The sequence below is a fragment of the Eutrigla gurnardus genome (assembly GCF_963514095.1).
Source record: "Eutrigla gurnardus genome assembly, chromosome: 11".
NCBI lineage: Eukaryota > Metazoa > Chordata > Actinopteri > Perciformes > Triglidae > Eutrigla > Eutrigla gurnardus.
In genome coordinates, this window is record NC_139925.1 from 22,155,383 (window position 1) to 22,227,471 (window position 72,089).

General features: G+C 41.6%; 3 protein-coding genes across 8 annotated transcripts in view; 1 reads left to right on the forward strand and 2 right to left on the reverse strand.

Annotated features, from left to right (window-relative positions):
* Positions 1–1,432: 1,432 nt before the first annotated feature.
* LOC311020649 (mitogen-activated protein kinase kinase kinase kinase 3-like) lies at positions 1,433–51,087 on the reverse strand (the record flags this gene model as incomplete). Of its 6 annotated transcripts, none has more annotated exons than XM_084020826.1 (34): positions 50,864–51,087; positions 37,097–37,154; positions 36,049–36,139; positions 35,865–35,929; positions 35,681–35,736; positions 34,393–34,440; positions 33,566–33,608; positions 33,354–33,426; positions 32,573–32,704; positions 32,152–32,214; positions 31,914–31,995; positions 31,455–31,571; positions 28,787–28,865; positions 28,624–28,682; positions 26,044–26,106; positions 22,854–22,906; positions 21,868–21,906; positions 20,223–20,297; positions 16,906–16,957; positions 16,018–16,219; positions 12,959–13,071; positions 12,344–12,385; positions 12,117–12,201; positions 11,918–11,997; positions 11,282–11,342; positions 10,989–11,165; positions 10,625–10,728; positions 9,123–9,294; positions 8,600–8,668; positions 8,392–8,484; positions 8,242–8,312; positions 7,463–7,518; positions 7,311–7,364; positions 1,433–6,296 (listed from the first exon to the last, which is right to left on the reverse strand). In XM_084020826.1, the coding sequence occupies exons 1-34, from the start codon at positions 50,960–50,962 to the stop codon at positions 6,209–6,211; spliced, it is 2,814 nt and encodes a 937-aa protein (XP_083876952.1). In that variant the 5' UTR covers positions 50,963–51,087. The 6 variants fall into 6 exon arrangements, with proteins under 6 accessions (XP_083876952.1, XP_083876950.1, XP_083876953.1 ...); XM_084020824.1 differs by having other exon boundaries at positions 15,841–16,219; XM_084020827.1 differs by lacking the exon at positions 7,311–7,364.
* A 915-nt stretch (positions 51,088–52,002) lies between these two features.
* Positions 52,003–60,290, reverse strand: thumpd2 (THUMP domain containing 2). The gene is made up of 11 exons (XM_084021031.1): positions 60,081–60,290; positions 58,807–58,945; positions 58,084–58,596; positions 57,813–57,943; positions 57,595–57,672; positions 57,387–57,439; positions 56,769–56,856; positions 54,826–54,897; positions 54,317–54,431; positions 53,100–53,220; positions 52,003–52,539 (listed from the first exon to the last, which is right to left on the reverse strand). Exons 1-11 carry the CDS (start codon positions 60,192–60,194, stop codon positions 52,236–52,238), a joined length of 1,728 nt encoding a protein of 575 aa, XP_083877157.1. The 5' UTR covers positions 60,195–60,290; the 3' UTR covers positions 52,003–52,235.
* Positions 60,291–68,617: 8,327 nt separating this feature from the next.
* The window catches only part of LOC311020819 (uncharacterized protein), a 4,213-nt gene continuing 741 nt past the window's right edge, over positions 68,618–72,089 (forward strand). Inside the window, exons 1-7 of the mRNA XM_084021034.1 lie at positions 68,618–68,660; positions 68,880–69,123; positions 69,570–69,767; positions 70,284–70,450; positions 70,569–70,718; positions 71,384–71,556; positions 72,072–72,089. The exon at positions 72,072–72,089 is cut by the window's right edge and continues 741 nt beyond it. Coding sequence (XP_083877160.1) covers positions 68,938–69,123; positions 69,570–69,767; positions 70,284–70,450; positions 70,569–70,718; positions 71,384–71,556; positions 72,072–72,089 — 892 coding nt within the window. The 5' untranslated portion in view covers positions 68,618–68,660; positions 68,880–68,937. The remainder of the gene's footprint in view (positions 68,661–68,879; positions 69,124–69,569; positions 69,768–70,283; positions 70,451–70,568; positions 70,719–71,383; positions 71,557–72,071) is intronic.

Consider the following 72,089-nt stretch of genomic DNA (forward strand, 5'->3'; position numbering starts at 1 on the left):
GGCTACATACGGCCATCTCTCTCTCTCTCTCTCTCTCGCTACTCCATCGGACGTCAGTGGCTCCGCCCCTGAACGCTGCGAGGAATAGCTCCACCTCTCTCTCTCTCTCGCTACCCCATCGGACATCAGTGGCTCCGCCCCTGAACGCTGCGGGGAATAGCTCCATCTGGTGGCCGCACATAGCCATCTCTCCCTCTCTCGACACGCACGCACGCACACGCACATGCACACGCACGCACACACATACGCACACACACACTCCACGTGTGTCCCTCCCTTTGTTTAAGCTTAGCTTTGTGTGTTAGGTAGTGAGGTAATAAGGCTTTGTTAATTGCAGTGTTATTGATTGTGATCATTATTACTGATTTTAATAAATCTTATTATATTATAACTAGTGGTCTCTTGTGCTTGTTGTGTATATGTCACTGGATAACAGCAGGTTGTGAAGGCTAGTGCTTGAATTTCACGCCTTTTAATTGTTCGATTGGTTTTGTACTCCTATGCCAATGATCACGATGATTGGCATGAATGAGTATAAAACCTTTATATTGAGACTGAATACAGTTTTAGGTTATCTTTTCCCTGATCCCAGGGTGGTGCCCCGTTTATTCATGATTATATCATGATAATATATTAAATATAATTATTAATACCGATAATCATATTGATATTGATAGTTAACTGTTGATAACCAAATCTGCTCCTGCTACAACCCCAACACCTGCAACATGCAAGCAATCCAGCTTGTGGTTAACGCATCAAATCAGCTTTAATTACCGTTTTGTTTTTATATTTTCATTGACCAGAGAGTCAATCCTCCAGGACAGTGGCTTCCAACCATTTAAGGGGCACAAAAGGCTCATTCTAAGCCAACAAAAGCACAACAATCCGTTGTTTCAGTTGATTATACAACAAAGGAACCATTTATGATCATATATCAATTTTTGCCAATAGACCCCATGATATGCAACAACCTTTAATGTTAAGGGTCATATGATGAAAAGTTGGGCATGTCTGGTTCAGGGGAAATATATTACAAATATGCAAATTATTATAATACATGTTCAAATATGTTCCAGTTATCAAAATCCATTCATGTGGCAGGTTTAAAATGTAAAATATGAAGCCTCAACCACACAGGAAGTGGCTATTAAAGAGCTTGCTTGCCTCTAGATGGTGCAGGTTGCCTTGAAATGCATCTCTGCAACTGGATGTGTATCAATTTTTGTCTTCTTTCCTTGGAAAAAAGAATAAAAAGCATCGGTTTTGTTTCTTTTCTGAGACAAAAGCACATTTCTGTTCAAGTGAGCCAGGCAGTGAGTGTGGCAGTGACCCAGCATGCACTGGACAATCATGAGTTCACTACACTTGTGATTTCTCTGCTGTCGTGTCAAAAGGTCTTTACTAAAACAAATAACCACAAGGCAGCAAATGCTTGAGTTCCTTCTTTTTAATGTGTTAACCTGTCATCTCATAAATCTGTTACACTTCTGAAACAAAATATAGGCAATTATACAGTATGTAAAACAAACCCATTTTATTTTACACTATATACATTTCATAACGTGTGCATTGCATTATGAAAACAAAAAAAGACAACGGTGATGTAATAGCGACAGAACAGAGGAGACTGTTGTGTATAGCGGGAGGCGACCGGGACCAAACGGATTCTGCAAATAACTCACGCGTCTTTACTTACTAAACACGCGGAAACTACGGAAAGGCGGGAAGAACAGGCAAATTATCTTAATTTACGAATATTTTCTGTGACATTCAGAAAATCCACATATCTGGTGTCAACATCGTCTTAAAGCACAGTTGAATTATTTTCACACAGGATTTGAGCCGGGAGTATCTGAGGGCATGAACACATTGGAAGGCCGCGTTGACGCCTGCTGCAGGTTATTATAGATAAAGCTTGTCAGCAGAAATGACGAGTCACCGAAGCATCATTCAGTCCTACAAAAACATATTCTGTAAAAAGGAGTTTTTCCCCAAAAATTAAAAGTTATGAAACCCAGAGAGAGAGAGAGAGAGAGAGAGAGAAAAAAAACAATGTAAGAGATTTTAGGAATTGCTTATATCGTCTGTTAACAAAATCAATGCACAAGTTTAGAGGTGCAGCTATGATACAGGATGTTTTGAGCATGAGATGCATTTCAAAATAAAATAAAAAAAGGGGGTATTTATGTTTGAGCATTGATTGACACTAACTTACACCGTTGACGGCTGTTTTTAAGAATCAAGACTTTTTTTTCTTCATCTAGGACATACCACGAGGTAGACTATCTAAAATTGGCCATAAAAATGTTCAGCGATATATCTTGGCATTACATTTAAAAATGTCAAATACATGTCGTTTGACATCAGCCGATCCCTAAAGGAATGTGTGACACATTAGTTCCCCCATAAAACCGATAAGAAAGAAAGGAATCAATCAGATGAATTGAGCCTCAATATGAAGTGATTCATTTCGGCTTCATGGCTGTCAAAGTAGTGAGTATACTTGGTAGTGCTGCCACCTTTTTGACACTGAATACACAAATTGATCAGAAAATATTTTCGTTAAATAACCTGGTTGAACCTGTAACTGACGTGTGTATTGATGAATTGGCTAGAAGCACATAAATTAGCGTAATCGTGGCTAAGTCACTCATCTGGGGTTCACTATCAAGGCTCCGAATTTCAGTTTCCTTCCTGGTTTCATCCCCTGAAAGTGAATCCAACCCAGCGGTGAGTTTATCTTTTATATGGCTGAAATGGAGCGAGTCCTCTACAGCGCAGCACATTTCCCACTCCAAACATACTACATGGCAATTTAGTGTGCTGTCTTTAATGTCTCACACCATTCATATCTCTGACATTTGCTTTCCAGGTGCAAAGCGACACTTCTGTGGGCATTTTATACAAGACAAGTGTGAACAGGCGATAAAAAAGTACACAAATCATTTAGGCATCTTCACAGTGGACTCGAGCTCGAGGCATCAGGAGCTGGAATCCAGTGAGAGGATGCGTCTGAAAGCCATAAAAACAGTGAAATAGTGTGTTGGTGTGGTTCCGGACACTGAAGGAGGGACGCCATGTTGGTGACAAATAGAAAGGTTGACATTATGACACTTTACAGAAAGATGTTACATTCTTTTGTGAAATCGTCCCCCAACACGGCGACACGTCTACACAGAGCTGAAATCCTCTCATCCAACAAATCTTCCATTTGCTCCATAATCAGCCTTTATGTTGTAAAACGCTGGAATTGTTGCTGATCCTATCATGTCAATAAGATGTTAAATCTTCAGTTAAGAGTTCTCAGTCAAATTCAGAGATATTACTAAGATTGTAATCAATTATTGCTTCTCTATCACCATAAAGGTGATATTTCATTTCAGTTTGTATCGCCAGTCGTTCATGGAGCCGGATGGCTGAGTTCTGGCCTTTTATGGTGAAAATGAAGACGTGACATGAATGAGATGCTGAGTGGAGGATCGAACCCTCAGCTCTGATAGCGTTCTGGTTCAGTGACGGTGTCTCAGTTAAATTCAGCTAAACTAGTGCCGGCGTCCTCTGGAGCGCCCTCTAGTGTCACAGCTTGTAAAGACTGATAGTGTACTGGTACTGCCACATGACTCTCCTACACACCACACAGATACGCACATCTACATGCATGTAGTGATCTCTTATACAGATGTCGGCCTTTAAAAAAGTCACAGCAATGAAGCTTAAAAACGTCTCCACATAGGACTAAAGGGAATAAAACCTTTCGACGTGCATAAGTTACATTTTTGTCCCGACATCGGGGCTTACTATGAGAAAATCCATTTTTTGGAAGCTGGTAGAAGAGAAGCTAGCTAAGAATCTTCTTTTAGTCTGTACAGTAAATGTGTTTGTCATGTTTTACCTTGTTATATCTTTTTAAAGCACTATTTATTTGTGTTTTATCCTACCATACCATGTGTTTTCTCTCACTAGTTATTCAAATTGTTCCAGATAAATCATAGTGAAATATAGAAACAAATATTTCAACTATTTCATGTAATTGTTTAAACAGAACAGCCACAGAAGTTCAATTTAATGCTGGAAATGATAGCTGATGGCTGATATGTAGGGAAGCCCTAAAGGGAAAAGAAAAATCTATTTTTTTTTAATCTAAATAATTTTCTCTCCTGCGTTTATGACTGAACAACTGGACGGATCAAATCGTTTGTTAGGATTATAGCTTTGAGTTCTGTAAATGGGTTTTTATTTTAATCAGGAAAACCTTTTGTTTAGCTGTCCTTGTTTGGTGTTGTGAGAATTATTATTATAAGTGTTTTCAAATATACTTGTGCTTCTTTGTGTTTACATCTTGGAATTAAATGTTTTCACTTCAACATGATTTCCTTTGGAAATTTTAGTCTCTGTTAATCGATAAATAAAAAAAATAGATAAATAAAAAATAATCGGAGGCTGAAGTGCACCACTATTCCTTGTACTAAATACGACTTATACCATTTATGTTTTCTTCCAGGTGAGAAGAGTAAAATCCTGGAAAAGTTTTGTATCCACCTGTTTCAAAGATGTAAAGAAAAAAAGGGAAATTTATTTATTATTTATTATGGTGGCAAAACCTTTTTCCCTGTTCTTCATTAACACAGGAGAGAAAACTTTTAGATCAAAATAAAAAAAATAGATCACCATCCTCTCACTCTCCTCTTCAGGGCTTCCGTAAATATAAACACTAGGTCTGCTGCATAAATATAAATGGTTTTTCCTTCTGTGTAAATCCATATTTCTATTGTGTATCAATACACAATAAACACGGAAACACAACTGTCACTTGTTAAAGACCAGATCTGTACATGACGCACTTGTATGTGCATATTCTATGGCCACACACACACACACACACACGCACGCACACACACACACACACACACACACACACACACACACGCACACACACAAGGTCATATATTATCATGACATCACATTTGTTTATCAAATAACTTTTTCTCTGTGCAAATTTTTAACACCAGTGGTTCAATAAAAAATAAACAAAATAGCAAAATAAAAAAGCTTTCTCATTAAAACAGCCTTAAAAAAAAGAAAAAAAGAAAGGAAGGATGTCAAAAACAGGAGAAACAAATTTAAATGAACAGAATTTGTAACACCCGTTGCTATGGTGACGCATGCAAAATGAAACTGACCAAATAGTGCTGCTTCCTGTGTTTGCTCAGTTCTATCCTGAGCTCCGGTATCAGCGTAATAACGGATTGCTGAAGCTGTCCACCTGAGGAGACCAGGGGTCTTTGCTTCCTGACCCTCGTCACATGATCAGGGAACCAGGAAGTGAATCTATGCCCCGTCTCTCCTCCATGTCTCTCTGTCTCGCCGTTTGTCTCCATAGTTGTACAGAGCAACTATACACACGCCTATCTACATGACCAGTCTTTTTAGTGTTCGTCTCTGTCAAAAAAATACTACATTTATATTTACAACAATTAAATAGAGGTCAATTAAGCACTTGTGTGGTGTGGTGACGGGTAGCGGAATTTGATGCTAGCAGAGGTGGCGAAGCTTTTTAGTCTGTTTTTCTCGTTTTTTTTATCCTTTTAAAAAAAAAAACCCCCGAATAAAACAGGAAAGCCATCCTGGTTGTTAAAGTTACATCATGCCACAATAAATAAAGGTGTAGTTTAAAAAAAAGAAAAAGGAAAGAGGAACAGGGAGACGATGTGCAAGATGGCTCTTCTGTGAAGCTTTAGCAAGTAGCAGTAGTAGTAGTAGTAGTAGTAGTAGTAGTATGTGTAGAACTAGTAGTAGAAGTAGTGTTGACGTCAGACTTCTGTGTTGGATGCGGTTCTCCCAGTGTGCAGTATGCAGGAAAAGTTGGGATGGTTATCAAGGAGGATTCTGGGTTGAGGTCGACTAAGGTGCAGATTCCCCCCACTATCTAGACCCCAACTGGCCTCAGACCAGTGTTTTTTAACCCTCGCCCAGTCACAAACAGGTCCCCGCCCTACTACTACTACACGCTTCACTAACACATGTAACACGACTGGGATCCACTTCTGCACCCATGAACGGCCTCGTCCCGGGTGGATGAGCGGTAAGGTTGGGCTCGAGTGTGTCTCCCGGCTGCTCACTCCCTTGTTTGCATTAGTGGTAGGCTGTTTAGATAGTGTGTTTACGTGTGTGTGTGTGTGTGTGCGTGCGTGTGTGTGTGTGCGCCTCAGTAGCTGTTCTCATGGCCTGCCAGGATGTAGAGGTTGCTGTGGGCTGTAGGGTTGTCTGTAGGCCGGCTCTCCAGCACCACCACCCTGCAAGACAAACACACACACAACATCCTGTTTAGTTTCCTGGGAAGACAATCAGGCCATTTCACCTTTAAATCCCAGAAAAAAGAACCGCCCAGCTTCCTTATGGCAAAAAATAGTGAGTAAAATAAAGTATGAAGGCATAGTAAAGACCCAGGATTTATTGTAGCCCTACAGAGAGCCAGCAACCCACACAGGAGATGGTCCAAGCCTGTAAAAGCTGTTATTTGGAAAAAGGCAGCAGAGGGAGATGACTGCCTCCGTCACTAAACCCTTCACAAAGTACCGTCTGTTTACCCTGAGGAAAACTGTGAGAGAGCTGGTAAGACTGTTTTAATGGGGACCCAAAGGCTCACACCGTAGGACTAGAGTAAGAGCAGAATGGACATTCAACTGTTTCGTGTGGTAATTTGCCCCGGACAAAACGGCCATCATTGTTGGCGACGACACGTCAGTGGGGCTGTGAAGTGTTTTTACAGCAGACGCAGCTCTGGGGACGCTGAATGTCCTGCTAGTTAGCTAGTCAGCTAATGTCCTGCTAGTTAGCTAGTCAGCTAGCCTGTCCTTCTGCAGAGCGGCGGCGGTCCGCGTCTTGCTGTAAGTTGGGTTACTTTATACCAAAGTGTAACGAAGGCAACGGTTCACATAAAAATGGCCGCCGATATCCAGCTTGATTTGAGTGGGAATGTCTCTTCTGCTCCTACTCTATTTCTATGGTTCACACATTCTCACATCATAAACCAAAGGGACTCAGCTGTTCAGACAATAAAAACACCAAAATGCATCCAGTCCATAAAAATGTAGTCACAAAACAATACGATTGTGTGCAGGTTTTACCAATTCAGTGCATTTGATTTAAACAGAGCGGACAAAGATGATTTTGGTGTCTATGAATCAACAGGTAAAATCCCCCCACACCTCCCCACAGACACACTCCTCCTCTCACACATTTAAAGCTCCTGATTCATGACGTCTGATGTGAAGGAGACCTCGAGAGTCCCGACAGAGAGACTGTACCTGGGCAGAGCGAGGCCTCTGTCCGCAGCCTCTGGATCTCTGCAGTCGGCACGTCTTCAGTGGTAAGACATCAGAGAGCACGTTAACAGAGACCTAAGTCTGTGTGTGTGTGTTAATGTGTATGAAGTGAGGAGTTGTGTGTGTGTGCTCACCTGTCTGATCCCAGTAGTCTGAAGATGCGTGTGCTGTCAGAGATCTCCTGGGTGATCTGATGAACACGCGAGAAAGAGAGAGGAAGGACAATTTCAATGTATGATATACATTCTATGAATTATGATCAAAACTGCTAATTTAGGCTTTAATCCACGTCATGTTGCAGGTCTGAAATCTATCCATGTTCATTTAAAACCACGCAACAAGAATCCACCTCGATTTAAGGAATTTAGCTGCCACAACAATGCTGATCAAATCCTATTATAGTCTGAGATTAAAAGACCTCCTGCCTCAAGGCCTGGAAATGAACTTCATCAGTACAAAGGTTCTCTCCACTGTGGAGGACTTTTACAGGACAGTTTCAGCAATGGGATGACAGGGATCTTACCACTAGATGAAAAAGGCTTCTCGTGGCAATAGAAAGGGGCCTGTTTTTAGTGGGTTTCCCGATTAAAAAAAAACCTGCATACGCGGGCTGATTTTGGGGGGAAACGGCAACGTCATAGACATGCATGTCTTTGATCTATGAAATCTTCTCTTACAGGCTGAGAAATTACATCTACTTTTATGGCATGTCCTCCAACAACCATTCAAGTTATATCATTAATAATAATAAATATGATTGATAGTTTATTCTCTGCTAAAGTAAAAAAGGAAGACTGTTGAAATCATTTTCCAGGACATTTGACTTTTTCTCTCACTTCCCGTGTGTTTTCAATGGCAGTTCCCAGGGTTTTCCAGGACTATGTGAACCACAGAGACTCGGTATCAATCTCACCTCATTGGTCTTGAAACTGCGTCCCTGCATGCCATGCCTCCAGAAGGCCAGTACACTGTCTTGGAGACAAACTGCAAAGAAACAAAAATAATAATAAGGACTATCTCTATGATAGAGGTTGATAGAGTGATGAGGTTTTCCTTCCTGTACCTGTGGCTTCGATCTGGAAGTTGAAGGTGAGCTCGGCTGACAACTTCCTGCTGGATTTCAACCTGCCCTGGAGGTTCACTATCTTTATACATCCTGTAGAGAGAGAGAGAGGCGGAGTGAAGGCCGTGCGACACACACCCTGCGTTCTGACAGGAAGCAGATGAAAGTGCACAGTGTGAATGCACACATGTATGAAAACGCGACTCACTGTCGAGGCAGACCAGGATGGTGTCTCTCTCTAGCTGAGTGACGTGGATCACACACGTCTGTGGGGTGTCTGCAGACAGAAAGAGGGAGGAGCTTAGACTGAGTTTGGAGAAACACATAGTGGAACCAGCACTGGAGCAAAGCGTGGTGGTATCTTAGACACCCAAAACAAAACCTATCAGTTTCAGTGTGTGCTATATTTAGAATATGTTCACCACTTGACCTTGGTGCCAGACGGTCCTTTCTCTCTGGGAACTGTAGCTGTTATCTATGGTCTCCTCAAAGACACCAGACTCCACTGATAAAAACTGTAATTTTACCTCTAAAGGCCTGTGTTCTGTGAGGCAAAATTACCTTTTTTGTCAATGGAGTCTGGTGGATTTTAAGAGAGCATAGATAAGACTTTCAGTCCCCCTTATGTATTGTTTTTGGGAGTCTAAATACGTACCTCATAAAACCACACTTCAAACCATCTGCACTATCCCTTTAAGATACTGTAAGAGAACTGGCCACACTGTTCTCACCTGCTTCTGTGAACCAGGAGGAGGTAGAGTTGGGGTTGACGGTGCCGAACCGGACCACCTGGCTGAGTTCGGTGCCTTTACTGACCGCCACACAGATCAGAGGGTAGGTCTGCTCCGGGACCACCAGCATCTCAAAGACCTCCAACGGACACGGCAACGGGAAGTCAATGTTCTGTCGGGTAGACCACGAGACGGTCGGTAAGAAAGGGACGTTTCTGTTATCAGAGGACCACCGACATCTCATAAAGAAAGGAAGTCAGTAGGTTCTGCTGGAGAAGTAGACGACTGTAACTTAGGAATGTTTTAGTAGTGCTGCTGTACTATATTTAAAGGCATTTTACTTATTTAAATTTCAAACGTTTTAACCCGACAGACCTGGTACTGGGTCCTACCCTTTGATATAGTTACACAAAATCACGGTGCACCTTTCTAATGCACCTGAACGCACCTCACATTGAAACACAATGGGGGAAACCATCGTAATCAAACTTCACATTATGCAGTCACACTGACATCTATGTTCTTGTCACAGTACTTCACCAGGGACTGTGTTATTTTAGATTAAGTAACTTACATGTCTGAAGCAATTCTAATGTATTTTAGTGTAATTTGATCAAATGTATGGTTACAGTTGAAGACAAAGCGTAGTAGAAGACATTATGTTGTATCGTTGTTTATGGAATCTGGATTTAATGATGATATTACCTCTGAAATTAAGATTGTATACTTGGCAAGGATAAAAAATGTTTTCCTTCATTGCTTCTCCATTTTCTCTTAAGGCGGGCTCACACCGGACCGAAAATCGGCGTCTTTGAGAGAGTCGGCGTCCGTGACATGCGTCTACTTGGTGTTGTTCGCTCGAATCGGCCCACGTCGGTGTTCATTTCAGCCGACTCAAATGTATAATCCGCCATTCGAGTCGGTCATTCTTTTACCATTCTGATTGGTGGAGGCTAGCAGCTTGACTAGCGAATCAGTGAAGCCCGGAAGTGACGATGGTAAACATACCAGATAACCAGTGGAATCGAAGAAGGTGTTGACACACTCTCTCGGCTACTTCCGGTTTTCGTGGTTTTTGGCCCACAATACAGATTAGCGCCGCCTGTTGTTTTGGAGACATTACATCTCGCTCAAGCGCGGAACGTATGGCGTCGGCTGTAATTCCGTAGGTGTGAACCGCCCATGTCGTTGTTCAAGTCGGCCATATTAAGTAGCCCGACTTCATTTACCGACGCGAGTCGGGCAGTTCTTCCGGTGTGGACTCGCCTTTAAATGGTAATATCGATCCGTTTGCTTCTTACTTTTCAGATGAGAACAGATATGTGCATATAAGCCTCATGGTTGAGGAGATATTCCTGATTCGTTTTGGGTAGATTATTTAAGGCATTTTTACTGTGAGATAAGCTGGTACATTTTATAGCCTCCATGAGGTTTCCAATAAAATGAGCTACAGCAGGAGGTGAGGAAACGCAAATGAGGGGTTTTGAAGAGCAAACACTGACCTTGATGAGCATGAACTTCTGCATGGACTCCACCCATTCCAGCAGCATGACACTAGACTGAAAGGCTCCACACAGGTACTTGTGGCCTGTGTACGGGTTACGAACTGCATGGAAACAACAGTGGTTACTTGCAACAGTAGTCATCTTTGTATCTTAAACTCACAATAGCGTGTGAAATGTTTCGATTTTATAAAAAAAGAAGAAGAAGAAAAAACGAAGGTACATTTTGTGGTTTTATAGTGTTGCTACGCAAAGCTGAGTTCATTTATTTTCCTTTAACAGCAATCAGTTGATAAAGTAGCAACAAACAAGCAGTACTACAGTCGTCACAAAGAATAGAAAATCCTCCTCCACTAAAACTCACCTACGCAGCACTTTTGGCAACCTTTGGTGTCTGGAATCTTATTGGACACCGCAAACTTCCTGGGAATCATCTTATCAGGCAGCTTGTGTGTGGGAATGGCTACTGGTAACTTCTGTAACTGCCTGGCCTGCTCGAACAGACCGCTCAGTGTATGAGAGTACAGCTGGGAGGCTTTTCCTGGAAAGGAAGGAAAGAAGGAACAATGTTGACTTCAGACACAAGATGATGTACGAACCAGTTCTAAGAATAAAACTGTTTCTGGAACTTCCACATCACACAGTGGTGCAGCTCACCAGATATGGAAAGAAGACAGTTGTTCATGACGTATAGCCAGGTACACCTCCGGGGGAAGAGCTGCAGACAGGATTCAAGATGCAGCAAATGAGCATTAGAGCCACTAATAAGCAACAAAATGAGAGGATGTATTTCTTATTTTGTACTTCAAGTATAAAGTCGAGATTAAAGTGGAAATGTTGAGAATTGAAATGTTGACAATCACCTTATTTATTTTTAGTTTATTATCAACATTTGGATATCATTGTCAACATTTCAAATTTATTGTCAACATTTGATATTAAGACTTTATTCTTGATATTCAGATTTAGATATTCAGATTTAGATATTCAGATTTTTTTTAATGCCCAGCACTAAAACTGATTCAACTTTATTCTGAAAAAAAAAAATCATCCTCCTCTCGTTTTTTTCTCCTTATGCCTAGCCCTAATAATCTTTCATACCATACCAACACAACTATCTATCACTTGTTTGTAATTTGAAAAATAAGATATTGGACTACCACTGGAAAGCCTTGTTATTTAGGAATTCCTCACATATAACAGTAAAATCAAACCAGAATGTAAAGAAGGTGAAGACTCTATTTTTATAAAGCATATTAATATTATTTTAAAATGCACAATGTCCAGTTTCACCTGTTCCATCGAGGTCTCGTGCAGCTCATTAAGGTTTAATGTGTAGATTCCTTCTTCAGCTCCGAATATCAAATACTGATCTGAAACGCACACAAAAACCCACGTTAGAGTTTCTGTAAAGAGCAAAGCAACAGCTCACATCAGACATCAAGTCCCTCAAGAGGTGGAATGTAGCTCTATCTGGTTTCCTATTGGCTACCTCGGGTGTCGGGGTTGATCCAGGAAGTGGCACAGTGGATCTTCAAGGGACAGCCGTTGAACACCTTAGAGAAACAAGCACCCATCTGCCAACGGGAGGAGGAGACAAAGAAATGCCACGCAAATTATTATTAGGAGTTATATAAAGTATATATATCTACTTTATATATATATCCCTGTACAACACCACTGTTGACTAAAGGAGAGCAGGAAGACGCCGCTACTTACATGGACTTTGGGTGTAGGTGGAAGGCCATTACTGATTGGCTTCTGGGACACAGAAAAACACAAACACAGTCAGTCAGCACTGGATTATGAAGAATCCTGACAACACACTGCTTTTGCTTATTTGCTTCACCAACAAATTCCCTGCCAACTCCGGGGAAAATTCACGGATTACGAATTGTGCATCTCTTGCTCCATCTGGTCCATCTCAAGGTCTGACTCACTTAATATGTTGTGCTAATGATATCACAGTGCAATCACGCCTATAATGTTTTGCAACCGAGTGCTAATTGTTCATTCATTTAAATAATTAGTTATTCATGTTTTTCTGCTTCGTGGGTGCTTTGAGAATTCTTCGGAGGTGAATAAATCCTACGATTTCTTTGCACGGGGACCCTGAACAACCAGTAGATGCTACTTGCAAAGAAAAGGGTGGAATCCCTCACTGGCTTCCCACCAACAAAACAGCCAATTGCATTTGCCTGAATTTCAGCATTATGTCAATTATTGACCGATTGGGTAACCTTTCATTTAAACACCAATTTAGAATCGGACCCACAGGAACCCACAGGAACCCACTCAAAGACCTCTGGGGGTCCCCGAGCCAAGTCTGCTTACCGGAACGTCCTTCTTGTCTTTCCGTATGGGGACGCTAGGGGGCATGGTAGACTGTAGTCTGTCTGCCGGACTCTCCCTCTCCCCACCATGTGGAGCTGTGTTCAGCCCATTTCCTACAAGAACAGAAACACAACTCGATGTGTGAGTAAACGTGGTAGAGAGAGAGAGAGAGAGAGAGAGAGAGAGAGAGAGAGAGAGAGAGAGAGAGAGAGAGAGAGAGAGAGAGAGAGAGAGAGAGAATGTGAAAACAGGTTCAGCTGCAGAACACAGCGAGCCAGGGCTGGGTATCGTTCCGGACTGAATTATGTCGTTGCTCCCTGCATCGAATAACTGGAGCGGCGGTGCCAACTTTACGTGCTTTAGGGTAGCTGCACTGCTGCTTTACAAGCAGAGAAAACAAAACATTCATTCACCGTTTCCTCTATATTCATGGACTGCTGCTCAAATGTCACACAATCATTAACATGCTCTGCTTTCATGCCTCATGGAGTGCAGTGGAGATCCTCCACACACACAGAGCAGAGAAGAGGATAGACAGGCGAAGTGAAGGTAACGTCTTGGCAGTGAATAACTCGCCGATGTGCCGACAGATTCTGTGTTTTTAATCGGACTTTGGAGAATATTTAGTTAAAACAGCTTTCAGGATGTGATGTCATGTGATGTCATTTCAGATGGAGCGAGCACCGCGTCAGACTCACTTTAAAAAGCTTGTAGCTTGCTAGATTGCTTGTCACCAACCAGCTTTAAAGTTATATTTTCTATTTAAATCAGCGCTGTACGGTGGATCTTATTTATGCCGATGTGAAGAATGGTTAAAAAGGAATGATACTAAAAAGTTGTTAAATTTGAGAACAAAATTTGGTGGGGTTGTAGAATGAGTGTTTACTCATTCTCTATAGTGATGATGATAATAATAATAATAGTAATATTATACTATTATTATGAATTATATAATTATAATATAATAATAGTGACAGATTATTTACACACTTTCAAGAAAACTGAATGTGACTTGATAAACTTTTTTACTTATAGTACTTATAAATGAGTATTGAATTCAAACGATACCCAGCACTACTGGTCCACTGACACTTTATACATGGAGTTGGTTTGAATGAGTACGATGTAATCTGCAGGGCTGAAGACACAGAGGAGTTACAATAAAACAGTAAGAGACACTAGTGAGCAGAGAGGGAGGGAGGGAGGGAGCAGGCTAGCAGGAAGAACACAGAGGATCAAATAGAGTCTTGAGCGAAGGGAGGTGTTAATGCACCACGTACAACCTGCTTCATCAATTAGGTCTGCTGGGTTAACCTGCTCTTACACTCTGGCAAGTAACCAACCAATCAGCCTGCCCTGCTCGTTAAAAGAGTTGGCTGATAAAACGGGAAAATTGTGACTTTTAGCTCAAGGATAAGAACGTTTCCTGTCACGACTGGGAGGACAACCGTCACATACATCTGCAGACACAAAGGACCACTGTATGTTCTTCATCTAGGTTTCCTGTTTTTGTGACTTACATCATCCATATTTTCCAAGCCATCTTTCTTTTTTTCCCCAATTCAATTCCAAACACCACAGTTAACATCCAAATACAGAAATGTCAACCAAGAAATCCACAAAAGGAGATCAACCAACAGCCAACTTGTTACAAAAGGACCCACCTTCTCTCAGTCAGTCTAGTGAGCAAACAGGGGAACCAAACTCACTAACTTCTGCTCATCAATTAACCCCGAGATTACAAGGGAATTTAAAAAAATGTTGATTTTACATAACTGTGACAGGGGATGAAATTACAAACATATTTGTCCATGATTCGAGCAGTGGAAATGACCCGATGTAAACTATACAGAGATGATGGGAATATACAAATCCTACAACCACACTGGGTAACGTTACGTGTATTACTTCAGAAGTATTCTTATCAAGCAAATTGGTTTGTTCCTGCTTCAGTTTTTCTGTTCAGTTTCCAACATGTTCCTTGATGTAGGTGGTATACTCCGCCCACAAAATGACCATTTGTATATCTGCTACTTCCCTTGTGTTGCCATGGATTCCTGGTTAGAACTCATGAATGTTTGTGGGAGACGAGTAGAGTCTGAAGTGTTTTCAATCGTAAAGTTTTAGAGGAGATGCAGGCGTTTGTGAAGTAGTGCTCATACGACTGAATAAATTAAACTTGGGTTGTCCTGCACCAGGGGTGTGACAGATGTTTTGACATTGTAGTTCTGCAGTTGTAAAGCGTGGCCAATATTAACTTCAATTCATCAAGATTTTTCTTTTTTGGATTCTTCTTCGGATATTCTTACGCTCACTTCTTCCCACACACTTGCATATTTGCTGAAGCCGAAACATTTTTCAAACACTTCCGACTCAACAAGGCTTTCAAGATTTTGATCACCATGGAGTCATGAAAAAAAAGTTTCTCCCAGAATTCCAGGTGATGCATGGTGAGTAGCTGAAATACAAATTTTCGTTTTGTGGGTGAAGTATTCCCTTTAACTTGATCACTGTTCAAGGAAATTGTTACATTTTAGTATTTACATTCAAACGTGTTAATCAAAGTGAATGAAAGAATTAGAAGAATCAAACAGACACTGTTTTCTCCTCTTCCTTCTTCCTCCTAGGACGCGAGGGGGGAGTGGCAGCAGACTACTAGCCTTTGATTGATTGATTGGATTAAAGAACCAATCAGCCATCACAAAAAAATGACAAACACTTAAACTGAGCACAATCTGATGGACGGGAAGAAACTACAAACAAAGAGTTATTAATGGACTGATGGCACAGAGAAATCAGGAGAACGACTAATGTGGGAGCACACAACCAGTCGAAGGGGACGACAGGGTCTCACTACCAGTCTACCAAGAGGCTGCTCTTACTCTCTTCCTTCTCCTCCTCCTTTTCCTGCTCCTCTTTCACCTCCTTCAGCACTTCCCACGCCTCCTCCAGCTCCTCCTCTGTGTGAGGCGTGTGGAGCCACTCCCAGAAATGCCTAAAGCTCCCATCATCCTCTGGGGCAGAGTTTTCGCCGTCCGTGTGCTTCGGGCTCTCGTTACCTAGGCTACTGCGGCGGTGGGGCGGCAGCTTTGGGGGCGGGGGCCGCGGGGGGACGTTGGAGGGCTTGGCCGGGCTCGCCGTCTCCGGGGCCGGGCAGCGTTTGATGGTCCCTCCCCCTCCGCCGTCATCCTCGCTGTGTGATTGGCTGTCGTCATGTTTGTGTTGCTGCTGGGGTTGTTGGGACGAGCAGATGGACTTGGGCTGAAGAGAAATACAGAATTATAACTCAAAACCAGGCACCTCACATTGACTACGTTTCCATGCACCACATAGTTAGTTTTTGCTCTTATTCCTAAAAAGACAATAAGCTGTTTACATGATGAAAGGGAATATTCCACTAATAATCCTGTTTGTATTCAGCCTTTCCTATTCTGATTAACATAACCAAAGTTAACTTTTCCCCTTTTCTCACTAGCATCACCTGGTCCATTTGAGGAGCTCGCAGCCACATCTTCATCACCGTTTGACGGATCAATGCTCTCACATGTTTATCACGTCAAATCATGGGAAAGCAGAACAGCAGGAACTGTGACAATTAACGACTTTGCATCAATATGTTCTCTTTTCCTTTGGCCACGTATCTCTACTCCAGTTTTGCAAACTGTTGGCTAATTGGTTTGTGTACAAACACAGAGCTGGACGTAAACAGGAAAGAGGCCATGACACAAAGTGATATAAATACTACAATCTGAATGTGCTGTATACATGTCCAAAGAATACTCCTAAAACCTGAATAATATCGTCTTAATCTTCACAATTAGGCCCAATTCAAAATATCCAAACGGATTATGTTGTTATATTGGGAATAATAGTGGAATATAAGTAAACATACTGATTGTCAATGACATCAGAAGACAATCCAAGACATTCATATTTACTGTTCTTACCTTGGGAGGAAGAGGAGGTGGGACCTTTGGCCTCATGATCGTGCTCGATTTACTGAAGAACGAGAAGAGATCATTTGAGGCTCCGCTTGGAGAAACACGTTCAATAGACTAAAAACAGCCATGTAAGTTAGACTGGAAACAACACACACAATGTTCAACGTGTCATCACTGAGGCTATGGTTTAACCTGACCTTGTTTCACCTCCATCATAAAGCACAGCTTGCATTACATTGTAGTCTCCATACTTGTACCGTGTGTTGGGTTAGAAATCGTGACTTGGATACGATACCCTGCCTAAAAAACTATCTACCGATACTGAAACGACACCAATGGAAAAATCTAAAGCGTCGGAAAAGTAACAGAATAATCAATAACGGAACGGGACTTCAAAATTTGTTTTCTTATTTAATCAAAAAATATACACGGTAGACAATCTTACGTCCCTATACTTGAGTTCATGTGATTTCGTTGACAGTCCATTTCACGTACTGACACCTGCTCCTTGGATTATGATTATGATATATTCAGAAAAGATGTTGAGTCTAATTTTATCTGTAGATTTAGTTGGTAATTTAAGATGCGCTGTTATTTTCCTTGTTTTTTGAATGGAGTTCTGCTGATGGAGACACCAGCTCAGAGCCGACGAGTGGTTCGTGTCCTGCTTTAATATTCTTTTAACTTCATTCGTTGACTCCACCCTTGTAGTAAACTACGCTAGTTAAATCCTGGAACTGGACTTTATGTTTTGACTGCTGCAAAGTTAAAACCCTGCTGTCACACATCCACATAACACTGTCATACTTAAAGTACCGCTAATAAAAGAAAGTATTTTTTACGGCAGGGTATCGCATCCAGATGTTAAACAAAAGCCTGAAATGACAGGTCGAACCATAGCCGGACACTGAGACTTATAATGCTAAACACTGCATGCATGGAAAGTGAGACTGGCACACTAGACAGATGGATCATGTGTAAAGTCTCTGAGAACAGCAGTGCTGATAATACGAATAACCTTTACCCTAACCTTAAACCAGTGCTGCTTAAAGACATAACTTTCCAATACAGTCTCTAAATTATGCTTATAATTGACCCATCTTTGTTCAGCAGAATAACAATCAGCACTTTGTTCACAGAGACCTCATACATGTTTCCTTATAGACACATATTGAGCTACTTGTTAATGAGAGACAGATAAAGAACCAATCACAGCACACAACTCAAAACAGACAAATCACAGTGAGCACAAATACAGGAACACCAATAAAAACAAGTCACAGTGATTGAGTTGTCAACAGCTAAATAGTTTAAGCCCTTCATGTAGACGTTGTCAGTAAAAACTCATCAGTTACTGACACAGTTTACATATTGAGGGCTGGGACCGATCGACAGTTTGTAAAGGCGAGAATGAAGACGTGTAGGGAAATGTGACATGGTGGTGGGTGGCAGAGAAGAGAGGGTACGCAAGAAAAGGAAGGGGAGACGGTAAAAGAGCATCTAAAGAAATGGAAAAAAACGTTTATCTGTCACAATGAGCTACAGAATTAAGTGAGTACAGTTGTGTTTTGCCTCCGATGCAGAGAGAATGTCTATGCAGCGATCTGACACCAGGTTATATCATTTATCAACCACTGACGCACATTCTAATCAGAGATGAGAAGAAACAAGATGGCTCACTCGTTAGCAACTTCCATCATCAGTGCTGGAACAAAGGTATGTAGTAAGTTGTGAGAAATCTTACTTCTCTTCATCTCTGTTGAGATCTGCATGCGCCCAGTACTAATCCGACCGGTAAGCAGCTGTTATATATCTCAAGTTCAGGTATGGGATCCGTACTGGGGAGGAAAACTGGTATCTGAACATCAGGCTCAATGTTTAAGCCTATATACGGAGGTGATGCTTTTGTAATTCCTCGTTGACAAAGTCGCCTCAAATGGTTTGTTTTCTGATCTGATGTTTTTGGCCAGGAAGGGTTGCTCTGACACTTTACACTACCAATAATTGCAGTCCATTTAGGAATTCAGGTTTTTTCTATTTCTGGAGTGACTCCTCTGTGTGTGTGCCGAGGCCTTTCTGACTGCAGCAGAAAACGATGAGAAAGAACGCTCTGCCGCAGACGTTTGGCTTTTAAACAATGAGGGATGAGGCTGGACGCCAAAGATGCACACACACACAGACACACAGACACACACACACACACACACACACACACACACACACACACAGACACGAGGCAGACAGATGGCGATGCAAGTGGGGAAGAAAACAAGACGACAGCATATAAGACATCAAGGTCACAGGGTCAGTTATCTAATACCGTGACTACATCCAGACCTCATATCAAACAACAGCTAAGAAATAGGGCCGCACAATATATTGTTTCAGCATTGCAATTGCAGGACATGGGACAATGGAAAACTCCTATGATTCTCATTTTTCATGATTCCTCAAGTAATTCTGATAAATGATCTACAGCCTAAGTCGGCAGCCACAGTTTCATGATGAACTGTGTGGGATCATTCCCCCATAGCGGTGCGCCATGACCGGCTCTTGGCTAGAAAAAAGAAATACTTTACAGAACCCCTTGCCTTGACCTCGCAGCTTCCTTAGTACTTCGTTAGGAGAGTCAACCAGGGGAAACGGTCCTGAGTGGGAGGGGCCTAAACCCACCCGACCCGTCTTGAAACACGGATTCTCGTGAACCTGCTTTAGGAGTTACTTTTTTGTTTTCGTTTCTATACAACCGGTGAGTTTCACTGGAGCACCACATAGTTTATACATCTATCTCCTAACTTTGCTCTCAAAGTGCATCAAGTTGATGCATTTAACTTTAAAATGTATAACATTTAGGGTGAAAATTCCTGTATTTCTTCACACTGCATTATTTATTGCAATGTTAAGTTTTTTTTCCAATATTGTGCAGCCCTACATAGAATCCAGCAAAACGTAAAATGCCAGGACGTGGCAGATTTTTATGTGTAGCTGGGTTCACAGCTAGAATGTATGATGTGGAGTTTGGCCTGACCAATGGTGAAACTTAATCACTGGGTTTGGGGGTTAGGGTTACTGTTAGTAGCTAATAAACTTCACACAAGACAGAACTGAGCGGCACAGAAAACACACACAAACAGGTGGCATATGTGGCGTGATGGTGGCGTGTGCTGCATAGAAATGCATTGATGAAACTGTGGCAAAGACAGGAAGCCTTCTGCCTCGTCTTCCTCATCCCGTCCTCTTCGAACAGGTGGAGGAACGGATGAGGAAGATGGGGAGACGAGGACGGAGAGGCTTCCCGTTCTAAGGCTGGGGAGAGAACTTACTGAGTGTGAGTTTCATCATCTGCACCATCATCATCCTCATCCTCATCATCATCCCCTAAGTGTGCCACATGGCCCCTGGGAGAGGAGGTGAAGATAGGAGGGAGGGTGGGTAGGAAAGGAGAAGAGAACAGAGACATGGGGTTGAGGCAGGGAGGGCATAGGAGAGATTAAGGGAGCAAGCAAAGGAGGTAAGAGATGACAACAGGAGGAAGAGGAAGAGGAGGAAGAAGGGACAGGGGAGGGAGATCTGAGTGAAGCTTTATCCACAAACTACCTCTGACCTTTGAACCCTGTGTAGATCTGAAAGGACTGAACAGATCCAAACTAAGAAGAAGAATCCTGAATCTAGTCTGATGGTTCCTATGAACCGGAACGGGCAGGAAGCAGCCACGACATGCCACCGAGTCTCAACTTGTACAGTCCTCACAGATGTGCACAACCTCTGATCAGTCCATTCATAGCTACCCAACTGCAGGTTTGATCACAAACTACATCAATCAGGTTTCAGTGAGACACTGTTTTCATTTGCTGTTGAACATGACACTGACAAGATAACACACAGGCTGACTGCAGTTGCTTCTACTTTGATCAGCATCGAGCTCTTTTTAATGAAACTCAACACTTCCTGCAGATGTTTCACAGTAAACGTCATGTGAAACATCTGCAGACACTAGATGTTACATTAGCGTCCTCACATCTGTCTCTGTGTTACATTAATGTGGGGCAATTAATCGTAATCATAATTTGGGTTTCTTTGCGTCTGCCAGCCTTTTATTCGTCCGTGACAGCTACTTCTTGAGACAAAGCCATTATTTGAATTGCCTTTAATTTGGGAACATACAGCAATAAATATCTGCCTGTCTATGTTGGAATACAGTGTTTTTTTCCAAATGGACAACTTTTCAAGATTGTTAAATTAATGAAAAGTGAAAATACCAAATAAAACCTTCCATTCAATGACACATAAAGTAAACTACTATTTTTCTTGTACCAGTAAGATTTAAAATTCTACTGAACAAAACACCAGAAAGCAAAAGTCAGACTCTCAACTACCAAACCTGGTATTCTTATACACTCAGACCCACCATGAACGATAATTTACTGGGATCTGTAAACTAGCGACTGGTTTTGTGATGGCTGTCATCTACTCTAATCCTACGTCTATCCAACAACAACAGGAAAACAATGATTCAGCAGACCTGGCAGCACATTATTCACATCAGATTGTCTCATAGAAAATAGCAAAGCACGTGGTCATCATCATCTTTAGGGCAAGAAAAACACAGACTTGCCAGTTAAAATGCTAAAGACATCCACTGCAGCTTTGCCTGGAGTATATGAACGTGTGTGTGCGTGTTTGTGTGTGTGTGTGTGTGTGTAAGCCATGCTCTGCAGGAAGCTCCAATGAAGCACAGCCTTCTCCCAATGGCATCAAAGCATGAAGCAAAGCCGCAGAGGGAAAACAAAACCCCAAAGAATCCAGAGTGCTGAGAAAAGTGACGGCCTGAAGTCATGACGACAGCATTAGTGGCTTGTGATTGGCCAGATTAGACATCGCAATTAACAGTGATTGGGTGATGGGTGGGCGTGGTTAGAACACCAGCAAATCAAGAGTGAATGAGGATACGAGAGGGGTGTGACTTACCTCTGATGGAGCTCCTCCTCCACCGACTTGAGAAGACTCCTGTTTGTGAAGAGAGAAGGATAAGAGAAAGAAAAATAAGGATCTCTCTTTTTAATTGTTTAATCGCTGAGACTGCGTGCTTGAGAGTGAAGTTGCCCTGATCTGAACTTTCTGCTGACAAAGCAGACTTGACAGCTCACATGCACACACAGCTAACAGAACGTCCTCCGGCTGCAATTATGAATAAATCATCAAACCTACAGCATGAAAACTCGCCCTCTCTTTTAGTCCACAACCTGCAACTGTAGATGAAGGAAGGGGAGAAAACCAAACGAGGGCCTGTGTCCAAATACCGTTTTTTTCCCTCCAATTGTCCAATTGTTTCCATGAAACTGAACCCATAATCCGATCAAAATGCTGCAATAAATTTCAGCAAAGCCAACAGAAAATATAATAATAAAGCTCATTGAGACTGTGGAGCAGAGGAATCGAAGGAAAGTGCCTCTGTATGTCACATCAATTTGTATTTTTTTTTCTAAAGTGAAATTAATCAAAACTGAAATCCTTACTATAAACTATATGCTTTTTATAAAAGATGACAACGCTGAGTTGCAACTGCATCATAGAAAACGCACCGTTTGTATTTTTGGCGTTATTGAAAATCGTAGTACCATAATAAAGCCCAAGCCTTGTATGAAGCAAACATCCTCCGGTTAGCGCTCGTGGTGAAAAAACAAATGGATGGTGGCCCATATAGATAATAAAAGCAAAGAGGCGATGCTTGTCTTTCTTACAACATTGTTAGAGTGGTGATTGGTTGTCAAGATATTGATGTCATAGAAACATTTTAAAAAGCACTCTGGGCTCATGAGATGAAGCTCCTCAGTGCCCCGTGGACTTTTGTGAGGAAGACGCTATGTGGACAAAGAACCTGAAGGTGTGAAAAGAGAATAAATAAAGTTAAATAAAAGGACAGCAAGAGAGACAAAAGGACAGAAGGGACTTACTTGTTTCCTCCCAGCAGACTGGGTGAATCGTGTCCGTACTCCAACTGCAGGTCCTACGACACAAACACGTTACATTACTACTGTGGCATTATAATTCATCAGCAGCTCATTGAAGTAGCTGCTACTGTGTTTGACTCCTCCAGCGACATAAACAGGGCTGGAGCTCTTAGCCACAATAAACCACATTGACCAAGTGACGTGTAACCCTGTTCAACAGTCACATTACTGCAGAGGGTGCTACTGTAGCGCCGTGGTGACTGCCAGAAATAATACAAACATCCCTAGTGAAGCTCATCTGTGGTTCATTTCATAATCACATACATACACAGTTGTAGACGGTGAGCGCGTGTCTAATGTGTATAGATTTGACTGTTGCTGAGTTCACATTGTGGCCTAAAATTATATATTAATAATAAGAGCATTAGCCTCAACAGGATGTCCATCTTGACTTCATAGTTTTCATAAAGAAGATATTTGCCAATTACAGTTTTGTTGATACAATAAAAGCCCTATTAAATGAATTTTAAGGTTTGAGGTGCAACTGTAAAACCAGCAGTGTCTCTTTTTTCCTCACGGAAAGATTTGCCTGCAGAGTAAAGCTGCTGCTGAATTCCTACTTCATGACCAACAGAGGAAGTAACAAGGTAGCAGTTTGACACGCCTGTCAGTCACCCTGCGTGTGTTTTCATTTTATATCAGCTTAGTTGTTAAAACACAAAGGCAGGTTTTAAACCTGTTTTTCCTCTGACCTGTGATCACAGGCTGAGCCTCCGTGTGGACATGAATACATTCACTTTAGGCCTCAAGGAGGTCCAAGTATCCACCCAAAAATAATGAAAAAGGCTAGCAAACATAACTTCAACTACAGCTAGCAGACTGTATCAGCTGGAGCCAGAATCACTAATAATATCTATAATATATAATATCTGTAGAATAAGGAGGCTTCCAAATAATGTGTTGCGTTGTGAAGTCCCAAAGTCCAGATTTATTGAAAATAAATATATGTATAGAATTATTTTTTAAATTCACAACACGTTTATATCTTGTCATCTTTATTTGTTAGCTTTTCAAAACTACATTTCCACTGTGACAACTCCTTGCTGCACACTATAGATGCACGCATCTGTATTAACAGTGTCGCAGCAATCTAACCAGCTTCATTATATAATATCAAATATATTTCTCTTTTATGACGTCGTCATAAAATACGACGACAGGCATTCAGAGCTTCATTCCAACACATCGATAGAAGCTTTGAATGAAAGAAAGCAAAAAACAAACAAACGTGAAAGTAACAATAGTTCACCAGCTAGCTCGTGATCACGGCTTGGAGCAGATAAACACACTTGTGTTTGTAGGTTTTGGAAAGGAGATTTAAAAAAAAGAAGAAAAAAAAAAAAGAAAAAAGATATCCTTCAAACTCTTTAAATACAGATCATATCTCACTACAGCCCCATGCACAGTGAGTCTGACAGGACAGTTGCTAAGCTATGATTGGACGACTGCTGTTCAGTTCATGTTAAGCCATGAATGGTCAACATGTAGTCGGGTGAGTCAGGAACGTGCTGTTTCTAAGCCAGAACAAAAGACAACTTATGATTCATTACTCAATAGTTTTGTGTTCCTGCAGCAGCTGAGTTTGAATTGAGTTGAGCATCATTCTCTATCGCCACAATGTGAATGCAGCATCGTGTCACAAAAACACTTTCAAAGGTAAATGGCATGCAGAGGGACACACACACACATGAAAAAGGCCTTGCTGCTCTGGTGGACAACAGGACAGAAGAGGTTAGAGGACATACAAGCAGTAGTGTACGGAAGAAAGACACTCATTCTGTAGAGAGAAATATCAAACACAATAGGAACAATAAAGAAAATGTTCTACGGTTAAATGTGTGCATTTATAAATGTTGTGAGAAGGAACGCCTGTGTTTAAAGTGTCCTTGTTCAAGTCACTGCATCGCTACCAGCTAGGGATGGGACAATATAAGATTTGATCTTGAATATCGATAAAAAAAACACTTATCTGGATGAATTTCCATTATCAGGATTATCCTGCATGTCGTCACAAGTGACTTGAAAAAGATGTGTAACTTGCTATCACGGTAAGTGAAAAATAGAGCCTTATTTAAAAATCCAGGAATTATCAGACTGATGCACAATGACAACGTGTAGCTATTCTTAATCATTTATCTATTCTGTATTTATAAAGTGGGACCTTATGATTTATGATTAAATTAAGTTTTTTGCTTGTTTTTCACTGAAAACTGACATCTATGATAGAATAAAATAATTTGTTTCTTAACAAAATGCAATGTGAAGTGATTCCAGTGTGTTTTGGTGGTAATTTTGCATTTTAAGCTTATTTTGTGTGTCGTGCATACTACTAGCCTCACGATGTGCAGCTCTATATCTGAGGCTGAGGTCACACGTCTCCCTCACACAAACGTCACACTTAAAAGCATAATGAGTAGGATTTCCCTGCAGGGCCCAGGAACATTTTGAGGAAGTCGTGTTTTGACCACATGGATCAGGCTCTAAAGGGTAAATGGTAAAGAGGTTTTGTGTACACTTTAACCTACTGGGGAGGAGGGGCCAACTTTAAAACATGATTACAAACCACAACCGACAAATATTCCTCATTGTGCCTTTAACACGCAAAAAAGACTTACAATTTGGTCCAAATCATTGTGATGTTTGTTTGTGTGAATGTGTGTATTATACATACAGTATATATCTGAAAACAAGAAAAATACAACACCACCATCACCAAGGACTCTTATCACCATGACAACTACAACAGCAGTTAGTGAGGCAAAAGCCGAGGCTGAAACAAGAAGAACAAAATGAACAGTAACAGATGGAAGAACCAGAATAGATGGAACAATAATACGGAAGTGAACAAAAATAAATGTTGGACACAGAGCAGCCAAAACAATCAGCAGTCTGGAGAATGACAAAAAATAAAATCGAAAAGAGAAAGCAAGGACTCAGAAATCAAGAGACCGAAAGGGAAGGAAATAGAGTTGTCCTTCAGAAACAGATCACGAAGGTGGGAGAAATATGGAGACGGTACAACAAAAAGGAAGGTGAAAGGTTAAAGAAATGGTGACAGATTGAAACTACAAAAGGAAACGTGTAGGTGGACAGAGAGAGGCCGAAAGAGAGAGACTGATAGAAAGAGTACTACCAGATTAGATCTCGCGGTATAGTAGAGCTCCTCAACACAGTCCAGATAGGGCTCAGATTCACACTGGTCAGCAAGACAGAGCGAGAGAGACCTCAGTTAATACATTAACCTGGACTGATGGAGGGAACGGGGACACACTGATGCAAAAAAAAAAGAGGATGATGGATGAAAAAATGGATTAAGGCCAAAATGGGCTCTGAAGTCCATGAGTCAGCGAGACGGAGACGGAGGGAGATACTGGAAGATTAATCCAAGGAGACGAGGGGGTGAATCGGGGTTTACAGCAGGTTGAGGAAGTACACTGGTGTGGATGTGAGTTTAAAATCAGACATTAATACATGACATTATAGTAGAATAGGGTTCAAAAATACATAAATAAAGATGGCTTTGTGTTCTTCAGTGAACAAAGGGGACAATAGCGAGCTGCAGGGATGACGTATAGTTGTAGTCCGACTAAAAGTTAGCCACGCCCTCCATTGATACTTCCGCCTTTTGTTCAGACAATCTTCAAAAATGAACGCCACATTTTAGGATATTTGAAGCATGATGTTTTGAAATCATTTAAAAAAATTTTTTAATGTTATTTCCAGTGGTATTTATTTCATTGCTTGCTCATTTTACTGTTTGGGTCTTATTCTAACATTTTTATTCACGTGAAGTACTTTGTGATTTTGTCTGTGAAGGTGCTATAACAAATACATTTATTATTATTTTTATTATTATTATGACTTCACGTCACCACCATGAAGCCAAAGCTGGACTCCTGTTTGAGTGATAAACTTTAGTCGTCTCATTAAGCCGTTTGTATCGTGTATAAGCTTCAACATTTACTGGAGGGGTGTTTACTGACATATATATATATATATATATATATATATATATATATTTATATCGTAGAACAAAACGTTAAAATCTCTTTAGCTTGTTTTAACCCTGGGCCTTATTCAGGCATCTACATGTATTAGGACTCAACCCCACAGCGCACTATTAGTAGTCTTTGTTTAATTCCTGTGGTATTATTGGGACTATTCTTTGAATTAAGACCTTTTACCATAATCATCCATCATCTGTGTTTGCTTTTGAGCAAAGATGTCAGGGAATGCTGCTGCTTATGAGTAATTACGTTTATACATTACGTTAATAACATGTAAGAATTGATTTTAAATGCTACACATAGCACTGTAATCTCGAATGGACGTCTCTTGGAGAGCAACAAACCACACTCGTCAGCAAGACCGAGAGACGACCCCACCACGTTATCATATTACTGTCAAGGAGAAACTGAAGGACGAATGGATGCATGTTGGTCAAAGTCACAAAGGCCTACACTGATGACTGTGACACATTACATGGATCTACATCGATGGCTAAACAGATTTAGGATCAGGACTCTAGGAATAAGTGCAAAGGAAGGACAGAAAGAGTGGGGAGGAAGTGAGGGAGCGGACGTTGTGATTGTGAAAATCAATCCTGCAAAATCTAAAATCTAACTTAACAAGAAACTTTTAACAAGCAATTCAATGTTTTTTCAAAGCCAGTGTTTTGTGCAAAAACACAGCATAAAGAAATGAACCATTTTCACAAAATCTGAACAAAAAGCAAGGATGCATGTGCCCTTATATTCCTCTCTAACCTGGTGGATCATGTGTCCATCCATCCCTGTGAATAAGGAGAAACTACAACTATTATTCTATGCATCTATAAGCAACTCTCTGCTTCTTTTCCTGCTCTGAGCCTTAGTAGCAGGAGGGTCCTGAAGATTTCCAGGCCAGGCGGGACACATCATCCCTATCAGCATGTCCTGGTTCTACCTAAAGGGTCTCCCCTGATTCGGGCATGCCCAGAATTTGTCCTACTTCCTCAACTGGAACCTTTCAAAGCAAAGGAGCAGCAGTTGTACTCTGAGCTCCTTCTGGTCACCGGAGCCCCTCACCCAGACACTGACCTCAATCAACCTGATGTCATCCGTTAACCACTATAAAAGATATTTTACAACTGTGGCTGGCATAGATCGGGAAATAACTATAGGGCTGCACGATAATGGAACAAAAACGACATTGCTTTTTTTTTTTGCTGTAAAGCTCACGGTCGGATCCCCGAGCCACCTTCAACACACGACTTTCCAAGCCGACCTAATATAGCCGGTCATGGTGCACCGCTACGGGGGAATGATCTGAGAAAAAGAGCGGCTGGCATAAAAAGTGTAAAAATATATAGAGTTCATCATGAAACTAAATACTTAATATATAATGAAAAATTAGAATAATGGGAGTTTTCCTTTGTATCGAGCAGCAAAATCCTGATGTGTTTGCAGACATCGTCACGTCCTGCGATGTGACCATCGCGACGTCGACGCGGAAACAATCGTATCGTGCAGCCCTACGTCCCGACTTCAAAAGGCCTCCATTTTCAAACCACAGGATGGGCTTCGGGTTTGGTGAAACAAACACAGATTTGTCGAGGTGCTTCCTGTGAGCCGGTGATTACAGCCATGCCGGTGCTGGTGAGGTGATGAACACGCAAGTCTCTCTCACAGACAGACAGACAGACACACGATCTACGCCACGGCTAAAAACTCACCGGTTCATGGTGAGGTTCGGTCTCCTTTCTCAGCGGAGGATCGAACTTCACCTGGCCAACTGAGGAAGACAAAGTGGGAGGCGGAGAAAGAGGCGAAGACAGAGAGTTAGAAGGCTCTGAGCAGAATGTACTCGTTCACGTTGACCCTCATGTGTGAACTCACAGTTGATCTCCGACAGCGTCTTCCCCTCCCTGGCGCTCCTGCTGGTGGAGCGAATACGATGAGGAACAGAGACTGGAGACTATCAGGAAAGAGGAAAACCTGGAGTCAAATAGCTGTTCAAAGACTATACACAGTGGAGTCGTTAACACACGGAACTTGAGAAGATTACAATAGGCTCTCCAAAAAACAAAAAAAAACATAATCCCTCTGCTATTTCCTGTGGGTGGGATTTGATGACACAGCAAAACATCCAGCCGCACTCTGCAACCAGACAACCAAAACATAGCAACACAGTGGACAGGAAACAGCAACCTTCCTCGGCAACGGCATCAACTGTAGAAACTGTCCTCATGAGTCCCTGGAGGTAAAAACTCTAAAGTCTGTGTGCAATATATGCTAAAGGACATTCATTGTATAAATTGCCTTGACCGCATATTAACAGCGGTCAAGTATTGTTTGACAACTTCTGTGTTCATGTTTATACAGTACAGATCAAACCACAGCAGGCTGCACAGAGATACTGGATTCCCAATGTATTCAAACCCTACATGACTTTAAGTCTTCAGTATTTGATCTGCAGAAGGTAAAAACACAGCAACCTCAAACCATGCTCATGAAGTACAACTGTGCAAAAGTAACATCTAGCACAGATCCATGTATAGATTTGGCATTTTAAAACCACCTCTTACAGGTGTAATAAAGTTCATAATCATACCACACAACTCATGGTTAGTACCTGGAATGCAACAAGTAGATGAAGATGGCTTCCATAACGGACATATGTGATGTGTTTGTGTGTGTAAAATCTGTATCTCTTGTTTCCAAATGGAGAGACGAGATGTGGACCCTTTAATCATAGCTGGGTAGAACAATCCTCACTGTCTATTCTAAGATGCTTGGACTAACATATGGGCAGCCTTTACTGTACCGCCGAAGTTTTATTTTTTTGTGTTCTGTAGACTTCCCTCAGCACAGATCTTTCAAACTGTTTGGCTAAGTTAGTTTATCTTATCACACTATATTAAGTCTTTGGATACATGATGGGACTATGATGTTTTCCCATAAATTTCGCCAGGTGCCTAATGACTCACTCGAGCTTGATAAGGCAATGGCTGTATCTCACTAACTACGAGGAGCACAATCAAGCAACTGGTATCGATGAACTCAAGTTTTATATCGAGGATATATACATATGCAATATAAAAACCAATGTCATATGGAAGACATTTAATAACAATATTTTTTAGCGTAATCAATTTTTTTTTCATATCCTGACTTTGATTATTGATAAAAGTGTGATTTTTCATGGGATCTAAAAATGTCAAAGTTTTACTGTAGCAAGAACAAATCAGAACAGATGTCATTTAAACCTATCATTGACGACTGCAAGGACCATCAGCATCGCGCTCACCACAACAAACGTGTTTTATGTGCAGTATTCTAAGGAGTGCGATGACATCACACTCTGGTAGCCATCTTCATGAACTGAGCCGTTTGTTTCTGGGCCAGACACAGAACCAGAATGAAAGGAGGTGACATTTAGTGGTCTGCTGATGCCAATAGTGCTGTCATGGAAGCGAGCAGAGCTGGATTTTACTATGAAGTTGTAATATTTGTTACAGCTACATAGAAATTAAAGGATATATATTGAAAAAAAAATTTCTTATGCATGCCATTCTAGCATTTATTGCTATTTCTGTAGTAGTCTGTAGTACATTGCGAGAGATGCAAAACAGTCGTCCTTTTGTACACATACTTGGCCGAATAACGGTGATTCTGAGCTTTGAGGTGCTGGAAGGCAGATTTTGTTTCCTTTGGACATCAAATACATAACATAACAACAAAAAGCACCACAACAACCAGACCAAAATCACTGGAAGTGTGTTCCTCATCAGGGATTATATTCCTTTTTTTTTAATAAAAAGAAACTGAAACTGTGATTATAATTGTAACCTTGTAATTATACAAATATAACCAGAGCAGTTGATGAGCCAGAGAGTCACAAACGTTAAATAAAAGAGCCTAATGGCATGTTCAACTAATTATGCAACTGCCATTGTAAACCATCGGAATCACATGCCAACGGCGGTTTCCATGACAGCACCAGTAGACAGCGACATGAATGGAAGTCCACTTTCTATTCAATCAGCTCTGTGCTCCTCCTCCAACTGACAGTAACGTTTGTGTTAGAATGACATCACCGCAGACACCGCAGCCCAAACTGGTACCTTCCTACGGGCCGCAAAACGGGGTGCACGTCGGGCACCGGGGCTTATGGGTAGGAAATGACCCCTGTACTTAAACTGAGGAGAGGGTAGAGGAGGGGGGGTGGAGACAAGAAGACAGGAGAAATAAATAGGGAGGGAGAAAGAAGGAGAAGAGAAAGATGGAGAGAAAGGGGAAGTGCTACAAGGAGGAAGAAAAGAGGAAGAAGAAAAGAGAAGATAAAAGCCAAGAGAAAGAGAAGGAAAGGAAGGGAAACAGGGGGAGGGACAAAGAGCAGAGAGATGAGTCACATGTGCCTGTGGTTGTGGAGGATGAATGAGGAGAGGAGGAGGACACGATGTGAAGGAAAGGAAGTGACATCCAGCAAAAACATAAACACTGCTCTGTTGACCCGTCTACAAGCTTGACGACACACACGCACACCGAGAAGGTCAAAGGTTACCTCAGGTTCAGGGTCGTCATCATCAAAGTCATTGAAAGTGCTGTGGTCGGGGTTGTTGGATTTGTCCAGCAGCTCTATCGCCAGCGTCCGGCTGAGAGGCTGGGACACAAAAGGGTGCTGGAAGACAGCCGAGAGACGGAGAGTTGTGTTAGACGTCTGATCAATAAGAGCACAAAGGTGTTTGATTCTTCTAGTGTGAGACAGATGTCCGTTGTTTTGCTTGACGAATAACTAAAATTACTGATCAGATCTGTTGGCTAGCCCGTCAATCGATGACTAATCACTGGGGCATTACTGAGAATTAATTAAGGGGGGGGACATAAATCTCTCACATTGTGGGGACCTGCCTTATTTTGAGACCAACTGAGGACACTTGGCTTAAGTTATGGTTTATGCTAATGATGACCCTACTACTTAGAGTAACGGTTTGTTATGAAGAATGTGTGCTATATTGTTCACCTGCAGCAGTTTCTCAGCTGTGGGCCTCTTCTTTGGGTTCTTGGTCAGGGCCAGTTTGACGAAATGGTGGAAGTTATTTGTCCTGTCGTCCAGCAGAGGCGGGGAGAGAAAAAGACAAAGAGTTAATCTGTGGGTAACAAGCGAGGCACAGATTTGCTGAAACTGGGTCATATCAACACTAAATGTATCTGGATGGTTGTGAAGAAAGTGAGGAATCATGGACGGGGTATTCTCTTACCACTTGACTTTATCTTTCAACTTTGGAGGCTGGAAATTACTCTTTGTCATTAAGAAGAGAGCCCTGTGGAGAAAGGGAGAGCAGAGTCTTTACATGATACATAACGGTGAATAAGCATACAAGTTCTCTATACAACTATGTTGTTGTACTCCTATACTTCGTTTAATAGAAAGTTCATATATATATATTTATTTATTTTATGTGTATATATACACGTTTTGAGAAATCATGCATCAGAGCTGTAAAAACTGTGTCTCTTTTCTCCAACGTCTGGGAAGAATAAAATGTTTCATATCACATAACATTAACATGGACATTTCTTTTTCATTCCAACATTGTTTCACGTTGACTGCAGGTCTCCACTCTGCTTTCATCACACTATCGCAGCAACAACAACAGGTCTTAATCACATAACACACACCTCATGGGGTGCAGGTCAAACATTGGTGGCTGGAGTTCAGCCAGCTCTATTGCAGTGATGCCCACAGCCCAGATATCACACAGCTGGTTGTAACCTCCTTTCCTCTCTACTGCTGCTACCTCTGGAGCCATCCTATGGAGAACGAGGGGAGGCGGAGGAGGAGGAGGAGGAGGAGGAGGGGAGAGAAGAAAAAAACAAGGAGAGAGAGAGGGATAGAATGGGAGTCAAATGTGTGCTGAAAATTAGATTGTTTACAATATTTTTCTCTGGCTGCAGCAACTAATGGGCCCCACCATGACCCTGATGTTAACCCTTGATGACTTTAACTTCTGATCTGCTTCTGCAGGAGCACGTCTAGAACCCAAAAGTGCTTTTGACCTGTTATGCTTTTTTGCCCTGTTATATCGTACATCGTTTCTGGTGCATTAAAAGGTGTTCAGTGTTGTAAAACCTAAACTCCATGCCAAAAGGGAGTTACTCTCCTCCACAGGAACTCAACTTAAATCGTGCCTGGAGGTGGGCCAGCTGAGCAATCGGAGCAGACTGGGCTTTTTTGGAGGGAGGGGCAGGAGCTCAAACAGAGCATTTCAGAGAGAGGCTGAGAAGAGCTGCTGCAGCAGAGCCAGGATGGAAAAAATAAATCGTTTTAAACCATTACACAAATTCCTTCATGCTGCTTGACGAGGCTGAAAACCATGTATCGAATTCCAAAAACGGATCGATAGCCTCTCGCAAGCAGTACCTGCATGACGTACGATGTAGAAAAACAAGCACAACTAACCAGTACGGAGTCCCAATGAACGACTTCCTCTTAGCTAGAGTTGCTGTGATCTGAGCCGACACACCAAAGTCGGCTACGGAGAGAGAGATAAGTGGGGAGGGGAATAAGAAAGAAGAATGATAATAATACAGGGGGGGGTCAGTGAATGAGGCCATTCAGGTTGAGTAACTGAAGCAGGAGGTAATTGCAGAAGTGTTGCGTGTTCCACTCACCTAGTTTAACGTAGCCATTGTCTGTCAGGAGGATGTTGGCTCCCTGTCAGGCACAAACACGACACGCGTCAGGATCCAGCACAGGATTACACACTTCACAGCAATTCAATTTGACTTCAGGGGCGCATTCAGCAACGCAACTTTGCCACTAAGTGGTCTGACATCGATCAGTGCACCCTGCAGCTATGAATCGATTTCCCCAGCAACACCATCAGCGTCGTCTCTACAATTATTTTGGGATCAATTTCCATTTTTGGTATCGCTAAATGAACGTGCTTTTATTCTTTTCCGGAGTTTGATGAATGATCATCTTACGTTCATGCTCCTGACTGTCACCAAATGTGTAGGTTATTTGTGGGAATGAGAACAAGTTAAAAAGTATTTTTCTGAAAAGATTTTAAAGCTCCTCTTCACTCTGAACATTCTGACCAACACACACAAATGTTGTCTTTATTATCTTACAATATTTAATGGGATTTAAATGTTGAATAATAGCCAGAATGTGTGAAAGCTGTGGAACATTTTAAAATATGAACGGTTTCTACATGAATGTGTTGATAGCAGTTGAAAATGAGAAAAACAATAGCACTCATGTACTAATTGAAACATCAAAACGTTCAGCTCAATGAGGTTTCGACGTAGAAGTTCTATGTTGATGATGATAATAATAAATGGATAGTTCACACCCAGAAGAAACTATGTTGTGAATGCTTCCAGCACTCACACTGAGAAGGCTTGGAACGGAACTTAAAACACGTGTTACTGTATACGTGTTACAGATTAAAGATGCTTAGGAGTTTAAAGTGACATTCACATTCCGAACTCACCTTGATGTCTCTGTGCATTTTGCCTTTATTGTGTAGGTAGTATAAACCCTGTGAAGAGAATCACACAGCAGCTCCTGTTACTGGCACTCGCAGATCAAATGAAACAGTCGACAGGACAGTGAAGAACTCGTAAAAGGAGATATTGAGATATTTTTCACCAGAAGCAACTGTGAGCTCGATGAAAATCAGATGTTTGGCTCAACCTGCAGTTGGCAGCAGCGACACATCATCTCTATAGAAGACTACAGCACTAACACGTTGCAGTGTTTCCTCTGTGATTCTATGCAGATGTGGGGCTTTGGGGAATTCATTTTTTCTTCTAATTTACATTTTAATTTTTAAATTTCATAATGATGAGATTTTTTTTAATATCTTTATTTAGCCAGTATGATCTGTTGAGATTCTTAATCTAATTTACAAAGAGGTCCTGGCCAAGATGGCGGTTTCAAAGTTTTACCACATGAAAACAAAAATTGCAGACTTTTAAACAGAAAAGCTGAAAAACAGTAAATGCTTTATCCTGTTCTTGCGTTCTTGACCTAGTTTTAAAATGCTCACACTAAGATGAGGATCCAAAAAACGTTAAATTGCTTTCACTTAAAACAGTGCAGGTTCTGGAGACAAACATAGTTTGTCCGCATGATTGGAGGTTACTGCTACTGACTGTTTCAGGCATCGGCAGAGAACTAAGATAATGAGGCTGTTCATGTAATATGGCCTCATAAAGAAAAATGAACCAATGTGTTCTTCTGCGGTTGTATGAGGACAAAACAAACCAACTCCTTCATACACTCTGGAGCGTGAAATAAGGCGAGGTGGTCAGACTGTCTCTCAGAGATGATGCTAAAGTGTTGATAGATGTTGGTGTCTGTGTTCTCATCATTACACAGAGACAGAAACTGAATAAAACCCTTTGTTTATCCCCCATCTGCTAGTCAAACACATAAATATACGGATATAACTGGAGCGCAGAATAGGGATGGGATGGTGTGGGATTTAATTGAGTACTGTGACAAAAAACAATCGGTTCATCGTGGAGAAGTGACATGAAAAAGTTGTCTAGCTCGCTATCATGGTAGACAAGTGAAAAATACAGGATACAAAAATAAAATGTCTTTACCCTTTCTTTATGTAGAAAGACCTTATGATTTATGATCACTGTATTCAGGATTATTTTGTTTTTTTAACAAAATATATAGTGATATGAGTATGTTTCAGTCCCATAAATAGTTGAAAGTATAGTTTGACTGATATCGTGAAATGCAATTATGCTTAGTGTGTACGCTACCTGAAGGGTCTCCCGTGACATGTAGGCTATCTGTGACTCCGACAAAGGCCCGGTCACTGGAGGAGAGCAACAAGGAAGGAAATAAGAGATGGTTGGATAGCACAGAGTGACAAAGAGTAGAAGCAACGGCAGTTATCATGAAAACGTGTGTGTGTGTGTGTGTTTGGATGCATGTCGTTCTTACCGTGATAGAGATCCTGCAGGGAACCTCCTCCACAGTACTCCATACTGATCCACAACTTATCTCTCCTACAACAGAGAACACAGTGTCAGCACGTCTTCACACATACACACCGGGGATTCTCACTCATCTGTGCACACAAACAGACACACACACGCACACAAATGCTTTAATATCAACAACTTACCGGAGATAACTGCCGAAATAGGCTACGATGTTGGAGTGTTTACAGTCCTTCATCATGATGATCTCCTGCTGGACAACAGCAAAGTCCTCACCTGGGGAGAAAACATGTACACACACTCACATTTTCATTCAATTTATCTCAACTACAATTCTAACAGAAGTTATTGAAGACCCTTATAGAGGGGCTGACTCACTCCCCTTCTGGTGTTTCCCACAGGGCCGTATGAGAGAATCAATGGCAAAAGACTAATCATGTTATGATCCCTTTGAATTGTATTATGAATTACGCATGTCATGTTTGTCAATTTAAAAGATCATTTTGTCTGATTTTTGTCCAGAAGGTCTGTTTGTGAAGGTTTATAGTCGTATCATTTGGTTTTGTGTGAAACTGCTCAGTGAACTACATCTCTCTTCACACCATCTTGTCTTGCTAACTAGCTACGTTCCATCACTAATGTAACGCTATCTGAGCTGATGCGTTTCATCCAGCAACTCTTCAACAGTCATATGACAAAATGTAACTGTGTTGACTCGCAAAATTCTATTCAAATTGACAAACATCATATGTGGAATTCATGGTGCAATTCAAAAGGGATAAAAAAATGTCTTTTTCCAAGCCATTGACTGCCATACATCATTTTTTTCAAAATAAGGAATGGAATAGGCGGGAAAAGTATAGAGCAGTAGTCTATAAATATCGTTATAGAAATAATTTAGCGTAATAATGTTAGGTTATATGGTTTTCATTATTTACAGAGCAAAAGAACAGTGAAATGGGGTTTCAACACTTATTTGGCATCAGTGTGGTTATATATTTTACACACTTCCTGTCATTTTTAAATGTTTTCCTTTCTTAAATGGGGGAGTGGAAGATGGAAACCAGCAGCTGATTGTGGAAAAATGGGACAATTTAAACTAAAGGAAAAAGATGGTGAGGGGATAAAAAAATGAGAAGAATGGAGGAAAACTTAACAGAAAGGTGGATAAAGGCAGAGACAGAGGGATATATAGCAGCTAAAATGGAGATAAAGAAAGATGAGATAACTCACCCGGTTCCAGTTTGATGACTTTGATAGCAGCCAGCTCTCCTGTGTTTACATTACGAGCCTAAAGGAGGAGAAGAGAGCGTGAGTCAGTAAAGGATTCGACATCAACATCAAGGTGCAGATCTGACAGGCGGACAGAGTAGACAGCCTTCCTCAAGTACGAATGGGAATGACTTTAACAAATAGTGGCTCAGATCAGTGTTGTGTGCACGGCTATACTTGTAGAAAGCAAATTGCAAACATGGTTATGACAGAGATATCAGCGTTCTCCAGGAGAAATCCACCACTCCAGTATCCAAAAGCACCGTTATCTTTTACATGATGCTCATAACTCAGGGAATCCAGCAAAGAAGGTGAACCGGGTGAAGTCGTGAGGGCTCAGAACACTTATTCGATATCGTTATAACCTTAAATTCAAAATACCAGAATTCAGGCATAGAGCATTCACAACTAATTCAAAACAAACATTCAGATAAGCCGGGCGAATGTATGGCTGCAACAGGAAATTGAGACAACGCTTCCTGTATTCCTTAAAAGCTGACATTTGTCAAAAAAAATGCAGGCATTTTGCAGGATACTGAAGCTGACTTTCTATTTATAGTGAGCTGTGTTTACATTTAGCAGCAGAGCTGCTGAGGTGGGAGAGGAAGTCTACATGAAATATTCATGAATAAAAGATGCTCTTTCAGAGGAGATGTGAATGGCTTCTCTCACGCCAAGAATGTGCAAGTGTGTGTGTGTGTGTGTGTGTGTGTGTGTGTGTGTGTGTGTGTGTGTGTGTGTGTGAGAGAGAGAGAGAGAGAGAGGGAATGAGAGAGAGAGAGAGGTTTTAAGTTAGCTTAACTTAAAAACCAAGACTTTCAACATGAGAGACAAAACAGAAGCTTTCATATCATTAACAGCAAATGGTTCTTGTCTTAAACAATGCAGGACAGACGGACAGAAAGCACACTATCGACCCTTTATGCAACATTATATATTATATACATGTGTATATACTAGGCATTATGGTACTGATGGGAGAGTCAACATCAAAATAAATGCAATCTTCCAGTGAATTTGACATTCATTCAATGTCAGTCAGTCAGTCAACCGAAAATTAAGTCAAACTAAATAATAAATGCATACAATTTTCAAACACCAATCTGATTTATGTCGCTGACATGTTCATGCTTCCGTGGATTAATTCCACTTCAAAATAATAGCAGACCACCTCAGACAATATCAAGCTATTCTTACGTGAAATTTCAAAATTAAAGTAATCTAAAATGTCATATAGGCCACGGGCTGCATTCCTTTTTCAGATTCCATCCAGATTAGTTTAATAGACTCCACACACTGGTATGATCAAATGCATCGAACGCTTGGGCTGCAGAAAATATGAGATATATGAGATATGTGGCTTGAATAGGGCCTATATGATGCCCTATTCAAGCCACAACGTCCAGCCTAATTACAAAATAACTAACTGAATGTATCTCCATAAAAGACAGGACTAAACTTGTTCTAATAATAAATTGCTGAGGGCTCTCGTCCCACTGATCTATAAGTTTAAAATGCTTACTATGTACGTTCAATGTCTGCGGTTCAAATCCGGCTCCAGACCTTTGTTACATGTTTCCCCCCCCCATCTCTCTACTCACTTCCCGTTAGCTCTCTACTGCCTCCTACAGTATGCAATGCAGAAGAAATGCCAGGAAAACATTCAAAGTGCTGCACAAAAGAAGGACAAGCTTCAGCTACAATTATCGGATTAGTCAATACCCCTAACCTATTACAGTTTCAACATGACAAATTCCTTCTTAAGTCGTCTGTGATTCAGTGAGACTGAACTGCCGAGTCAGCGTCAGTGGCACCAACAGAAACTCAAATTTCCCAAACAAGACATGAGGACTGCAGAAACAACAGTGATGGGAAGACACAACACGACTCAAGGACAACCACGAGGAATACAACGCCACTATCAAAACAAAGCAGTGATATCAAAGACTGCTTTTGTCTAACAGCGAGGCAAAAAATAGTTTCCTCAGTTGAAAAGTGAAGAAGAACAGAAGCAAAGGAGGAATAAAGGCGGGAGGGAGGAGATAGAAAGAGGCGCAAAGAGAAAAGAAGAGTGAGAGAATGTGAGTGGAGAGCAGAGACAGTGTGTCTTCAGTCAGCAGACGGACCAGCGATGACTCATAGCGCTCAGCGCCACACACAGAGACGCAGCTGACTCCACGCCACTGGCTGTCCGGGCGACTAGCCACCGTCTGCTGTGACCGAGGGCTGTAGGTCTGATCACCAGCGGACCGACACAGAAACAAACACGACTCAAACATTCTCACGCTTCATCAAACTCCTGCGCCAACAAACTGCTTCTGCCCATCGCAATCAAGATGATTTTTGTGACTATTTATTATCTGTCTAAAACTATATTTATTTATTTATTTATACTAAACTATTCATGAATGAGTATTCACAAGATTGTAAAGATGTGTGTATTACATTAACTCCCAGCATCCTCCTGCCTGCACCACACCTGCTGACTGTGTACACCAGAGGAGAGATGCCTTGATTTCACTAGAAGAGCCCCTGTGATTACTCTGAGCAGCATCGGGAATTAATTAACAATATATATATTTCACGCCTTTTCCCTGATGGTCTGAATAAGTCATTAAATTTGCCGCCTTTTTACGTCACTAAAAGGGTCTGAAAAGTCACTTAATCTATGGTCATTTTGATGTATCGCATTAGAAAACGATGCGGAGACGTCTTGCCGAATTCATTTTGACATAAAGAGCATTTAGTGACGGAGCAATGACTGAACAAACAACAAGTTCACAAATGATCAGAGAAAGAAACCACTGAATGGAAAGCGGATTCTGATTAGTTGCATTTAGCGGTTGGAAAAACAAAACGTTTATCCGCTCATTAATTCTGGGTGAGGTGTCACCAGCACGTTAACACAGCCTGGCAGCCTGACTGCTACATGTTGAGGCACAGATGACTGATGGTGATGGGGACACGGGGGAGTTTTTACAAAACAATGTTTTTCGACTTGATTAAGTAACAGAAACTATGACCAATAACTTAAGAACTACATATTCCATATAAAGCAAAGCCATGTAATGTATTGCCAGATCAGCAATGGGCTTCTACTACACATTAATGGATACACTTAGCTCATGCCCATCATCAACACCTCTATTACACAGCGTGTGTGTGAGTCCGTGTTATATACTCAGCACATGGCCGGCCCGGTGGAGCGTCGGTGTGGCATTTCACCCTCTCCTCCCTGACCACCAAAAACAAAGCAGACCTGCAACAGCTCAGCATGCTAATCAGCCCACTCAGCTGGAGCTGTTCTTCTGCAACTACTGGAAAAACAAAAGGGTGCACCATCGGATTTTGATCCAAGGATGTTTGCTTATAGTGCTTTCCATTTCTTTTACCTGAACTAATGTTCATTGACTGCAGCTCTGACACACTATTCACAGTAAATCCTGTGTGACAGCAGTCGTGTGAGGCGAACTCCTGGCAGGCTTGTCTGCCAGACTATCATACATAAGGTCAGAGGTCAACGTAGGTCGTGTCCCAGGAGCTTGGCTCAGACTACAGGAGTAGGGTTTCTGCATGTAAATTTAACCATTTGATGCACTTTGGGAGGAAAGTTAGAAACCTAGACCTACAAACAATTTGGTGCTCAAGCAAAACATGATAAATTTGAAAGTGACCGTTGCTCAGAGGTAGAGCGAGTCATGCTCCAGCTGGAAGACCGGTGGTTTGATTCCTGGCTCCTACAGTCGGAATGACGAGCGGCAAGATACTGAACCCAAAATGTCCCCCGCTGTGCCATCGGCGTATGAATGTGTATGTAGACTGAATGTAGTATAAAGCGCCTTGAGTGGTCGAAAAAAGACCAGAAAAGTGCTAAAGAAGTGCAGATCCGTTTACCATATGAAAGCAAAAAAGGCACTCATGCAGAATGGTTAACAAGCCGGGCTCCGTGTTTCAAGGCGCGTCAGGTCATATTGGGAGCCCCGTTCCTCCCTGCAGGGAGAGGGGGTGAAGCGAGTACTAAGGAAGTGGCGGGGTCAAGGTGAGGGTTGTGTAAAGCTCACGATCAAATCCCTGACCCACCTTCAACCCGGGCCTTTCCAAGACCACCTACTATATCCGCTATGGGAAACTGATCTCCCCGGGGAGGCTCCTCCCACACAGAGTAAAAATATATAGTCCATCACGAAACTGTGGAGGGCCGACCGAGAATGTAGCTCATTCATATAGAAATACTAGATTAGTCGTGGAAATGAGAATCAGTTTTCCTTTGTATTAAACTGAAAAGTAGTTGCAATGTGACTTTATTTGCTAGCATTGCGCCTCCTGCAATGTGACCATTGTGCAACGTCAATGGTGAAAGAACACATCGCGTAACCTGATACAGGAGTTTGAACATCCCAACACAATCAGGTTACATCATACAAATGAGGAAAACCTTCACAGATGTTCTTCGCTCTAAGCTCTAAAACATCACATACTACAGGATAGTATTGAGATTGTCATGCCAGAGGGAGCAGCACAGCACCTCATGCCATCTCATGGGGAAGCAGATGTAAACCAAGCAGGTGCAACACGTTGCTGTAGAGAAAAAAAGAAAAAGCAGAAGGCTGAACACGTCTGGATGAGAAAACGCTCTGCTTGTCTCTGGAGGTGAGACTTCAGCCGTCAGCTATAATATGTATCCCAGTAGTACTCTAGCTAACTTAAGCCTTAAGGGCTTGAATGTTTGCTGTTGCTTGGAAACACTCATTGGTCTCTCATTGGTTATTGTGGTTCTGCTTCAAGAACTGACATAATCATCTAGATTTTATCCCTAAATATCAAACGTGTTTGAAATTAATCAGGGCGGCCTCATTGAGTCTGCGAACCCATCATGTGACTAGAATATCATTTGTAGCAACCAAGGTCCCAGACCAGGTTTAAATCCTTAAGTCAGTAATAAAGTCTAGGTTTTGCAACATGCAATAATATTTCACTAATCCATATACTTTCTTATAAAAGTATACAGATTTCCTACGGGTATCCAGGTGAATATTTATGAATTAACAGCTCACCTTTTGTTAAGAGGGTGTATATACAGTATGTCTGCTGTTCTTTTGGGAGTGGGTGGGAACATGAAGCCTGCATGACATTATAAGAAGCACATTATTGTCCCTTTCACCTGCTCTCATATCGTGGCGTCACGGAGGGCAGCATGGAAAACCTGCATGCTGAACTTTCCATTGTGATCCCAATCTCACGCTCACTCACCGTCTCGTCATCAATCCGTCTCTTGACATTTTGGAGCCCTTATTTGAACAGCGGCGCTCACTAACGGCGTGTCTGAGTCTCCTGCTGACAGCCGACCGGCGGCTCCACTGAAGGCCTGAGGCATCGACTACAGCACTAGTTGTTTATTCACTTCCTCTGATGGGAGTTTTCCGAGAGATTTCTGGTTTCCAGCAGGTGAACTTCCAATCACAACCGAGCTTCTCTAATGATTAAAAGAGAAGAGATTTCTGTTTTACATAATGACAGATAGTGACATGCACATCCGCTTTATTAACATTACCATTGACGCATGAAAACCTATTTACTCCTGACTGACTTTTTCTACTTTTAAAGCCTTTGAGCACCCTTTAAACATAAATTGACAAAACCTTTATTTAAATCCCACACACTTCTTATTTATTTTTTCCTTTTATATTTTATTGTATTATAATTGTATTAGATAGACTAGACAGCTTTGTCATGTCACTCATGAAGATATTTCCGATTAAGGAAAATTATAGTGTGTGTTCTAATTCGAAGTCAAGAAAGCAACTACTTTTTTTGAACACTTTTAACACGCAAGCAACTAAATTCAGTTTAAAGCTTGATCTATCTAGTTTCTGTCAGAATGATGAAGGCACACTTGCACAGCTTGTTTTCCCAGAAAGCTTGGCTTTAACTGCTACACAGTTCAGCCAACACATGGCCCCAGGAGGGGAACAGGTGAGAGAAAATAGAGCACGTCAGTGTTTTTAATTAGCACACCTGTCTTTCAACCCAAGCAAAACAGCCACAAATGTGCACGGACACACATGATCACACGCAGTTCAATTTAGCAAAGCCACTTTCCTTTTAAGCATTCAAAGCCGTCTTCCATACGCTGCAAATTCATCCACCCAGAGGAGTCATTAAATCCAGCTTTTAGTATTGAATCCCTCTTTCTTAACGTGATCCCTGCCAATGATAGCATTTGTTTTAAATACAACTCAACTGGACTGGAAGGAAAATCACTTAACTGGAGCTCTACTGCAAAGTATGAAATCAATGCCAGAGGCACAGAAACTTACTGTGCTCCTGCCTAAAGCAGCTTCATTTCGTTTGAGATAACTCGGTCTCATCTCTCTCGTGTTTCAAACGATGCCATATCATTTGAGAACATTCTTGAACCATAGTTGAGGTCGTTGTTTGAAAACTAAGAACTCTAAGCACATGTTTGTTGAGCTGAATGTGACCGATTCGCCCTCCGCACCAATGGCATCTACATTTGGTGTCGGGCTGTGAAGTCACATACCACACACTTCTCACACTCCTGCCACACTGACCCGCCCAAACACTGTATAAGAATGCATCAGTGTGTGTACGTAGTTACAGTTTTAGAGGAGGGAGAGATAAACTAAATGTTTTCACATCGCCAGCAACAATAGGCCGAACAACAGACACCAAGATTCCACATTCCACCACTGATCAGAAAAACATTCAGCTGGTATTAAACTATGATTTCAAGCAACTCTATCATATCAGCACAAAATATGGAAAAAGAGTTTGACCATTGCGTTAACATGCCAACATGCTCTGAACCAGTTCAACAGCAGAGTTGTACCCTGTCTGTATGGCCAGACAACCTTTAACTTGCATTCTCTCTGCCGGCCATCAGGGGCCAGAAAGAAGCCTGATTACATGGAGGTCTATGATAAAATGAGCCTACTTCTCACTTGATTTATTATCCCAGTAACTATAAACATGAGTTCATGGACTCAATCTCCAGTTTCTAGTCTTCTTCAATCCAGCATGATGTTCATTACGGTCCATTTAGAGTCAAATAGATGATAAAAGCAGGGCATTCTTTAGGGCGGAGCTACCTTGTGATTGATAGGTCGCTACCACAGCCTAGCTGCCACGGCCTAGCTACCACAGCCTAGCTGCCATCACAAATTTAAAAATAGGCTACATCAGTAGCCTGTGCCGACGCTGTTGCGGCAACAAATCCGACTTATAATGCATTAGTAATAAGAAATGGCACATTGTAGGGCTGCACAAAAAATCGTTAAAAAATTGCGATCTCGATTCACACATACACACGTGATCTCATTTCTACACACAGCGATTCTGAAGCATTTGATATCTCGAGCTGCATCACAAATGCTCCTATTTCCTCCCGGATTTTTTGAAGCGCCCCCAAAACGCAGCAGTGCCGCTGCCTCCTCCCTCAACCTATGGTAAAGCGTCTTGACATCACCTCGTGCCCAAAAAAGGTTTGCATTCGTAGGTGTGGAGGTGGCCCCGATAAGCACTGTACAACATGAGGGATTTCGGAAGATGATAAACACTCACAACAAACGGTACAAGATGCCCTCCCGCAACTACTTTTCAAACATTGCGCTTCCCGACATGTACAATAAGCAGCGGGCAGTGGTCGAGGCAGAATTGCGGGAAATCGATCATTTTTCCGCTACGTCCAGTCGGACCACGGAGCCGTATTTGAGCCTGACAGTGATTTCACTATCAGCCGCATGTCTCAATTTTATTTTACTTTTGTAAAAATGATTTATCTTCCAATGATAGAACTACTACTATGCCTCTGCCGAAGCAATGTTTTTTTGTTTTGTTAAAGTTCATCAGTGCAATAAACATGTTGTGGAAAAAAATTGTGCGAGAGAATCGTGATCTCAATTCTAAGTAAAAAAATTGTGATTCACATTTTTTCCAGAATCGTGCAGCCCTAGCACATTGTGATTACCATCATCTTATGTTTCTTTATAAATAGACTAACGAAGCTACTAGCGTTTGGACGAATACATCGGCTATCAGTGATTGGCTGAAAACACTGCCAAATGTTTTACACATTTTGGGTGCCCCACACACCAACAAGCCAACATGTGTCTCTCAGTGTCGTGATGCACCAGTGGATAGTGGATGCTGAGTAAAGTGTGTAAGGTTAAAATCCGTACATCCTTCAGCTGGTTGGCTTAACGACAAACAATTTTGTTTTGTTTACTCCTGTCCATCATAATAGTGCAAAAAAAATGAATAATAAACCCATATTACTTGCAACTATACCTTTGTTTCCACAGAGGCCTTTAATACAAGCTTAAATGTAGTTTGGAAGATATGAATGAATGAATGAGACCCTGATGATTGACAGTAGCAGCTCCTCGACTTAAAAAGAGGAAAACCTGCTGAGTTTACAGTTCAAATACAGCAACACAGAGCTGTAAATGTGTGTTTTAGTGGGGCAAGTCCCACAGATGTCTTCACCTGTCACCATCATTTCTTTTGTGTTGAGCCACCCTGCAGGGAAGTGTCATACCAAGCACTATCTAAACCAACAGTGTATCCCTGCAGACATTGTATTAATGAGAGCAAATACAAGTAAGGATCTTGTATTAATCTGTATTAAGATGGCTCAACTGTATTTTAAAAAGCTAGTTACACCCTTTTTTTTTTTACTGGTCCATCTGGTTTTGTTACCGTTCAAGGTATCAATATGTCACAACACAACTGACTCAGAGGCAAATTTCTGCAGAGTGCATTAATTGGCGAACAGAAAGCAGACCGCCAGGATGGGGCCTAAATTTCCGATCTGAGACCAAAGGGGATTCGAGGAGCCGTGCTTTGCTTCAGAGCTATTGTTAACTGTCCGACGTCTGTATATCCACCACAGCGAGCAAACAACTGGAGGAACAGCGACAAAAACAGGAGGGCCCTGGGCCAGCAGCTTTAAATTGCGACTCTACAGCCATAGGATCATCTGGTTTTGTTTGCATTTTGTGCTGCAGGCTACTGGACTAGTGTGAAACAATAGGACGAAAGGAGGAAGTGAAGATTCCTGCATTCCTGGACCACAGCTGCCCAGCTGTGCCACACACACACACACACGTCTAGCCAGTGGAAATCGTTACAGTCACCACATGTATTGCCGTTAAGTACATTAGTCTCCTATTAAATAGAGTGTGAAGGCCAGAAAGCCACTTCGTTTAGCATCTGAACTAGAAATTCTTCCAAAAGTACTGTTTTATCGTGTTACTTTTATTTGTTTTGGTCACATGCCCAGAATAACTATGTTAGCTTTGGGATAGTTGACTTACTGTGCTGGCAAACTCCCTCAAAAACTGCTTAAAAAAAAGGAAAAAGAAGTGTGCAGGTATAAACAAAGACTGGTAGCATTGTTTGGCCCTGACATGCAAGTCCAAAAATACCCAGATGGTTGGCATGTTTCTAGAGCACAGGCTGCCACTGAAATTGATTTGTCATTAACTGATCTCTTTCCCCACTGAAGGCCGTTGCCAGCCTCTACTTCCTCAATCCGAAGCCACTGTCACCTTGAGAAAACGGGCCAGTCACCCTGTTTAAACAACAGAAGTTACATCAGATCCTGTGTATTGGTAAATACTGAATACTAAAACCTCTGAGGAAGCACAGAGGGAGAGGGCAGCTATGAGAACAGGTTTTCATGGCTACAGAGCCTCTAGATATTAAGCAGATGCATTTATTGAAGCTATTTGGAAGCAGCCTGTAGCTTGCAAAAGGAGAGCGCTTTCTCGTCTCAACGAGGCCCCCACAGAGCAGCAAATCAATGCAAATAGATCAGATAGGGGGTCCACAGAGCTACTGCAGTGGGTCCCCAAAGTTATTTTAATCCAAACGTTTTTTCTTCCGATTAAAATGTCCAAAAATACACATTAACATGAACACAACCTATAATAAGCAAATATTTGAACTTTGATCATAGCACTGTTGTACTTAAGGTATCCTTGCTGTACAGCTACTACTTTACTCAGAAGAGGACCTAACACTTGTTTCCATTTCTTAGCTCTTACTTTATCAGCAATGATATGTTGTGGTTTCTTTCTTTCGACAAATGTACTTATTGTAAGTCGCTTTGGACAAAAGCGTCTGCTAAATGCCCTAAATTTTCATGTAAATATAAATCGCCCAATTTTTTAAATGTTATTGGGTAAGGGTTGTGAAATTGTGATGTAGAAATGCTAATATATAATAATAATAATAATAATAATAATAATAATAATAATAATAATAATAATAATAACAATAATAATAAGAGTAATTTCTGTAAATATATGAATATGTCAACAATTATTTTAATGGCTTATTATGGTATACAAACATCATTACAACATACCTTTATACATGGCACTACAAGCTGCACTACACATTATTATTGGCCTGGTGCAACATGATTGTATATGATACGTAATAGGGGGTCCCTCCATTGTATTATTATCAGCCAAGGGGGCCTCGGCCTGAAAAAAGTTAAAGACCTCTGAAATAATCCATTTAAAACCAGTGAGCGAATTGGCCTTTTACAGAACACATGGCTCATTCTCTTCTCCAGTTTGTTTGGTTTTCTTTGGTTCCAAGCATCACACACCAGTCACATCGGTAAACAGGAGTATGTTGGTGGGTCCTGCGTCATCTTGTAGGAATTCTCAGTGTGGATGAAAACTGTGGCGTTCCACTGGTATTTCAAGCCACAAACTAATGCAGGTTTAAAAATCGGAAATCCCTGTGGTCACCTCCAATATGAGGGAAATTGGGCGGCACATAGCTAATGATTTGTGTTTAGGAACGGTGATCATGACTCGTTGGTATTGTTTACACAGGACTCCACTATGACAAATATTTCAGAAATCACACACAATCCTAAATGCTGTAACCCCCCCCCCCCCCCCCACAAGGTATTTTACTCCCTAGGCAGGACTCGACAATAACAGATGCAATTGGCAGCCACTTTGAAAAATTAGCAACCAATTATTGGCTTTTGGTTGCCATCAGTAGCACCGTTTTTAACACTTAAAAAAATTGGGGACAGCACACAGCAAAATATGCAACCGAATTGTGCGAGAGACAAAAGATGCACAAGCAACGGGTGACTTGGATAAATTTATGAAATATATTTATTGATGATCATACATCATAAGGTCTCCCTGCATGAATAAAAGCATAAAAACATTTTAAAAATGCATTTCTGTATCCTTTATTTTAAAATCAGGCTCTATTTTTCCACTGCGAGCTAGACAGCGTTTTCAAGTCACTAGTGACGATATTTATGATTATCCCGATAATGCAAATACACAACGATCAACTTACTGAGTGTTTTTTTTATTATTGTGATCTGTGGTACAAATCAGATATCGTCCCATCACACACGCAATGAACATGGAAATAACGGAATCTCTCTGCGATCGCGTGGTCAGGAGGCCAGGCTCCTTATCAGCCAATCATCCTCCTCCACTTTCTAAAGAGGCTACGGACAGAGGAGAAAACAAGCTAGCTAGAGTTGACACTTTGTTTCCTGCTCAAACATTCCTAGCCACAGCTTTACACAGAGCGGTAGAACCAAATATAGGCATCAATGGGGTTTACCAAGGGCCCTGGTGCTGTGAAGGACACCCTTTAATCCAGAGCTTTCAGGTTTGATCGACCAAGTATCCGACAAACCCCCTGCTGTTACCAACTACACCAGATAGATTGTAGTACTCCGTATGCATCAACTTTATGAATGGCTGCATCAACCGTTCTTCAACCATAATTGAAGAATACTTCATTATAATCCTGTCACCATAATGTAAAACAGAGGACATACTGTATTATGACAATTGTTTTTCTATAATTTATTATATTAGCTGTACATGGTTTTTGACAGGTCTCAAGCCAGTTAGTGCCCATCGGAATGTGTGTCTGCAACAAGGCAAGATACTGAATTTAAATTAGCAACAGACTAGATTAGCTGCAGAAGTTAGGGATGCAATATGGAAAAAAAACACACACACACACACACAAAATAACGACAGCAAGCAGGTGTTTTAAGATGTACTTTTGGAATTAGTGGTAGCTATGCATTAAACAAGACTGCGGTTCACGCCTAAAGTCTTTAGCATACATCAGCGAGTCTCATTACTGTGTTTAATGAACACTCAGTCTGCCAAAAGCCTCTCCCTCACACAGCAGTGAAATTAAACGCCTCAACAGAGTGACTGCAAAACAAACAACTACATAGCTAAAAGCTAGGATTGTATAACCTGACTGATATGCTATTTGAGTAAGTAAGTAAGAGTAAGTGTGCAAATCAACCAGTCAGAAACATGTAACATAATGTCTTCAATCCCATCAACAATCATTAACTTATCATAGTTTATGGTATTTTTTTAAATCAGATATGGTGTGGATATGGTATCGACACTGGAATCTTTAGTTACTCTATGGTGCTCAGCTGTGGAAAACTATCCTGCACATCCATGCAGTGATATTATAAACGCTGCATTCTGTGTTTGATGCTTTCTACTAAACTGTGTTGTACGATTAGGAATGCTGCTATACTGTGTAGCATATAACACGCGTGGTGATCCCCAATATGAGTGTGACTGGTTGGGTTGTACTTCAGGAACTGCCTTCTCCAGGGGATGCAGGCTGCTGCCAGCACAGGGCCTTGGTAAAGTGTAGAGTAACTACAACACGGCATAAATCAGTCAGGCTACATAGGAATTAACCTCCCAGTTCCGTAATAACGATGACTGTGGTGTTATAACGTGAATAACAACAAAACGAGGTGTTGAAATCACGGTTGTTGTTGTAGCTTGCTCAGCCCTGAGCGATTTAGCCAGACTGGATTCCCAGGCAGCTGTCAGTCTCTATCAGGGCAAAACGGAGACAGTTTCAACTTATTCACCAAAGCTCTGTCAACATTATTATATATGGTGAACCCGTGTTGTCTCAGCTTCAGCTTGTGTTCCCGCATGAGTGACAAATCAACCGCCTCTTGTCATTTTGTCACAATGTTCCCACGAAAACAGCGAAAAGCCTGGTTAGTTTCTTGGTGCTATCAGGTAAGCTAGCTGCGCCCGTTCTCGGACAGCTAGTGGCTAGCTAACGTGTTTTCTCGGACACGTCGTTTAATATTAACGGCAACACCGCAATATTTAGAGTATTACCAGGGTTTATGGCGTAAACACGCGTCTCCGTAGCATACGTTTATTATCTGTGACGACCAACACCGGAGTGTAACGTGAATATGATTTCTGCTCGACAGATTTAACGTTAACCTAGCTCCGACTGGAGGTTGAGCTACATTAAACGTTAGCATTATTCGTCGTTGTTTATGATTTCTCAGTAACTGAGCATTGTAGCTAGCAATTAGCATTTATTGAACGTTAACCCGAATGACCATAACGTCGGCAAATCGTCTGGGGGAAAGGCCAAGACAATAAGTCACAATAAAACACCACCCCGGCTAACGTTATGTGTCCGACAACGGAATCGGGGTGCACGAGTAGCAGATCAAATATTGCTTCAGTACACATCGACGGGGAATGAGGTTTCAGAAACAAGCTAGCGATGGCTACATGGTTTGTTTTCTGCTGTTATGACAACACTGGAGGGCTACGAAGGCAAGCTGTGCCTGTCTATCCACCGCCTGTCCGATAATGGATCTCCGTGGCTGCTACCGTCACTGCAGTTTACCTTGTACACATCTCCGTATGTGCCGCTTCCTATCCGCTGGATCAGCTCGAAATCCTCCTGCGGATTCCGCCGGGACAGGTCGACACTGGAGTTCATCATTTCCACGGCCGGTTACGGCGCCGATCGCGCACGTTTGACGAACCCTCAACAATGTATGGAAACAGATATTTTAAGAAAAACATACGGCGTCAGAAAATCCCAGCCCGAATCTCCTGTAGCTCCAACATGGCTTCCACTGCGCATTGAGCATGCGCAATGGACATTATGGCGTACCCTCTCCGTGGGGACTGAGCAGGGAGATGGAGCAGCTGAATGTAAGATTACGATTGGTTTCAAGGGAAAGGGGGCTTGATAACAATAGAGTAAACTGTAAATATACAGATACAAAAATACAAATACATCATTGTGCAGAAAAGTACACCTGGTTAAACGCATATTGATTTTACTCCAGCCCTGTTGGAGCCATACCATGGAGTCGTTTTATAATCTGCACAGGCAGCATAAATACAGTAAGTTTACATCTAATGAGGGAATGAATGAAAACACTAAGCCCTGCATGGCCTTGTCTGGCCCCCTCATAGAAAACTGGGCTAAGCAGGGCTAAACAGCAGCAGATGGCAACATTGTAGTGAATCGGTTGATGGGCGCCGTGTTATAGGCAGAACCAAAGTCCCCTGACAGAAAACTTTACAGTTGGTATTCTAGTCCCCTTACAGGACGAGAGAGTGAGAGTGACAATGAGCTGACACCAAAAAACGTTGTCTGTGTAGCAACAGCCTGCTATTGCTTATTCTACTGTGTGCCAGAGCTCCAAAAACCATTAAAATCACACCGTGAGCTGCACAGTTGCACCGACGAACTGGATTGGTTTTCATGGAAATATAAATAGCAGAATAACACTCAGATACCCGGCTCCTCCAGTCCACATGTCGAAGTGTCCTTGAGTCTTAGATTAGATCCAGATGAGCCGGTAGCACCTTGTGTGGCGGCCTCTGCCATCAGCATATGAATGTGTGTGTGAATGTGTGAATGTTGGCATGCAGTGTAAAGTGCTTTGAATGGTCGGAAAACTGGAAAAGCGCTACATAAATGCAGGTCCAATAACCATTTAACACAGAAAAATCCTTTTAAAGCACAAATCAAGAACAACACGTATTTCTTTTTATTTTTTGAAGTCTGAGGAAGAGCCTGGAGCCTCGGCGTCTTGCTCTATCTTGTTTTAATTCTGTTCATGCTTCCTTGATCCAGTACCAATCTTCCCAGACACTGGATGTGTGAGAGACGTTAAAGTCCCCACTATAAGTGTGGCATTTCAACGTAACTACTTGTTTTTCACGACAAGTAAAGTAAGAAAGTACTTTGAAATGGAACTTCAAGTGTCGATCTTGACATATTTATGGATGAGTCCATCTATTGCACCCAAGCTGACTCTATGAGTCGCCTGGTGCTTCAGGCAGCGTAGAGGGGCAGGCAGACTGTGTTGTAGCCCAGACTGAGGTCCGGTGTCTTGCTTTGTGGAAGGCAGAGAAGGAGATGGGCGGTCTTGTGTCCCAGTTTGAGGCTTCGTTTCCTGGTTCGATGGCGGTCCAGTGTCTTTCTGTGCCACAAGTTTTTTCAGGAGACAGGATAACTGAGGACTCAGAAGGAGGACCAGGGTCCCACCAGTACGGAGGACTCTAGACACACAGACATGGAGGAATTTCCACCATATCAGAAACTGTCCGACTACTGAGAACAACACTGTAATTCAATGCTTTGATCCTGTCACATTTGTGTCACTGTTTGAGAAGCTGTGCACATGCTTCTCAAACAGTATAACCCTCGAACCAGTACAGTCAGTAAACCACCAGGCTCTTATGACATCCATCATCAGTGTAACTGCATTGTTAATGTAGTTCATGTGTCTATTGTAGCTGTCATTACACTGCAGTTACAGTAGCACATATATAGAAATGTATATTAATACGCACTGTAACTTTAAGTAAATTAATCACAGTTATATGTCTTCCTTCCAATTTTTTTGGACAGAAAATATTTTTGTGTAAAAAAATCAAAAGGTAAGTCAAAAATAATATATAAATAAATATCAGGACAAAATGTAAAATGATCTACATTTAATACAGTCTGGGATCTATTCAGATATGCAACTTGACTCATCGTCTCTGAGTTCACACAAAAGAAAACCCCATTTTCTGATCCTCTGAATGATTCTAAAAGAAGGAAAAGAGACACAAACCTCTCCATCTCACTGACGATGAGTGGCAGGTTGGCAGCCATGTTTGTCTTGGTGTCAAACTTCCTGCCAAATGGCAGGTCACAGACTACAGCATCAACACTTGCGCTGGGCACAGGCAGCCCTGCACACACAGAGGAGGAGAGGTCAGCCAAGAGGTCAATTAATACATGACAGCAGGGTTCGCTCGCTGATTCCCATCCAAAACACGCAGCTCTGGATCCACACAACGTAATAAAAGCCATTTATAAAAGCTAGCTATGGATGAAGTAAGACGCATCCTTTAGGATTCAGTTTGTCTAAGAGGTTAATGACACCATGTGGCACATTGACACACACTGCTGACCGTGCTTCCAAAGTGTAGTTTCAGCTATCTTTATGTTTATGTTTTCCAAAATGTCCTCTTATTCAGTATGTTTTTAAATTTACCTTTATTTCATATTGTTAAGTTATGTGTGAAATAGTGAAAACACATGGCAGGTTTAATAAAAGTCCTGAACATGGTTTACATATGACGATCAGAGAAATGGGAATGTAACATGTCTGTTTGTTTGTGGGATCAATAATTTAAAAGATGCAGGGTTATTGTTAGCATCTATTGTCATAATGCTGTAGTTCTGGCCTTTGACCTTTTGATCATTTACTATGGTATACACAGCTTTACTGTACGACTCCTACCCAGAAACTGATTTGACTGAGGCGCCGTCTGCAGGCCTCCCTGGATATGAATAAGGATGGGATGACATAGGATCTCATCACGGATCACATGGTGAATTTCCGTTATTGGGATAATCCTGAATATCATCACAAATGACTTGAAAGAGGTATAAAAAATCTAAAAATAGAGCCTGATTTAAAAAAAATACAGGATACATTTTTAATATTTATGCATTTCTTATTTAGGCAGCAAGACCTTATGATTTATTATCATTTCATTTAAGATTTGATTTTTTTTTTCTCTAAAAAGGACATTCACTTAAAAAACATAGATAGAATTCTTATCTGTGAAGTAAAGTGACTCCAGTATCTTGACTCCATTTAAGAGTTTAAGCACATTTTGATGATTATCGCGATGATGATATTGTCATTATTATTGATAACCGTGACATGAAATGTTCATATCGTCCCATAACAACATTAGCTTAGTGACAGAAATCTAAAAAGGTTTAAGGACAAACATTGAACATGATTCCAGTGATCCTTTTGTGCAGGTTTCTTACTCATGGAAGAAGCTTTCAGCAGGTGCATCCTGTTTCCCAGCTCTGCAAACTCGACGTTTTCATTGGCCTTCTGCAGCTGTCCATCATCGATGTCCACACCCAGGAAACAGACAGCCTGAAGCATTGAGGGCCATAGAGCAGATTGGAGGAGGAGGGTCACACTTTATATTTATTAAGAGCAAAAACTATTACTCATAAAACGTACACACTACATTGAAATATTTATTTTTTTAATCAAAAAGGTTTACATTCAGACCAGAGATAATTTGTCAAGTTAAAAGCAATCCATAGTAAAATGATTAAATCATGAAGAATACCAAAAGATTGCATCAGTGCATATCTGACCAATATGTTCTTCTTACTTTTAACGTTGATTCATGTGAATCAAACAACGACTGTATAAATGTACAGCCATGTGTTCCACGTTTGTTTGTTACATAGAAGTGAAATGATGGTCCGATCCCGAAAAAGTTCCTCCACTTAACAGATATACAGGAGGAGCAACGCACCTTGTGTTCCTGTGATGCTTCTATTAAGATGGTTCCTACTCCACACATTGGGTCCACCACACAGAAGCCCGGCTGGGAAACAGGAGATATCAATCAGGCTAACAGCTGGAACGTGGGGGGCAGCTTGAAGGCTCAGTCGTCACATTTAATAGAGTCAAAACCTGCACAGCAACAACTCTAAATGGCAGAAGATATCTACAACAGAGACATAAGGCACATTTAATAATGTCCTCTGGTTTCATATCATAAAGTCGTTTTTAGAAGTCATATATCAGGGTTAATAGTGATACATTTTTGTGACTTTGAGGCAAATTTGCATAACCATATATTCTCTGAAGGATAGACTTCCATGTCAAAATTCACCAAATTATATTTCAACTGAAATTAATGACAAGCTATGGGTGTCGGGGAACATGATCTGAAACGCTGACCTGTGTCATCACTTATCCTGTATTCAGGGTCACGGGTGGGCTGGAGCCAAACCCAGCTGACACTGGACTGGTAACCAGTCTATCACAGGGCCGACATGTAGAGACAGACAGGTAACCAGTCTATCACAGGGCTGACATGTAGAGACAGACAGGTAACCAGTCTATCACAGGGAGACATGTAGAGACAGACAGGTAACCAGTCTATCACAGGGCCGACATGTAGAGACAGACAGGTAACCAGTCTATCACAGGGCTGACATGTAGAGACAGACAGGTAACCAGTCTATCACAGGGCTGACATGTAGAGACAGACAGGTAACCAGTCTATCACAGGGCTGACATGTAGAGACAGACAGGTAACCAGTCTATTACAGGGCTGACATGTAGAGACAGACAGGTAACCAGTCTATCACAGGGCCGACATGTAGAGACAGACAGGTAACCAGTCTATCACAGGGAGACATGTAGAGACAGACAGGTAACCAGTCTATCATAGGGCCGACATGTAGAGACAGACAGGTAACCAGTCTATCACAGGGCCGACATGTAGAGACAGACAGGTAACCAGTCTATCACAGGGCTGACATGTAGAGACAGACAGGTAACCAGTCTATCACAGGGCTGACATGTAGAGACAGACAGGTAACCAGTCTATTACAGGGCTGACATGTAGAGACAGACAGGTAACCAGTCTATCACAGGGAGACATGTAGAGACAGACAGGTAACCAGTCTATCACAGGGCTGACATGTAGAGACAGACAGGTAACCAGTCTATCACAGGGAGACATGTAGAGACAGACAGGTAACCAGTCTATCACAGGGAGACATGTAGAGACAGACAGGTAACCAGTCTATCACAGGGAGACATGTAGAGACAGACAGGTCCATCCTGCATGTCTTTGGACTGTGGGAGGAAGCCGGAGAACCCGGAGAGAACCCACGCTTACACGGGGAGAACATGCAAACTCCACACAGAAGGAACCCGAACCCAACCCAGGAATCAAACCCGGGACCCTCTCGCTGTGAGGCGACAGTGTAACCCACTACACCACCGTGCAGCCCTAAATGTATATAATATAACATTAGCAGTAATTAATATCCTACAAAGTAGGAGGAATCTATGCAGTAAGCTAACAAATTCATTTTGGTCTCTAGTCCTAAAAACACATTTTAAAGGTAAGAATGATATCTAGTGAGATTTTGGTTTGGTGAGGTTGTTGCCGGGCAGCTGGAAACATGAACATGACGTTACCCCACATGGATGAGAATATAATTTTTTCAGTTGATCCTAAATTATCCACATTTAATCCTGCAAGTATTTGTGAAGCACATTTCCATGACTTTTCCAAAAAACCTTCTGGGTTTCATTTTTTTTTCCCTAAAACATCTCCAGGCCTGGAAATTGCCATTTTCAAATTCTATGACTTGCTCATGACTGTCCCCTGATAAATGTACCAACTATAAATAAAGTCTAGAGCTGCAGGCACCGGGAGCCAGTGTGTGTTGGTACCTGTATCTGAGCCAGCGAGGCCATAGCCCAGGCTACCGTAGACCTCAGTCCTGTGGTCCTAATGTAGCTCCGGTTAGCCAGAGGTAACCTGATGGAAAGAGACACGAGGCCCAGAACTTATCACATGAATTAAAGCTGCAACGTGAAATATGCATAAGTCTAAATCCAACATATTGGGTTGTCATAATGGGTTCCTGCAGTGTGTTTTATGGTGAACAAGATCCACCTCACCATCTCCAATAACATCATAAAAAATAATATACTTTTATCAAATTCAACATCAATCTTGAGAGAATTAAGCATTGAATAATAACGTTAGTGATCACATGATAAGATCTCATCAGGATCTGTTTACTTGATTTTAACATCCATTCGAAAACAAGGAGGATCCTTCATATTGGATTTGTAACTTCCTTTACTGTACCTAAACATGAAAATATGAATAAATATATTATATCTACAGCAACAAATAAAAATGATGAAAAGCTAAATGTGCAGTAGAGAAAGCACATTTAGAAACGCTGAGAAAGTTTATTGTTACTCCAGACTGGCTTTCTATATAGTCTTCACTCATTTATAATAAGTGTTAAATGTAGAAAAAGAGTTTCTATCAATCACCTGGTGAGTGGGAATCCTAGCAGGCAGTGGTCGTCACTCAGATTGACGTTTACCTGCAGAAACACAACAAGCAGCTAATGATGTCACAGTTTAAAGTCAAGAGTCTCTGCACAGCAAAGAGGAAGTACTTACTTAAAATATAGAGAAGCAGAACGTTGGATTTTTAATTGTCGAGGCACAAATTAACACATTTGTTTGAACAACCTACCTCCAGCTGTGGATTCTTCAGGTCAACCTTCCAGCCCAACAGTCTGCTCAGACCTGCTCCAATCACTTTGCTCACCTCCTATATTAGATACAACACGCAAACACACGCTATTCCTCTGAACACAACATGCTCTTATTTGTGTTTTCCTGATTATCAATCTATAACACCTGCCAGAGACATTATTCTTCACACTTTATGTGCGTTTTATCTTCTACTACCTGAGTGCTGAAGTATCGGCACAGAGATCCGGTACACTTGCAGCTGATCCTGAAAGAGATTGGAGGAGAAGGATCTGGTTTGGTCCTGCTGGGTTGCAGTTGTGTCTCATCTGTTCCTCCACCAGGCTTCACTTTATTATGGAACAAACACAACGGAGCAGAAAGGAAAGCAGCAAATCAACTAAATCAGAAACAGAAATGAAAAGCTGCAAACTATTAATGACAACTGTTGAGTTAAAAGTGAAAAAAAAGAAAGAATTCATCTTATTACCATGTTCCACAGGAAAGTCTCCCGCCCCGCCCCCTCTCTCCACATAGTGGTCTGGTGTTGCATGGACACAAACCGATCCTCTGCCAAACAAATCTGGTTCTAATATTCCTTCTTTTCCATTTTGTCTGCAGCTGCTAACCTCCATAACCGCCCTCCTCCCCTCTTCATCATCTTCTTCACACAGTCTCTTTCTCTCTCTCTCAGACGTCGTCCATTTCTCTGCGTCCTTGTCGCCACTACACTCCTTTTCTTCATCATCCCTCTTTCTCCTTTTCTCCAGTGTCTGAGCTGGTCTGCTCCTCTTCACCCCCCTTTGAACCGTCTCTCCCTTGGCCTCTTCACTCCCTCCCCCTCCCTCCCTCTTCCCTGTCACACCAGGAGCATGGTTTGCAGGGGTGACCGTCGTCCATCTGTCCGCCAGCTCCCCCTGCAGGCGGCTCCACGTCACTGCAGCACCGGCCCACTGATTGCTGTCACCCAACACTCTGGACTGCAGCACAGAGGCGGCTTTTGCTATGAACATTAGAGAGAAAAACGGTAATGAGGCATTTCATTTTTTCATTAGTGATGTGGAAGGATCATTAACTTGATGCCAATTTAATTAAAATTGTAAAACAGGTCATCCAAGGTGGTTTGAGCATCTAAATGTCCCATGACTGAAATAAATCAAAATAACTGCCAAGGTATTTCCATATTATTGTATTTAATGTTTCAGGCCGCTACCGTGGTTGATGTGAGCAGGCAGCCGTACGGGTGAGTCGTGTTTCAGCAAGAGGAAGAGTCTCTCTGCAGCCTTGAGCTCACTGACTCTGCTGATCCCTGCGGAGGAGCTGAACAACACTTTCCCTGGTATCTGACACACCTGCACACACACAGCAACGACAAAGAGCAGGACAGCGGTTCAAGAAAGGCCACTAATTCACCCCCATTTGATTAAATAATTCTTGTTAATTAAATAATTCCATAGATTAACTGTTACTAAAATTGAGAACTCATTTTGATTAAAGCTGCATTTCAGCTCATATAATCTCATATTCATTTTGTGCTGGAATATCAAAACACTGACATAAACTTGGATATTTTACTTTAATCAAAAGTAGCAATAAAGTGCAGTAAATCTATTTACTACATATCTGTTACATTCAGTTCATTTTGCAATTACTGCACCCGTCAATCAGAAACAGGCCTATATATTATTTTATTTGACATACTTTAGAACTTCTGCACTATGTTTTGCCTTGGAGTGTAATTTATTTTGACTTGCATAATTTTCTTTTCATAAGTGCAGAACAGCAATAATATTAATATAATCACATGCAATATTACTTTTTTCAACATCGTACAATATTACACTTCAACATCATTTTCAATCATGTGCAAAATAAAAGTGTTTCATTACTTTTTCAATATCATTGCCAAAGCTATCTTCTGTTTTAGTTGACTTATTCTACTAAATGTATCTTACTGGCATATGTACCGGTATATTGTTACTCTATTATTGTTTTCTGGCTATATTACTTTCCCTTCAACATTAATAACGTTATATTGTATCTTATCTCTTGTATTTAATGAGCATTAAATATGGAGGAGGGATATTGCAGCTTGTAAGTGGGGCTATTAGGTACCTGTATGTACAGCTGGGTACCCGCTGTATTGTATTCAGGGAGGACCAATAGTCTTATACATTAATAATAATGTATTTCTTTATTACAATTAGAAACGCAACAAGAAACTAAAGCACTGGAGTAGGAGTGTAGTGGAAGCAAATAAAGTACAAGAACCTCAAACGTTTAACTGTTGCTTGATTAAATATACTTTTATCTGGACTTAGGCTGACGTCTGACAACATATTTCAAATGGCTTTAAACACAAAGTCGTCGTTCACTCTTCTGTCTAACAAGTTCTCTGAAACTAACGTATCCCACGGAAACCGGAGGTTTGAACATCCGTTATTTTCCCTCTTCACTCGCGACGTTCATGACAAAGCAAACACCCACCTCTTCAGCTGCCAGCTTCCGCTTCACCTCGTCGATTAAGAACGGCTCCATCCCGTTACCGGCGGTGCAATAGTAGCGAGCCGACCTCCCGTCACGTCCCGGTTCACCCATCATGCTGTACAACGTGTTTGCTGTCAACAAACGCTCATATCTGCCGGTAGAAGTCCGCCGTGCCTCCTACTTGACTCCGAAAGCCGCCATGTTGGTTTGTTTACACCGGAAACGGAACTTCGTTTCGAGATTGCAGTGAGTAGTATTGGCCAGCAGGGGTCTCTCTTACACAGTGAAAGCCCTCCATGGAGTTTTGTCACTGTGTCAGAGAAACATGGATTTACAGACAACAGTCAACATAGTATGTATTTTAATGTGTCATATGTGTGTGTGTATGTTGGATGTGAGTGGACCATCTGAGTCCATAATAAAGATTTATATAGTAATCCGAACATGCGCCACAGCGTGGATATTAATAACGTGTGAGACAATATTATACATTTTTTTGTAATAATGGTGTGTTGATTCAACAACAAGCCTTCATTATGTAATTCATTTTAATACGTGAATTGAAGTGGAAGTTCTTATCAGTGCATGCTGATAAGAGCTCTCTCTCTCTCTCTCTCTCTCTCTCTCTCTCTCTCTCTCTCTCTCTCTCTCTCACACACACACACACACACACACACACACACACACACTGGTGCAGTGTTTTTTACCTGAAGGCAGCTCTGAACAGGTGTTCCTGCAAAGCTGTGAGGAAAGCTCTAATAAGAAATAAGTTCACACAATTCTCACTTTTTCTCCCTGTGTCCCGGACTCAGTTTCCTCCTCTGTGTCTTGAAAACTGTCTTTTCTCTTTCTCCTGCCCTGTCACACTCTCTGTAACACGTTTTAATCCCTCTCGTTTCGCTCTCTGACATTTTAATGACCCCAAACATATTTAATCCCCATACTTTAGTTGATGAAATGTTGCTTGTTGCCATAAACCCCTCAAACGCTGACAGGCTGGTGTAGGCAGTGTAATGCATACTCGAGACAATATGAAGAATTACAGTAGGCCTAAATAAATCTGTTTACTTAATAGCGAGCACATGTACTATTGCCTCAATGGGGCTTGACACCCACTAAATCAATGTGTCGTTTCTCTTTTTGTATGAATATTCAACAAAAACCCAGTAAATTCAAATACAGATTTGAGGAGAAAATGTGATCACAGGGATGCTTCTCTTTTGTCAGATCAAGTCAAGTCAAACTTTATTTGTATATTTGTACATTTATATACAAGCACAGTTGACCAAAGTGCTGAACAAGAATACACTGCAGACAAATACAAAGCAAACAGCAATAAGAACATAAAAAAACCCCCAACATAATAGGAATAAAAGAGCCAGGCTCAAATCAACCAAATGTTAACAAGAAGAGGTGCCTCCGCAGTGTTTCTGTATTCTGGGCAATTTAAGGCTTGGTCGTCACTGTTTTTTGGCCACCCGAGCATCTGATTGGTCGACCTCATGCTCTAACTGGAGTATAGAGATACAAGGTGGTGCCAGTCTATTTAAAACTTTAAAATAAAATCTTCAAAATCAATCCTGAAACAGACAGGAAGCCAGTGAATGGAGGCCAATACCGGTGATATGTGACCCCACTTTCTTGTTCGAAGATGAGCAGCTCATTTAGTAGGGGACTAATGGAAGACGATGAAGAGACGACAGCCACGTTGAAAGAATTACTGCCGTCTAACCGGGAGGTAATAAAAGAATGATCAACTCTCTCTTTTTGGGAGGGAGAGAGAGAGAGAGAGAGAGAGAGAGAGAGAGAGAGAGAGAGAGAGAGAGAGAGAGAGAGAGAGAGAGGCCTTTACAAATTTCATGGCAATCAATCAAATTTTGCTTAAAACAAAACAAGCGTCCACCTCATGGTGGTGCTAGAGGACAGTCAGCGGATCACTAATGTCATTAGGGTTCATCATCTGGAAACCACGAACTTCTGGCCAAATTTGTGTGCCTCGTACAGGTTGAGATATTTTACAGGATCACCTGCTAGAAGATGATAAGTGAAATCAGATCAAAGCCATAACAAATGTCACTAAGGCTGCAAGTGTAGGCCTTTCAAGAATTTCAGAGGTGATTTTTATATATTTTTTTACTTTAAATCACTCAGACTGTCATTCAACCGTCTGATAGAAGTGAAGTGATTTTTTTCTCCTTTGAAGCATGAAATAAAATAGATTTTCTTTTGTATTTGAGCTATTGTGAGTCACATAATTACCATCCAGCATCTCTCAGTCAGAGGCGCTGCAATCAAAATGCTTTACATACGACCATTACTGGGCTGCAGACAGAGGATTATTTCATTAAATTTGGTAAAGGATTCGTGGAACACAATCCAGTTTTCGCCTTTTCCCCCGTCAGTCTCATTCTCTGTAAAGTTCAGCCCATGTCTACTTTCACCAGCCCATAATAGAGGACTTATCCATGTAGAAAGCAGACATTAATACTCCTTTCATCAGCTGCCATGTGCAATAATTAGCCCCACAGCTGCTAAGTGAACACAACAGCTTCACAAAATGGATGCCGCTTGGCACACCAGTCCTGACGTGATGTATTACTTTACATTAAACTTGTTTTTATTCCCCTCCACAGCCCATAAATGATCAGGCGGAGGGAGGAGGGATGAAGAAGATGGAGGAGAGAAATGATGACGAGGGGAAAGAGGCAGAGAAAAGAGGAAACATGACTGGGCATAGAGGAGGGCAAAGAAAACCATTGTTTTGTTAATCATGTTGCATTAATTAGTGCAGCATCAGCTCTTTTGATAGGAACAATGATGTATAGATGCAGAATGCAGGATAAAAGTGCACATTTAAAGTTCTGGATGGTGATTTACACAAACAGATTCATAAAACCCTTTGATCTTAATTGTGAAAAAAACCCATTTGCTGGATGAAAGAGCACGTTACCCCTGAAACCTGAGGAAATCCAAGTGGTGCTTAAGTTATCTAAAAAAAAGCCACAAATGCATTTTGTATGCGTAACGACACAAAGGGAGGGCGATAACGGTTGAAACGGTCCAGTAATAGAAAAATAAATTCCTTTATATTTTTGTAACAAAATCCATTAATCTTTTCTTGCTGCAATAGAAAATAAGATTGAAAGTAAGATAGTTCCAACATCCATCGATCAATTAAATGAGACATTAGTGAAACTTTGGAGCAGTTTTAGCGTTAGCATAGCCTACCTCTGAAAGCATTTTAAAAGTTTGGGAGCTTTATCGTAGGCTCTCAGTTCTACCTGCCTTGTGGGGAGTTTAGGTACTTAACTTCTTGAAGGGTCGTTATTACAAGTGAAAATTTTTAGAGCTCTCCTGATGTGTTTTTGCTCTTTACCCTTTAGCCCACTAGATGGCGATAGCAGTGGTTGAGGATAGCTGTCGTTTTCAGAAACAAAGGTTGACACCTCGGCGTCGATAGCTCTAAAGTTGACCTTGCATTATGAAGCTAACTTTGTTAACAGCTTCACACCAGAATCCAGATGCATGTAGATTCAGTAAGGTTGCCGCCCCGCAGCTTGTGTACGTCAGATCCACCCATCGCTCCTCCATGGTCCAAATATGGTCACTTCCTTCAATGGTTGCAAAAATTCCAAGATGGCGACTGCAAACATGCCGACCACGAGGCTTCAAAACCGTAGTCCACAAACCAATGGGTGACATCACCATGACTACGCCCACTTCTTATAGTCTATTAGTCAAACAATACAAAGTACAATTTCCTACTGATTGATCCCTAAATACATCACAACAGATCCAAAACCTTAACGACATAAAAGGGATTTCTGATGTGGACACACACAGAGAGAGAGAGCAAACCTCCTTTGACTCCTTCGGTCCACTGCCTGAATCATCTCATTTCTAATTGAAAATTAAACTTGAGTTTCGAGTGGCATTATCTGGTAAATTAAATTCCACATACAATGCATTATGCATCAGATTCAGCAAGGTTTCAAGGGGGCTGTCGTTTAAAAGGCAGGCCTATTTTCTTGTGCTTTCCTTTCCCTCTCTTCTCTCTGCTCTCATCATCTCTCCCCTCCTCCCTACTTTCTTTCCGTTCACTCTCAGATGGAAACGAGACTTTCACAAAGCGGAGAAAATCAACCAAAGTGAGAGAGAGGGAGGGAGCAGGGAATTTTCCCCATGTGTGCAACCATGCTCATTTCGGAGTGCTGATGCGACATTTAAATATTTACTGCCCTCCGGAGAGTGTGAAGTGTGTCAACGAGGCCATGCATCCACGGAGACAGAGAGAGAGAGAGAGAGAGAGAGAGAGAGAGAGAGAGAGAGAAAGAGAGAGAGAGAGAGAGAGAGAGAGAGAGAGAGAGAGAGAGAGAGAGGGACACTCCCATCAGCAACTAGTAAATGCTGCATCAAACTGGCAGAAGCTAACAAAATCAATAATAACAGGACTAGTAGGGAAGATCAGGAGGATGGAGGGCAGACTGGAGAGAGAAAGAGACAGAGAGAGAGAGAGAGAGAGGGGGGGGGGGGTATGGAGAGACAGAAATGAGGAAAAGTGTGTGTGTGTGTGTGTGTGTGTGTGTGTGTGTGTGTGTGTGTGTGTGTGTGTGTGTGTGTGTGTGTGCACGTGTGTGTGTGTGTGTGTGTGTCTGTGTGTGTGTGTGTGTGTGTGTGTGTGTGTGTGTGTGTGTGTGTGTGTGTGTGTGTGCGTGCGCGTGTGTTGGTCCATGAGTGGGTTGTTTCCTGCCTGTTGTGTAAAGCTTCAACCTGTCATTGTCAAATTCACTGTGAAGCCTTCCTACTCTGAACCGGTTCCTCTATCTCAGACAAGCAGTCTCATTTCTATATATATATATACTCACTATTTATATTATTTATTACTTCCCATGTGTAGCCAACATTCTCAATGAATGAATAGTTCTCATTTCGAAAAAATATGTACGGTAGTTAACGACTAAAATGTTTTGATCCCGGTGGAATTGCACCGTGAATTCCACATATAACGTTTGTTGTTTGTACGTTTTTGCCAACATGGTGGTAAGTGGCATCTCTCTCTGAAGCTACGATGTCTGTGCGTTCAGTACCAGGATGTAACATCACTCACACTAACAACAGGTCTCTCTGTGTGTTGGGTACCAGGATGTAACATCACTCACACTAACAACAGGTCTCTCTGTGTGTTGGGTACCAGGATGTAACGTTACTATAACAACAGGTCTCTCTGTGTGTTGGGTACCAGGATGTAACGTTACTATAACAACAGGTCTCTCTGTGTGTGTTGGGTACCAGGATGTAACGTTACTATAACAACAGGTCTCTCTGTGTGTTGGGTACCAGGATGTAACGTTACTATAACAACAGGTCTCTCTGTGTGTTGGGTACCAGGATGTTACGTTACTATAACAACAGGTCTCTCTGTGTGTTGGGTACCAGGATGTAACGTTACTATAACAACAGGTCTCTCTGTGTGTTGGGTACCAGGATGTAACGTTACTATACCAACAGGTCTCTCTGTGTGTTGGGTACCAGGATGTAACGTTACTCACACTAACAACAGGTCTCTCTGTGTGTTGGGTACCAGGATGTAACGTTACTCACACTAACAACAGGTCTCTCTGTGTGTTGGGTACCAGGATGTAACGTTACTATACCAGCAGGTCTCTCTGTGTGTTGGGTACCAGGATGTAACGTTACTATAACAACAGGTCTCTCTGTGTGTTGGGTACCAGGATGTAATGTTACTATAACAACAGGTCTCTCTGTGTGTTGGGTACCAGGATGTAACGTTACTATAACAACAGGTCTCTCTGTGTGTTGGGTACCAGGATGTAACGTTACTATAACAACAGGTCTCTCTGTGTGTTGGGTACCAGGATGTAATGTTACTATAACAACAGGTCTCTCTGTGTGTTGGGTACCAGGATGTAACGTTACTATAACAACAGGTCTCTCTGTGTGTTGGGTACCAGGATGTAACGTTACTATAATAACAGGTCTCTCTGTGTGTTGGGTACCAGGATGTAACGTTACTATAATAACAGGTCTCTCTGTGTGTTGGGTACCAGGATGTAACGTTACTCACACTAACAACAGGTCTCTCTGTGTGTTGGGTACCAGGATGTAACATTACTATAACAACAGGTCTCTCTGTGTGTTGGGTACCAGGATGTAACGTTACTATAACAACAGGTCTCTCTGTGTGTTGGGTACCATGTAACATCACTCATACTAACAACAGGTCTCTTTCCTTCTTTCTCTTCCTGCTGATAAAAAGGGTTTCTGGATCAAACACATCAGGTCCCATGGGGAACAGCGTAAGGGAATGGATTTTGCATTTATTATTTAAATTCAAATAAATTAACGCCTCATGCATTATCATGATTCTTTTCTGTCATAGCAGGAAAAGTACAGATGTTAATAACATTAACAATAGCTTATTTTCAAGTGTGCCAATGAGCCAGGCATTCACTGTCCCAGGACTCTGAAGCTGAAGCAGCAAAATGGAATCCAGCCATCATTCATTTCATCATTTAGATCGTTCATATCAAAATGTCTTCCTTATCAAATTACCTGTTTGTGGTGCATTTGGCTTGCTATCTGCTTTGTGCTGCTACTCTTACAATTGTACAAAGAGGTACTTAACCAGATTGAGTGAGAGAGGAACAAAGCTGTCTAACCTTGAAATTAATGCTCTGGCACCAAAGGAAAATCTCTCATTTCAGTCCAAAATTATTGTTAAAATGGGTAGGAAAACATTATGTGGGACTAGATGTGACTTCCTTTGAGTACTTTGCTTGAATAAAAGGTTTTAAACCTGCATTAATGTATAGACTTGTCACATGGGGGGCAGCATGTGTACCGGGTTGTAAACACAACATACAGTTGGTATGGCTAATGTTAGCAGTTGCTTATTTACACATCCAGCAGCAACAGAGCACCATTCGTTTGGAGTTGTGATTCGAGCCAAATTCAATATTCACTCACCTTCGTGTTCTGGTTTGGTCTCCCCCACCTCTTGAGGAAATGCTCCATTTTGGCTCATTTTGTCTGTCTGCTGTTTGGTGCTGGGCAGGTCGTGTGCAGTGCTTTATCAGAGCTTTTTTGGGTCCTAAACAGCTTCCCATTCCGTAGTGGTCCAAACTTGTCTCTTTAAATTACGTTCCCATACAACTTAACTGCAATTTCAATTTTGTATCCAGGGAAACCTTTTTTCAGGAAAACCGATCAAACAGTCTCATATTTAAATATTTTGGATACGGCAAAAAAAAACCCCGACTTGGTTGGGTTTGTAAAAACATCATGGTTTGGCTTAACATTTTTATGAAATTGAAACAAAACAAAACAAAAATGCACTAAAAAATGCTTGCTTCATATGGGATGCTAACAGCAGTCTCCTGGTGAAAGCCATGTGGTTTTTGACCGTCCACCACCCAGACTTGCTCCCTCTGTGGACTTACTGTACATGGACAAGTTTGAAACTAATTTATCAAAGAGAAAATCCACAGTAAAATACGCTTCCCTCGAAATGTAATTCATAGAACTGGACCAGGCTGTGTGTTGAGACCAAAGACCAATACTAAGAGCTGAAAGATGCAGCGCACACTTGTGTCTACCCTTTTGGCAGTGAGAGTTATTACAAACACACTGTCCACATGGGCCTTTTTGTACGCCTTTGTTTCTTTTACAAGTAATGTAGTTGTCAAAGTGTGCCGACACTAAGCAAAGTAATTGCACTTCCGCTCTAAAGTGGAGGTAAGATTACACAGTGACTCACCGCACAAGCGCCAGGCAAAAATAAAGTCCAAAGTATTTGTGCCAAGCGACATCCGACAAATGAACACAGTAAAGGAAAGTAGATAAATCAATTGATTCAAATCCTTTTGAGACAGAGGTTCAAAGACAAGACATGCACTAAAACACAGTGTGGCTCACTTTGTTTCGCTATAGCTGTAAAAACTCTGAGGCCTGACTGTGCACCAGTCCTTGTCCCAGTTAACAAAGAACATCTCTCACGCTACATAAAATCCCAAATCCCCTTGCCCCATATTTTATCAAGTAAAAAAAAAGTCAACATTGCCTCACTACCAAGGCCACTGTTCCATTTAGCTAAATAAAAAAGCTGAAAGCCCTTGGCCTATTTCTTCAATGTTTAACACAGCCATCAAGACTTTGTAGCTATTACTTTCATTCCCAAGGACCTCTGGATTCTTCCAGGGAGTCCCCTAAGCACAAGGAGGATTAGTTTAATTTAACTATCATGCATTCACTTTAAGAACCCTATAAGAAAGAGTACAAAATAACTTTTCTCTGGGGTTTTAATTCCCCACGCACCAAAGGCAGAAACCCAACAAAAAAGGAGGAGATTACTGGGATAAAACCCTCTTTGGCCTTGAAGACTTTTCTGTCCTCAGCATCCACAGGGCTTGCATTTCCTGGTCCATGCAGCTAGGGGGAGGTCTAGGTTTACCACTGAGCTACTTTCTGCTGCCGTGTTGTCTTGGTTAATCTCTTCACTGCAGCAGGAAGAGGGAGGAGTCCGGCCTTCCAGAGCACAACTCACACTGCAGGAACAGAGAGGTTAGATGTGACTGAATGGCGGTGTGAAATGTTAGGGTGCTACTTCAGAGGTATTTGGAAAGTGTTATGTCTTGCTGACATGATAAATTAAATAAATATATATTTGATTTGTGTAAAGACATTCACAACTCGTGTTAAAGGCATAATATAGTATATGATGCATCATTCATTAAATGCTGTAGGTTTGTTTTTGTTGAGTTTCCCTCTATTCTTTCTCAGATGCTGCAGTGAATTAGGAATATCTACTGGTTTGTCGCTACACACAAAAGACATCAGTATGGGCCAGCTGTTTTCATCAGAAGAAGAGCTTTCTCAAGCAATGGACACGATTGGTCCTCTCCTTTACGCCGCCATGTTGGAAGGCGGTGCCGTGCCTGACCTCGGCGTCGTCCACCCTCTCCTCCTGGCCAATCACAACGAGAGATCCGACTCCCGGGCCAGTCTCCAGGAACAACTGCAACAGGTCAGGGATCAAAAGAAAGTGACAGTAACTATGACGACACCGCTAATGAGTAAAAACGTACACTGCCCACAAAACAGGAGGCGATTCCGCCGAAACAGAGTGAGTGGGTGAAGTACTCACTGATTTCACCTTTAAATCCATTCATGCAGTGCAGCTGGGGATGAACAGGAGGAGGAAGAAAGATGTTGTTACCTTGAGACTGTTAATAAAGAGCGATTGTGCAAAGTGAAGCAGCACTCAGTACCAGAAGTGTGAGTCTGTTGGGAATTGTAAAGAGGTGACAAATCAAAACAATGGCCAAAAGGAGCAATATGATGGTGACAAAATGCAGTTTCTGCAGAAGAAGTGAGAACAATTTACTCCCACAGCGTTCTTCTATCATTGAGACGGATGGCGAGAAGCAGCATCCTGAAATTCTGTTACATTTCTGGTCATTTCTTCTGAAGCAGCTGCGGAGCGACATTGGGAACAGGGCGCCAACCTACCTGAGGGACCTGATTGGCCGATTGTCATCCTTCTCAGATGAGCCACGCCTGGCCGGCCTGGTGGGATTAGCGGTTACTATGGTGATGGATATGGTCTACACATCGTCAAAACAGTCATCAGGTGTGAAAGGGAAGTCAGCAGCGTCATCATCACGCCAGGTAAGAAAATAATGAAGGGATTTTGTAAAAAGTAATAAGAGTGCTTTGTGAAATATTAAAGTGTATATTCCTGTAGAGAGTGTATATCTACTGTCTGGAAGCCCTGAATTGCAAGTGAGAAAAAGAAAATATTGTTATTTCTTTTCTATGTCTCATCTAAATGGATTTCTCATCCCTGTTTATGATTGTGATTTGAAGAATGTAGGAAAAGCTTTAACAGGATAATTTTTCATTACTTTATTTTTAAATTAACTGAGGAAAACATCCTGGCAAAACCTTCGTCACCTTCTTAAATCCTAAACACAGCACAGACATCTATCTATCTATCCATCTATCTATCTATCAGACTTGAACGAGGATAATCCTAATTTCTTTTTCTACTACTACTGACACATTTCAGCCAAATTGTTTTTCAAACAAGCCTGCTACTGAATCATCTTGATTTTGATTGTAACAAGAAAGTGACGAATCCCCAAATCTGAAAATCAACACTGTTGAATCGTCTCCCTCGGGCAGAGGGTCTGGGAGCTGCAGGAGGTGATGGAGGAGTACCTGAAGCGCTGTAGGATCAACCTGAGTGACAAAAGCAGGCTGATCCAGGACTCCATCAGACTTGAGGCCCAGCTCAGCCTCATCCTCACCCAACTGAAGACATGTATGCTGGGGGGAGACTGTGACTCCAGGTGAGAGAGGAGGGTGTTGTTCAGTAGAGCAGCAGAGTGCGGGGTGAAACACCACAAAGCACAGAGTAAACAGTAGTGCTGGCGGATCATTTTGCTGTCACGCTGTCTGTTCCTGCAGGTCTCTGAGGCACTGGGCCAGCGGAGCTGCATTTCACACCCACATGTTGGTTCACCTGGCTGGTCTTGAGGGTCAGGTGGAGCCTCTGGCTGCAAGGGCTGCACTGGAGCAGTACAAGGAAGACCTCGCACAGATCATACCTGCCTACAGGTAATATACAGTAGGAGCAGCCATCTAGCAATCAACTGCATTGCAGGTTGTGGTGTCCTAATGGGTTTGAAGGGTCAATATACAAATATATACAGCCAGGCAGCAAAATCAACAGCACATCAGTAAAATGGGGAAAAACATGAAAGCCAAAACTTGATGCAGATGTTTCATCAATGGATTTTTGACCAGCAGACAGCTACAAACCAGACTTCCACCTCCAGTTCTGAAAAGTAAAGCCAATGGCGATGCGCCTTAGGCTTGCATACTCTGAAGTATATGATAAGTCTATAAAAAATGACCCTACTTTGATTTATTACCTCAGTAAACATTGTAAACATGAGTTCATGGTCCCATTCTCTAGTTTCAAGTATTCATGAGACCATAAAGCAGGTTATGGTTTAGGGCGTTTCTACCTTGTGTTTGACTGGTCGCTACCGTGGCATCGCGACCAATTAGTTACTAAGATTACTTCATCAATGAGCTGTACAGTTTTCCTCTGTTCACTGGTTGCAAAAATTCCAATATTGCGACGGCCAAAATCCAAGATGGTGACGACCGACATACCGAACTTGAATGGGGGACGTCATAAGAAATAATTAGTTAATTGAGATTTTCTGATTTGTTTCCCAATTATTCCCTTCCCTTCCCACATGTCTCCATTATAGGCTTTATAAGTCAAATACTGTGTGTGTGATGAAATGTCACGGGGGTCTTCTGGCATCATGTGACTCCTCCAGCGAGGTCCCAGAGGACGGAGCCATGATGGGCCTCACTGTGACAGACAGAGAGACAGGAAAGAGTGTGACAATCCCTCTGTCCGCCATGAAGATGGAGACAGGTAGACTTTCTTGAAAAACTGCTTATGCCTTTCTCAGTCAAGTTGCATTTAATGGGATAATTCCACCCAAGATTATACATATTTTCCTCTTAACTGTCGTGCTATTGATCAATATAGATTGTTTTGGTGTGTTTTGCCAAGTTTTGAAGATAGCCACTGGAGATATGTCTACCTTCTCTCAAATATAATGTAATGGGACAAAAATAAATTCTAAACTCAACAGCAGTGTTTCCAGAAACCAGGAGCCGGTAACTCCAGATAATCCCCAGATATTGTGAGCAGGTTCAGAGACATTGCTGTTGAGTTTTACGAGGCAGATATCCATAAAAATAGACATTTAACATTTTGTCCATTTTATTTCCATGCAGACATCTCACTGCCGATATCACCACAACTAGACATCTCGTATCAAAACAATCTAGCTTGATCAATAGACCTACAAGTAAGAGGACAAATGTGGATTTTGGATTTGGGGAGGAAGTGTCCGTTTAACTCACATCAGTTGAATTTAACAGGGGGAAGGAGTCTCTCTG

Coding starts and splice junctions, on each gene's coding strand:
- thumpd2 (XM_084021031.1), bottom strand. CDS start 60,194: ATGATGGGTGAACCGGGACGTGACGGGAGGTCGGCTCGCTACTATTGC. Junction 54,432..54,825: donor AAGCATCACAGGAACACAAG/GTGCGTTGCTCC, acceptor TCAATGCTTCAG/GCTGTCTGTTTCCTGGGTGT. Junction 53,221..54,316: donor GCTGAAAGCTTCTTCCATGA/GTAAGAAACCTG, acceptor CTGTGTGTGCAG/GGCTGCCTGTGCCCAGCGCA.